Source organism: Lupinus angustifolius, chromosome LG09 (assembly GCF_001865875.1).
Source record: "Lupinus angustifolius cultivar Tanjil chromosome LG09, LupAngTanjil_v1.0, whole genome shotgun sequence".
NCBI classification, from domain to species: Eukaryota; Viridiplantae; Streptophyta; class Magnoliopsida; order Fabales; family Fabaceae; genus Lupinus; species Lupinus angustifolius.
Window position 1 is genome coordinate 11,628,262 of NC_032017.1, and position 72,089 is coordinate 11,700,350.

Below are 72,089 nucleotides of genomic sequence, written 5' to 3' on the forward strand. Positions count from 1 at the left end.
GCTTTTTTTGTTTGAGGTTTTAATTCACTCAATGATTGGGTTTTAATTCACACTGAGTGAATTGTTTTTGTTAACATGTTGATTGTCACACTAATAAAAAACTAAACTTGGGTGAGTTGGTTATGTGATTTAGAAACATATGAATAAATGTTTACAACAATATATTGGTTTACAATATATGATTCGATAGTTATTAATTAATAATGATTATTTAGTGTACTAATATATAAATTAGATTTATATATAACAATTACAAATTCCAGAATATATATATTTGTATATATATTAATCATAAGTTTCATGTGACGATATGTGATGGACAAAATTATTTTATTGTTCTTAAATTTATTTTGTATAAGATATTTTTTTTAAGAGTGTGTTAATTATTTAATTTCAAGAGACGATCGGACTACTAGGGACTTGTACTTAAGAGGATTAACATGGTATGTGATACCAATCAATCAATAAAATTAATTTTATCACTAATCGCCTAGACTACCTAGGGAGTGTAAAGATTAATTCAATTATACTTATAGAAATGACCTGATAAACAGGTAGCTATTTGTTATTTATTATTTTGAATAAAATTGTATGTGATACATTTGTCTTAACATGTGCATTAGAAATGACTTGACAACCAAGTATTTGTTCACAATTTTAAAGGCATTTATTTTATATTTTCACTAGAAGAAATTTTTATTTCTTAAATTGCAATTGTATTAAGTGGGAGTATTTTATTCGCGATATATCTCTTTACATTAGTATGTTCTCACATATTTGTTTAATTATGTGTAGATATCTCGACATGTCTTCTTTATCATTACGTTTGATACTCACGGATGGAAAGTTGGTTGGAAAAAACAATCATGATTGGTACCAAACTCTGAGAATTGTTCTCATGCACGAGAAGCTTATTGATATGATCGATAAGAATCCAATGCCCGAAGCAAGCAATAATGATGATGTTGAGGCAGTCAGTTCTTATAAGAAGTACTTAGAGGACCTCATGAGTACAAAATGTCTCATTTTAGCATCAATGAGTTCTGAACTCCAAAGGCAGCATGAGGACATGGATCCAACTGACATCATTGAACATCTTAAGAAGATGTATGGTTCATACAGTAGGACAACTAGATACCAGTTGTCTAAGACTCTATTTAGGTTCATGTTGAATGTGAATGCTTAGGTAGGACCTCATGTTCTGAAGATTATTAGTCTTATGGAACAACTTCAGAAGTTGGGCTGCAAACTTGGGAATGAGTTATCCCAAGATTTGATTCTACAGTCACTTTCTGACTCGTTCTTACCATTCATTGTTAATTTTAACATGAATAAGATGGATTATGACTTGCATGAGATGCTGAATATGTTAATTGACTATCAGAATCAGATTGACTCTAGAAAGAACCAAAGATTTGTCTTGGTAGTTGGAAAGTCCAACAAGGAAAAGGGAAAATCAAACAATAAGCTCAGAAAGAAGCTTTTCGCCCCTAAAGGTGGTGTGACTAAACATAGGGACAAGAAATATGGTCTTGACTAAAAAAATGTTGAATATTTGTTCTGTAAGGAGAAACTAGAAGATGAATTGTCGCAAATATCTTGATTCTTTGAAAGAAAAGAAACAAGGTGAGACATTAATGAAAAATGTTTTCATGATTTCCTTAACTGTTACAGATTCTTCCATATGAGTATTAGATATTGGTAGTAGTTTTAGCATCTACAATTCGTTGTAGGGACTACAAATAACTAGATGGTTGAAGAAGGGAGAAATCAATCTCCAAGTGGGGAATGGAGCAAGTGTTGCAACCAAGGCTATAGGAATAGTCTCATTAATAATGCCGACTAGCAATGTACTAGTCTTAGAAAATTGCTACTATGTTCCTAATTTTGTTTCGAACATTATTTCAATTTCGATGTTGGATATTCATGGTTATCGCTTTGTTTTTAATAAAGGTGTTTGCTCAATTTATAATAATGACATCTTTTATGTGAATGTGTATATCCAACACGGCATTTATGTCTTAACACGACATTTATGTCTTACCTCAAGTGCGTTTTAATTCGATTATGCACGTTTCTAGTCATTAAAGAGAAAGAAATAATCAAGTAAACAAAACATATCTTTGGCATTGTAGACTCGGTCATATTGGTGAAAAAAAATTAGCAAGTTGCACAAGGAAGGTTACCTTGAAAATTATGATTATGAATCATACATGACTTGTGAATTTTGTCTCATAGGCAAAATGACCAAATCTCCATTTATTGGAAATGAAGAAAGGGCCTCTGAATTGTTGGGATTAATTCATACTAATGTTTGTGGGCCCTTGAGAATTCAAGCTAGAGAAATATATTTTTATTTTATTACATTCATTGATGATGTTTTGTGATATGGATTTTTATATCTCATGAAACATAAATCTGAATCATTTGAAATGTTCAAAAGATTTCAAAGTGAAGTGGAAAAGGAAACTGGTAAAAGTATCAAGATGCTAAGAGCTGATAGAGGACGAGAATATCTTAATGCTGATTTTCTTGATTATTTGAAAGAGAATGGAATTTTCTCACAATTGACAACTCCAGATACATCACAACATAATGGTGTATCTGAAAGAAGGAATCGAACCTTATTACATATGGTTAGATCCATGATGGGGTTCACTGATCTTCCAATAAGCTTATGGCGATATGCTTTGGAAGCGGCAAATTATTTGTTAAATAAAGTTCCCACAAAATCTGTCTCAATAACGCCATATGAGATATGGAAAGGGCGCAAACCAAGCCTTAAGCACATTAAAGTTTAGGGATGCCAAACATATGTTAAGAGATTACAAACGGATAAACTTGAAGCAAGGTCTGACAAGTGTAGATTCATTGGGTATCCCAAGGAAACAATGGGATATTATTTCTACCACCCTTTTGACCATAAAGTGTTTGTGGCAAGAGGGGAAACATTTTTAGAAAGGGAATTTCTTGCAGAAGGAATTCATGGTAAATAAATAGTGTTTGATGAAGATCAACAAATCAATGAAACATCTAATACTCAAGAACATAATATGGAACTTGGTAACCTTACTTAGATGTGTTAAGTTCAACATAAAGGTTATCATATTCAAATGTTATGGTTCAATACCCGGTTGTAAATCGGGAATAGGTTACTGAACCAGTTCAGGAACAAATGGAACAACCAATGAATCCAGAACAAGGGGATTCAGATGCACAAGTGCCTCTTAGAAGATCTACGAGCTCACATCATGCACCAGATAGATTAAACTTTTATGGTGCTAGATGCAATAGCAAATGAGGATTATCATATTGATGATGACCCAAACGTTATGAAGAGGCCATGCAAAGCTTGGACCATGAGAAGTTGTAAGAAGCCATAGAATCTAAAATGGAATCAATGAAGACCAACAAAGTATGGACTTTAGTTGAGGCTTCAAAGGACATAAAACCAATTGGTTGTAAATGAGTTTACAAGAAAGAGATTGGAGCATAAGGAAAGGTTGAGACTTGTAAAGCTCGCCTTGTTGCTAAGAGATATCGTCAAAAAGAAGGAAAAGATTATGACGAGACTTATTCTCCTATGGCAATGATCAAATTGATTCAGATTCTACTTGATATAGCAGCATACCATGATTATGAAATATGGTAGATGGATGTGAAAACAGTTTTTCTTAATGGAGAGTTAAAAGAGGATGTCTATATGACATAACCCGAAGGATTTACACTTATGTCTGATCATAATAAAGTTTGTAAGCTACAACGATCTATTTATGGATTAAAGCAAGCTTCTAGAAATTGGAATATTCACTTTATAAACACAATAAAAAAATTTGGTTCTATGAGATGTGAAGAAGAACCTTGTATTTACAAAAAGGTCAGTGGGAGCATGATCATCTTCCTATTTCTATATGTTGATGACATATTACTCATAGGAAATGATATTTCGGCATTGCAATCTACAAAGACTTGGTTATCAAAATAGTTCTCCATGAAGGGTCTAGGAGAAGCAGCTTTTATTCTAGGAATAAAGATCTATAGAGATAGATCCAGAAGAATGCTTGGACTCTCCCAATCCTTGTACATTGATACCATCTTGAAGAGGTATAATATGGAAAACTCCAAAAGAGGCTATTTACCTATAGGATCTAGAGTTACTCTCAATAGGCAGGATTGTCCTAAGACTGTTGAGTAAAGAGAACGCATGAATAGAGTACCATATGCTAGTGCAGTGGGAGCTATCATGTACACCATGACTTGTACACGACCTGATATCGCATATGCAATGGGTGTAACTAGTAGATATCGAGCAGATCCAGGTGATGAACATTGGAAAGTAGTTAAGACCATTCTTAAGTACTTAAGAAGAACTAAAGACCAATTCTTTATATATGGAGAGTTTGAACTCAAGTTAAAGGGTTATACCGATGCAAGTTTTCAATCAGATAAGGATGATACCAAATTAGTTTCTAGTTATATCTTCACCTTGAATGGAGGCGCAATAAGTTGGAAAAGTTCCAAACAAATGACAATAGCTGATTCAACTACTGAAGCAGAGTATATAGCAGCAAGTGAAGCTGCTAAAAAAGTTGTTTGGATAAAGAACTTCCTAACTAAACTTAGTGTAGTTCCTTCGATGGATGAACCAGTTACATTATTGTGTGACAATAATGAAGCTATTGTTCAAGGACAAGAGTCAAGATCGCACCAAAAGAATAAGCATGTCTTTGAAAAATATCACCTAATTAGAGAAATCATTGGACGTGGTGATGTTAAGCTACAAAAGGTTGATGGCAAAGAGAATGTTGCAGATCCATTCACAAAAACATTTGGCATAAAAGAGTTTGATAAGCACAAGTGGGAGATGGGAATGAGGTACATGAATGATTGGCTCTAGTGCAAGTGGGAGATTGTTGGGATATANTCAGTGTGTATAATGTATGCCCAAGAATCAATTTGTCATGTTTATAATAATAAAGTTATATGTATTATTATCTTAATATCATATTCATTGTTTGTCAAAATAATTAATATGCAAGGTCCTTGATTAAAATTAGAGAGTTATTATTATAATAGAGATTATAATAATGAGAAATAAATTTTTTATAATTTTAATCTAAATAGTTCTTGATCATAGGATTATTGAGCTTAGAACATTATTAATCCACATAGATCAATATATGTGTAATGACCTTTATTAGATAACAATTAATAGATGTCATTTATTAAATTACACATATAAATGGTGCATATAGAGATATGACGATTGAACTGACTCAAAGGAGAATTCCTAATGGTTAATATATTACCTTTGAATTGTCAATAGGATATTCTTATGAAGAAATATATATTTTCCTTAGACTTGAGATTACATAGTAGGTAATTAATAAGTTATTTATTATATTTTGATATCGGACACTGCCTTATGATATTAGTTGAATGATTATTGGGTATAATTAAATCCTTGTATAATTAGTGATTAATCAAGAAAGAATCCATCAACTCATGGTAATGAGTTTGAGCTCTATAGAAATAAAGACTTTGGCCAAAGGGAATTGAATGAATGAAGAAATGAGTTTCTTAAGTCATTCACTATGAGTTAACTTATTAGAATTTGACAATTATACCATAGTCTAGAGTTAACATAGAGTTGTAAAGATAGAAGGAAATATTATATTAATCTTCTAATGGTTCTAAAGTAAAAGATATTACTTCATTTCTATCCGGTCGTTAAGGAGTGTTGCTAGATGTCAACCTTGATTAGTATATTAATGAGCTAATTTACTACTGGTTTAGTAATGAACCTACGGGGTCACACACTAATGAGTGTTCTGATTTTTGTTGGACGAGAAAATATCTAAATTAAATAGTTTAATTTTATATATTTAATTTTAAGTGAATATTATTGTATTTTTTGCTAGCACAAAAATACAAATAATATTATTTAGTCATCTTTAATATAATTAAGTGAGACTTAATGGTAAAATTTCAAATGTTTAAAATTGATAGTCAGTTTTGAGAACCAAGAACAAAAAGTTCTACTAAATTGATGGGTTGTTAATTGACACTAAATGGATTGAAAGAAAATTTGGTTTTATATTTTTATAAAACAAAACCTCACGTAACTAAGTGAGAATAAAGTTATATAGGCAATATACAAAGAAAAGAAAAATTATTTTCTTTCAATCCTTTCATCTTGTTTTTGTTTGAAATATTATAATTTTATCTAAACCTTCATTATCTATATCTATATATTGCATGTGACACCACCTGTTACTTATTGTAGTGGCATTAAGTAAACTACTAGTTCTCTCTGTTTTGTTCTGAATGCAAGATGTCACGCCCTGATTTTTTGCTGCATGACCTATTAGAGTCGTCACTACATTTTTTCAGTAAAAATGTAGACAATCTTTTAGCCCGATTACATTAAGCTTTGGATTTTTGATATTCAAGCTCGGGAGTCGGTTACGGTGTAGGGAAGATATTAGCACCCTATCCGCTCGTTTTAAACGGTACTCATCACTAAATTGTATGACTTATGTTATACTTTACAATTATTTGGTTATTTAATTAATTATTAAATGAACAAAAGTTTATTTAATTTTTGTTGTGTCGGACAAGATGAAACTTGGCTCCTATGTATCCCTATTAGGGAATCCAGGCTATATAGTTCTTTGTATAAAATGACTTGTTGGTTCTGTTTATTTTATTTCATAAAAGAGGTAATGTTTAAATTATTTTTTTAAAATAAGCGAAGCATAACCCCGTACGTCTGATATCGCATCTCACATTAAAAGTTGCATAAGAAATTCTAATTTTTGTTTTTTATTTAAAACTTTTTTTTAAATGAGTGAAGTATAGCCCTTACGTCTCATGTCGCATCTGATATTAAAAGTTGATTAAGAAATTCTATTTTTTATTTTTTTATTTAAAAAAACTATTTAAGATGTAGAAATATAATTAATCTTATTAATTTTAAGAAAGTGAAGTGGAACCTTTACGTCCGACACTGCAGCATAATTAACATATTTCACATATTCTTATATTAAACAAATTTATTTTTATGTAATTATAAAATAATAAGATTTTGAAATAAATAATAAATAATCCAATTGCATATTTTATTTATTTTTATGGTAAATGTGAACATTGATTTTAAATCGATGCGACTTATTTGTCATTAAAAAGGTTCAATAAAAGAAAACTTCACTGTATCTTAATTATCATTATCGTTGTTAAGGTAGACAGGCCATAATTGATTTTTTTTATATTTTTTATTATCAACATAATTAATTACAAATTACTCGTAAAATTACTTATTTAAAATGATTATGCTTGAAATAATTTATCGATATAAGTGTGAGATGCAAGACTGTGTAAAAAAGATTATAAAGAGTATTCGGTGTGGGCAGTAGCAGAGTAATGCGCCCGATCTTGTTGACATGTCACACGCGAAGTGGAAGGTGTTGCAATGTGTGAAAACTGGTCCACGTGGCAAATCGTGGAGCGTTGGATGAAGGAGGGTGCACGATCGTGTTGTGCACACGACAACACAAAATCGCGTCTTTCTCACAGGGGAATAATTCAGTGTGGCGACGTATAGTTAACCCGCGTGACGTTTTGAGCACTAATTGGTTGTGCACGTTTGTCAATGTGGATGTAGAAAGATAGAGGCTAGGAATGGGGTGCATAGTGAGTATGCTACACTCGACCACACAGCATAGCACAGGTGAAAAAATATTGGCTCCTTCTCTCTTAGAATGGAAACCGATGCTACTTTTTATTTTTTTCATCGTAGTTTTTTTCTCTGTGAATTCTTTAGCTTTTTTATTTTATTTTGTAGTGAAACATTCTATTTATAGGCTAGGTATTTTAACACATGTTTAAATGAAATGAAATCTCCTAATTAATTCAAAGGAGAGAAAAACGGAAACCTAATTTTTACTATTAAAAATAATTTCAAAGATTTGATTTTCATCATTAAGGCACAATATTTGAAAATTCAAAATAATCAATAATTATAAAACGAGTTTGCAATATATTTTTTATTTTGTGAATCTTAAAAATGTAATTTTTTGGTAAAAATTCCCAAACAATTTTTCTTAGGAAGTTTAAAATTATTTTAACTTACATAAGTATAGGAATAATAATTTCTTACTCTAAAAAAACTAGATTTAGGTTTAATTTTTATGCAAACCTTATAAAAGCATTGTTTTATTTTTGTAGGGCCGTAAAAAATATTTTTCTTCCTATTCTTACCACATACGTGAAAATTAATGAAATTTAACATGGTAAACATTTTTTAAAGAATTGATTCTAGCTGATAAGTGGTCATTAAATAATCACTTAAAAACTATTTTTAAATTTCCCTTTAAATAAAAAATGAAAATGGATTGAATATAAGTCATCATGGAGTCATTGATCTTCCATTAAATACTTTTTCAAAATTCTTTTTTTTATTTTTGGAAACAAATTTTGTGAGGGAATTGAAAAAAACTCCATTAAAAATGAATTCATTTACACCCCTTTTTGAAATTCAAATTGAGATTGAATTTTATGCGTTGGGCCAAAAAACATTTTTATTTGGTTATTATTTAAAAGTGCAACTTCAATCAATTTGATATTGAATTTACTTGATTTTCAAATTTTGATGTTGTAATCCCTCAATTATACTCGTGATCAAATTTGAGTGAAAATTGAATCTCTTAAAGATTTAATTCTTTTTAAAGCAATTCATGCAACCTAATCGAATTCATATGAAAACTATTTGATTTGAAGAGATTTGCATCTTCCATATTGCAATCATTAATTTATCTTACCAAATAATTATTTATGAAAAAAATTGGTTTTGAAGTATTTTTGGGTCGAAAAAAATTGGGTGTTTACACAAGACTTAGAGATATAAAAGCCTCGTTGATCTTATCCATTATACATAGCCATATGTGATATTTCTTTCTATTTTCTGCTGATTTTCCTAGTTTCTTGTTGTTAGTGATCCTCTAGATCCATGTAATAGATGATGTTAGATATCAGTGGCTGAATACACCTAGATTGGGGATTGAATAGGTGTGGCAAAGCTCAAGTTCCACTTTTATGGTTTTTACACACTTGCTGAAAAATGCACAGTTAATCGATTAATCAGTGAGCTTAATCGATGAAATCTAAACAGAACCAGAATGATCAGAACAACAACTTGCACAGTTATTAACCAACACACAAACATATATACAACAGATACTTTTATGCAAGATTAACAAGAACAGTATAAGCATGCAAAATATCAGCTTCAAACTCGAATTAAAACATCTTGAAATATAAAAGAGAAAATGATAGAAAAGATTGCGCAGAGATTTTATCCTGGTTCGTTTTGCTGTCCACTACAAAACTACATCCAGTCCTCCCCTCTGATCTGGGAGATTTTCCTTCTTCACTATAGAACACAATGTACGTTACATACACACTTCCAAATACAAGACTCGAACGCTCCTTTCTTGGAACCCAAAGAACTTAGTCATCCTTGGTTTGACCTTTCCCAAAACCGCCTTCAAGAAAACATTTCTTACCGCAATTCGGCCACAACCAAGGTATCACTCTTTATTCCAAGACCTCCAAGTCTTTGTGTGAAGAACACCTTACCTAACCGCAGCTAGTATTTTCCCAATCCTTGAATAACAATGCTTTGAGTTATAAATGAGTACTTAATACTTGGATATTACAATAAAGATAAAAGACTAAAACCTAAGCAAGAACTCACAAGACTTTCTAGTCTAATATGAATGTACATGCATGAGGTTTCTGAAATTATGCAATCATACTATCTCTTTTTCTTTCCAAGAAACACAAGAATGATGCAAGAAAGGTTTTCAAAGAAACATGCAATATGAATGTGAAAACTAAAGTCTTAGCATGATCTAATCTTTCTCCTAATGCAACACTCTCTAATAGTTTCTAACAATGATGATCAATTCTCTTTTCTCTGTGTTTTTCACTCTTAGCCATTTCTACAATTTGCCAAAATTTATAGAAAATAGATTTTGCCTCTAAAAAGGTTTTTTCAGTTATGCAGTTGAAACAGCAGAAAACAGACACGTTAATCGATTAAGACATGGGGTTAATTGATTAATCACTGTATTTTAATACATGATTAAATGGTAAACTACATATATGTTATGCTTAACTCCTATACATGTTTTAGCAATTATGTTATGTCTAATATACACATATAACATGTATGATATGCATGAACATATAATAAACTATATGATATCTCATTTCAGTGGATTAGTTACTTTATTAAGTCTTGTGAGACTCACACCTAGGTTTACATAACCTAGACTCAATATCTATGGCAAACATCTTAGACTTCTAAAAAGATAATAAAGAATTATAACCTAAGTCTAATAAGTTACCACTTGAATCCTCGGCATGTTGATTGTTGAGTCATCTTCAAGCTTTAACTAATTCCTTGTCTTCATTAAAACATTGGCAAAACATTGCTAATGCAATCATTGACGCTCTGCACTTTCAGATGACTTACATTATTTTTATCATGTTGTGATTACCTGAAATTTTAGTTAGCATATACTTTTTTCTGATTGAAACAAAGTACCTGTTAAGCAATCACTAGAATATGCTTAAAACATTCTTCTATGCAAAACTTGATAAGGATGACCAATTAGTATTCTTTTCTGCTGTTTTAGAGAAGCCTCATAGGCCATTCTATGGATCTTACATTTATGTTATGTTATTTATCTATTTTGCTGAAGAGAATGAGTTTGGTGTAACGATAAGGTTGTTGTTGTAGTAGTTATGAGGTCATTGCTACAAATTGTGGAAACAACTTCTCTTCTTGCTGGGTGAGGCAGCATATATCTGTCATATCTTGACCTCACTAAATGGAAATTTCATGGGTCACCTTTATTTATCTATCCACCTATCCGGTTTTTAACATTCTCTAGTTAAACTTTGAACATTTGCAGAGTTGTGTTTTGTGGTGTGTTAATAATAATTCTTTTAGAAATGACTGTTTAATGTAAATTGTCAACAATGAGCTTATTGTTGACTCTATATAGTTCATGCCTATTCATTTAGGCACTTTCAGAAAAGCATTGATCTGTTATTCTCTTGTGCTCCCTTGTTTATTATCTCCAACAACAAAAATTGACCAGTTCTACTTGTATAAGCTTCACCATCGCAATGATCAAAAGCAACCCATTTTTGATGTTTTATGAATAGTATACGATTAGAATATCAACACATTTTTGCTGTATTATGAGTAGTGGAATTAGAATTTTTTATACGGTGTCTCTCATTTGTTCATAAATGTTGATTTTAATCTCAGGTAGGGGTTTCAAATTTTAATCCTTGTAAAAAATAATTTTGTCTCCAGTTTTTATACAGTGTCTTTTATTTGTCCCTAAAGATTGACTAGAACAATTTTTGAACTCATTTCTTTTCCTAAACCCAAAAAATATGACCATGCATGGGTCTAATTAGAATAAGTATGGGTTAACCCTAGAAAAATAACAAGCTTGAAATTATATAATTATCTTGAAACAAAAATGACAAGATAAAAATATTTTTGAAGATTGAGAAAGTACATCAAGATCAATGTTTATATATATATATATATATATATATATATATATAAATAAGATGAGAGATTTGTTTACACCTAAGTTTTGTTTACACTAATTACATTTAATTTCAATCATTTATTTTCTCAGATCCAATGGACTAAATGAGTGAGTGCAATAAGTTATTTAAGATTTTTCTTTTTCTCTCTCATCATTTATTGCATTTACCCATTTGGTCCGTTAGATTTTAGAAAATGAATGGCTGAGATTGAATGTAATTAATGTAACTTAACTTGAATGTAAACGGATCTCTCATCTATATATAAAGGTATTTGAATATCCTTTATATATATAACCATAAAAATGATCTACATAGTGATAGAGAGTATTATATCTTTACAAAGAAATCAACACGAAGTAGTAAGAACAAAGCAGGTAGAATTTAAGGGTATATTGTTATTCTAGTTGAGAAATATGAGATAGAAAATTGAAATCATAATAGTTAAGGGTAGGCATGTGTTACCCGTTGTGATGTGTGAGATTTGTCCTCCTTCATCCCTAAATGTTAATTTTTGGACATAAATTTGTCTCTTTCAATGTAATGGCCTATAGTGATTCCTTCAGGGTAGAACGAGTTTTCAGGTGAGGTTAAGCTTGTCATAAGTAAAATAAAAACAGTGTTAACTATATGCAAAGACTAAAATTAAAATAAACAAATTTATATTGATTTCAAACAATATTTCCTTTAAAGAAACCAAACTAAAAAGACTACTGCTTTAAAAAAATATTTAAGTTGAGATAAAATGATATTTGTTTACTTTCCGATCTACACAAGCACCCAAATTGTTAGGGAAAATATATAAAAAAACATCCTAAACTTTATATCTTTTATAAGTAGATATTATGGTCTATTTTTTTCATAATTATCCATTAAACTTTAACTATGGATGAAATTTATCTTTGCATAAAGATAATGTTAAATTTAAAACAATGAAAAATTCTAACTTGTACATTTTTTTTAATTTTGACTATTAATTATTTTATTATTATATATATATAACAATATTACTGTATTAACTATTTTTAACTCTGAACATTATTTATTTTCTTCTTCTCAATCAATTTTGTATTTTGATAGTGGTTTTCTTCGGATATCAATATTGACTAATCTACATTATTGCATTGTCTGTTGTGAGTCTGGTTGTAGTAATTTGTTTGTTATCTATGAGTAATTTAACAATGTATTTATACACGTGTCAATTTCACCAACTGATAAAGTTTAAGAAATAATTAAGAAATAAAAATATTTTTTACTAACTACTTGGAAAAGGCATAAAGTTTAAGAGGCTTTATGCACTTCTATTATCTATCTACATATCAAAAAAGCTCATGTCACATTAGTCTACGACACATGTCGCAACTTTGTACAAAACTTTCTCAATTAAAATACCTAATTGCCTAATATGCAGCCTCACATATAAGATAAAAGTATTCCTACCAATTATTTGAAGACTCATTAAGAAAATTATAATAATATTAATATCATATAATAAAGGAAATTGAATATATTTTCACATCCACTTTTTTCCTCTTTATTTCTTTTCATATTCTCTCTTCTTATCTATTTCAAAACACATAATATAGGGGATTTGAATCTCTTTCAACATCCACGTTTTTTTCCTCTCTCTATTTCGTTTCATATTCCCTCTTATTCTCTATTTCATATATCTTTCTTCTTACCTATTTCATATCTACCTCTTATTCTCTGTTACATATCTCCATCTTTTTCTCTCTGATAGTTGCAATTGAATGTTTCCTTCTTCGGGTGTACTTTGCCATAATCACAAAAAAAAACATATGTAGTCATCTTTGTTAGACTTAATCTGATGATTTTGTATCATACTATCAATCTTCACCATTGTAAATCTGTTTTTATTTTGTATATATGTTCTTTAAATTGCATCTTTCCATTGAATTTTTGTTTATTTTATAGATATGTATTTATTTTATAGATTAGTTATTTTTTTCATTAATTATTTTGTCTATTTTCTTCATATATTTGTTTATTTTGTAGATTCATTCTTTAAAGTGCATTTTCATTGAATTTTTGTTTATTTTATATATATGTTGTTATTTTGTCATTAGTTTTGTTATTTATTTTTCATTGATTTGTTTATTTTATATATGTTCTCATTGATTTCATTATTTCATTATTTGTAGATTTATTATTTTTGTAGTAATGTGATTGAAATTTTCGTATAATATAGCTTATTAATCATTTCATCCTGAATCTTCAGGAAGTAAGGTATCATTTTGAGAGTATAGGTTTCTTATATGATGTTGAAGTTCTCTCATTGTCCAAATTGATTTAGCTTTTCATAATACGGTAAGATTCACTGTCATTTGATTATAATTTTTATTAATATTTTTTGTTGTTATAAGGTTGTGTCATTAAGAAAAAGTTTATCTTATTTGATTATAAAAGAAGTTATCTATATCTATTTAGGTTCCCTCAAGTCATATAAATGGTGTTGTGCTTTTTGAATCTGCATTTCTGTATGATTTTGATCAAGGAGAAATGTTCATATATTCCCTTTTTTCAATGTCATTTACAAGATTTGGTTGTGATTTTAGGTACATACCTACAATCAGTGGCGGATCTTCAACAAAATCTTAGGAGGGGCAATAATATTTAATTAAATAACAAAAATATAAATTAACATACATGATGGATCAAAGATAAAATTTTCAACTATTTTTTTCAAAATAAATTACTATGTTATCTGTAAGAAATCCATCTGTTATCTTACTATGTAATTTTGTTTAGTTAGTTATATCCAAAATGATATTTATGTAGTGGTTGAATCATAATAAATAAAATAATACGAATAACTTGATAATATAATATATGACTTATGATAGAAAATATTTTTAAACATTAATGGCTAACATCAAGAATAAAAAATTGACATTGACATTTCAAATTAATATTCATTTTCATTAAAACTCATGGAATAGAATTTTTGGACTATATATATATATTATCAATATTCAATTACTTATAAGTATTCTTAGGGTATATATCATCAATACATACATAATCCCTTTCATCAAACATAAAATTATTATGAACTCAAACAAAGTCATATTATTATAAGCAATATCAACATATAAGAGAATTTGATCTATTATATATAATTTTAGAAGGGCCACACAAGTTGTATTATATTTATTTATGAAGCTACAAATTAAAGAAATATGTGAGTTTCAACTTGTATCTCCATAAAGATGTCATTTAGGTGTAGGTAAAGGGAATATATATGCTCCAAAAAGTGTGTCACTCTATGTGTCACATTTTATAATTTAAAAGTTTAATAATTAAGTATTTTTATGGCTAAATACAATAACTGACACATGAAGTGATATACTTTGTGAAACGACATATATATTTCTGTATGAAAACAAAAGATAAATAGATTTTTTTTTTTAAATCTAGGGGGCAATTGCCCCCACCTGTCACTTCCATCCTCCGCCACTGCCTACAATAGCAACATGTACCGGAGAACATGACCCGAGTTAAGTTAAAATTTTCTATATTATGAATCATTGGTATCTTGGCTTTATTACCAAGAACATGATCACATCCAATATGTACGCATAATCACTTTAAAGGTCCATTTTCCAATTTAATATAATTTTTTTTTCAGACACAACATATTAAAGTCCAAACATAACTTATTAGTAAATTCATATTCTATAATATTCAAAATTTTCATAACTATAGTCAATGTATAGGATGGGGAAATCACAAGTAGATGAGAAGATTCTCAACTATAATGATATTGTGCTTAGGCAATATAAATAGACATCGAATGATTGAGTTATATTTCACTTATCTTTCTTCATCTCATCATTCTTATGATATATTTATGGTTCCACATAGGGGTAAGCATGAGACGGGTTGGGACGGGTTAAGCATGGGACGGGTTGGGACGGGTTAAGCATGTCTCTCACCCGTCCCTAAATATTGATCGGGTCAATTTTTGAACTTGAACTCTTCCCTAATTAGGATGTGACACGTGAGGGACGAGTCCAAAATAAGACAGGTCAAGATAGGAACGAGTCCAGGTTGGAAAAGGACAAAATGACAAACGTAATTTTTTTCCTCAAATCTTTAAGCATGCACAATCAAAATTATCACAATTTATATATAAACTCAACTAAAACCTGCATCCCACATACATCAGTATATAAACTATAAACCGAAAATTACATCCTTTAAACTAAAAACTATCACAATCACGTGACTGAAAATTATAAAAGGCACATTAAAATTTTCAAAACAATTTAAAATGTCAAATGTCAACATAAGATGAAGTGTTCTTGTAAATGATAACAAAAATACATGCGAATTGAAATGACAACAATATACTAATACTCAAAAGTTCACACAAAAATGAATATAATATCTAGCTATTAACTGAAAAATGAAACTTAAATTGGAGTTCACACAAAGTACACAAAAACTAAAAATTAAATATCCATGGTTGCATGTTCTTCTTGATATATAATTATTCTTGATATATAACTATATACTTGGATGTTGTATATTTTTCTCTTTGATAAATCATACTATGAAATTAAATTATTACTTGATTTCTAAAAAAATTACCAAATATTTTTAATATTTCTTTAGATTTTCAATGTTATTTACTATTATGAAAGTCACATTGTTAAGATGTGGACCATTCTATTGGGTGGAGCATACTACCATTATAGGTGTTCATTTAATTGCAGCTTAACCAGCTTTGACCCATGATGTGGATCTGGTTGGTTCAAGCATGCCACTCTTATAATAAGCACCACATCAACTTTGTATATATTGCATTTTGTTCATGATTTTTTTTACATCTTTGGTTATCTCACTTGGGAATGTCACTTAACTACGTTTTCGAGATTTTTTCTATAAAAAAAATCCATTATTTCTTATTTCACTAAGAACTACTCATATAAGATTCAACTACAAAATACTTCAATTCGATATTCAATCTTTATCCATATATAATTGTTAGATAAATAAATGAGTCCGTAAATAAGTTTATTTTCATGTAAGAGAAAAATAAGTTTCATTTTTTGGTTATAAAATAAGTTTCATTTTAAATATGCATGAACATAATCCGATAATTTAATTTAATTCATTTACTTCAAAGAATTTAAATTATTGATAAATCATATATTTAGTAGTTATTTAAATTTCTCAACAACAAACAAAAATTAAAGAGATTTTCCTAATGTGCGCTACACTTTTAGAAAAACCCAAAATGAAAATAAAATAATTCCAATTAATATATTAAGAATGAATCATATTTATACAAAATGTCAAAACCTAAGTATGTTAATTTTTTCATAAACATTCAAGTATAATTGTATGCGTGTTATGTTTTATAGTTTCTTTGTTCACTTGATGTTAGTTATGATCTTAGAATCTTTTTAAACGAAAAATGTAATAATAGTTGAATACTTACCAAGTTGAATACTTACCAAATTTATAGTGACTGAAAATCTTTGAATGCACGAATTTGGCCAATTTTTGTTTCTTTTTCACTTATGGTAATTGCTAGATGAGAAATGTTGTAAAATGAGTTAGTTTTTAAAGTATATAAAAAGTAATGTACGTTATATAATCTTTATAAATTCATTGTAAAACTTCTATTTGTCTCATTTTTAACTAGCATGAATTTAACATATGCTAGCAGAATCAATATTAAATGAGTAACAAGTCACTTTAGTAATTAACATTGAGCTTATCATTCATTTTAGTCCCTTACAAGTGAAAATTACAATTTTAGTCTATAATATTGTAGTAGCTCTTTAATTTAATCATTCTAGATAAAAATTTCATTTTTAGATCATCATTATATTTGATATCAGTTAATTAAGTTTATGACAATGTTTGATATCAGTTAATCAAGTCATCTGAAAGGATTGAACTAACTGACATCAAACCTACCAAAAAGATAATTTTCATCTCCTATATAAGATAATTTCAATTAAGTTGTACTTATCAATAAAATTAGTCACTTTTATTGTTTTTTCATAAATATTATAAGATTAAAATCATATAATTATTTAATATTATTCATTGATAATCTCGATAACAAAAATATATAATAAAAAATTAACATGTTCAAATGGAAATTATAATAATAAATGTTATATAAAAAATAAAAAATATCTTATAAATATAGATAGTATGATTTTAAAACATCACCATGCTATTAATATTATATTTTTCATCGAATCAGTCAATGTATTAATATGATGGTATAATAGTTAAAGTGACAATTCACTAATTAAATTTCATAACAGTTAAGTTAGATATATATATTATACTAATATTAATGTTAAAAAATCAATAAAACAGACAATAACTACTTTTGTTTACATTATTTGTTAAAACAAAATCTGTCACTTAACAGTAGACCATATTTTAGAAGTATGAATAAATGTAGTAGTCGTATGTTTGATCATCTATACTAATATTTTGGTACAAAATTAATTCATTTTTATAAAAAAATTAATTTTAAATGAAAATGATAAGTACAGACAATACTGTAAGTAGAAATCTATCAGTTTGAATGATTTAGCAATTTTAAGTAATATAATTGTATGAATGATATAATTATTTTACCATACATATATTAGAACTTATTTTCTGGTTGAACCAGCTAGTACAAATCAATTTTCACAACACTAATCAAAACTTTTAAATTAGTCTTTCAAATATTGATGTGCTGGTTTAAAATTTTTTAACCTGTTAACAACCCATTATTCATATAAAAATGATTTAATAATGGTTATAGTTAGAATATCGATTAAGAAATATAAAATTAATATTAAAAAATTTAAGTCAATAATTCCTCATATATTAAATTATCAATTTTCCTAATACAAATAACCTTTTTAATTTCATATTAGTACTTTTGTAGAAAGATCAGTAAGAGCACAGTTAACTATTACACATTTCACTTAGAAGTCAATATTAGTCTACCTTAATAAAACTATATATTCGGAGTACCACATTTGGTAGTTATGAGGATCTTTCATTTAATAAAGATGAGCATACTTGATGTCTCACTTTTTTGTATCATTCTATGTGTTATTATATTGACTAATTATATCTTTTGACATATAGAGTGACACAAATGAATGAGACAACAAATGTGAACTCCCAAATAGAGTAGTCTTTTGAATTAAACTCTCCTAATTTACTCAAGTCCTAACACACTAAAATTTTTATCCTGAAATATAAGTATATTTTATATTCACTAATACATATTATTCTTTTTACCATTAATAAGAAACAATCACAATATTAAAAATGTTGATGAAGTTATTTTTCAGTCAAACGATACATAATAGTCAGGTAAAGAAAAATTTGTATGAAAATACCTGTAACACATCACAAGACAAGTATATTTTAAATTAAATTTAAATAGAAGATTTCTAATTCGCTACACCTGTCGCTACCCTTTTACATATTCACTTACTAAGGAATCCACCCTTTTCACAGCTAGTTTTTTTGGTATATTTTACACAGCTAGTTTTTTATGGTATATTTTACACAGCTAGTTACTTTACCATAACCCTATCATCTACAATTGAAACAAACGGCGTCAATCCCTACGGCATTAAATAAAACACATCGACCGTAACAATATTCAAACTCCGTCTCATTCTCCGCTTCTCAGATTCAAAATTCGTCCCGAACCTAAGGTTCGAATCCCGAGCCTCGTTATTCGCGACCCTATAAATTACAAAACCGAGATTCTCGATTCTCACACATTCTGAGAGAGAAGAAAAACATTGACTCAAAATTTTCTGTAACAGAAATCGGAGATTTAGGGTTTTTCATTTTCGGCAAAAATGGCGGAAGAAAAGGAGAACACGGTGGTGACGGAGAGGAGTGCAGAATCGTTGATTGAGAAGATCACTGACAAGATAAGTGAGAAGATTCACAGTCACGATTCTTCTTCCTCTGATTCCGATTCCGATTCTGAGAAAACGATTGCTTCGGCGATTAAGGAGAAGGTGTTTCGGCTTTTCGGGAGAGAGAAGCCAGTTCATACCGTTCTCGGCGCTGGAAAGGGTATAAATCTCTCTCTATATCTCTGTTTACTGTGTTTACTTGTTGTAGATCTGAGATTATTCAATGGAGTGTATATATGATTTTTTGTTTAAGAACAAAAAAGGTAAGGTTTAAAATGATACGTTTTGTTAAATTTTCTGATGAATCTAACAAATTTTATTTTGTATTGTAACTGCATTTGATTAAATTGTTTATGAATGATCTCCTGAATAAGGATCAATTTAATTATGAACCATAATAGAATGACTTTCTTGTGAGAAGCTATGTTTGACTTGGGTAAAAAAATCACTTTTTGTAACAAATTATGCAAAATTGTATGAAACTAATTGTTTTGTTAGTAGTATCACTTTCATAGAATGACTATTTGTTTGGAATCAAACAATGTGATTGGTTAATAATAGTAAACAATGACTTAAATATGCTCCTTTTCTACAAAAATCAAGCCTTTATTCTATCGGCTCGACTATATAGATGAACGACGTTATAATGTTCTATCATAAAAGTTTTTCATTTTCTAAATAGAATTTTCGCATTTTAATTTGTAAACATGTCAAGATTAAATCTGAAGTTTTTGGTCCTGTTTTTTGTTGGAATTAATCTTTTCTAATCAGACAAATATTTTTTCATTATTTACTCATTGGTAAACATATAATATATGTAGTTACATGTGTTTTTGTGATAGCTCTTTTTGAAAATCAATTAAATAATTGCTTGCAGCCGCTGATGTGCTTTTGTGGAAGAACAAGAAGGTATCTGCTGGTGTGCTTGGTGTAGGAACTGCTGTTTGGATCTTGTTTGAGTTGCTCGAATATCACCTTCTCACTCTAGTTGGCCACATTTCGATTCTATTGCTTGCACTTTTGTTTTTGTGGTCAAATGCTCATACCTTTATCTACAAGTAAGAAAGGCATCTTGTTAATTATTCAACCAAGGCGTAGTGATGTAATTTTTCAAGCTATGTTTTTATCTAACAGTGTGTGATATAAAATAATCGTGTAGGTCTCCTCCTCAAATCCCAGAAGTTCGTCTTCCCGAAGAACCATTCCTGCAAATTGTATCTGCATTGAGAATTGAAATCAACCGGGGATTCGCCGCAGTGCGTGACATCAGTTCTGGAAAGGATTTGAAGAAATTCCTCATTGTATGTTACTTGCAAACCTCTTATTCCATTCACATGTTTTTTTTCCATAAGTAATCTTCATGTATTTTCGCAGCTAATTACTTATAATCCCCAAGTTGTTTTCTTGGGTTTTTAACTTTCTAAACTGTTATATCTATGATACCAATTTTTGGTGTTTTGTCTAGTTTCAATTAGAAAATGAACTATCATCATGCCTTGGTTGATTTTATGTTAGGTTATTGTTGGGCTGTGGATTCTATCAATTGTCGGGAACTGGTTCAACTTCTTGACCTTGTTCTACATAAGTAAGGATAATTCACACTCACTTCAAATTCTTATTTTTGTTTTATTTTGGTATGAACTTCACTGATTCATATAATCTTCATTTCTTGAACAGTTTTTGTTTCGTTGTTCACCGTACCCGTCACATATGCTAAGTACGAGGATAAGATAGACCCATTGGCAGAGAAGGCACTCCTTGAGTTCAAAAAACAATATGCTGTGTTTGATGCTAATGTCTTGAGTAAGATCCCAAAATCTCTGAAGGACAAGTTAGCTTAGTGTTTCAGGATTTGTACTCTTAAGATAGATTGGCTCAACCTTTCTATATCAGAGCCTCATTTCGTTTATACCAACCATATACACCAACCAAGCCTTGCTCAATGTTGGGGTTGGTATGAGGCTGGTAGAGATTGATGTGTTTTTTTTTAATTTTGCTACAAGCATATGGGTTTTGCTGGCTTCTAATGTTGTTAGACTTGTTTTGGTCCTTGAATTAGTCATTGAACTAGTATGTGTAACACATGAGATGCATGGGACAAAGTTATTTGATGGAGTAATTATTATATAAATTATTACTTCAACACATACATATTTCATATACATATCTATCCATATTAATCAAAAATAAAGGGGAAAGTGCTTAGATGCTCCAACTATGACTTTCGCAAATAAGTAAGAACTATTTTTCCTCCATAATTAGTTCATATACTTAAATTATGAATGATATTAATCTTTAAACTCGTCGTTGAGATATAACCATATTCATTTTTACTAAATTGGCATCGTTCATTTTTATTTATGAATTAAAACAAGCACATCTTCTATAATCTACTTGTTGGTTATTCCCCATTTGAAGTTCAGTGTCCTTGAAACCTGAAAAACAGGATTTTGGAATTTAGAATATGTCTTCCATAAAGCTATTAGAAAAATGTTTTCTTCAAACTCAATCCATGTACCTAAAATTAAGCTGCATAGAGAACAATTGTTCTCTTCAAAACTCAAACATGAGAAGGGAAAGAATGAAGCAAGTGAGAAACTAAATCATACCTTCTCTTTAGCAATCTTTGTTGCATATTGCTCTGCATCCTGCTTTCTGGCGTAACAGAACAAATGTCTTAGTTAGTCATATAAGTTCACTATTAAACAGGAACCCATCAACACTGATTGTACTTGTTGTTCAAAATGCGTACAACTTCCTACGTTCTTAGTTTCATGTTAGCATCGATGGAAATAGTTATCAATAAATTAACTGCCTAGTATATGAGGTTCACAAGTTGTGGAATTTAGGGATGATAAATATATACAACATTATCGATGCAAGTGAAAAGATTATTTACCTTTTGGTTACAAGAAAGGGCGTTTTTGGTTTGAAGATATGCTTGATATTTCATGTTTTCATTTTCAAGAAAAAATTCATTTCCATGTTTTTATTTTTTTCAAAACATATTTGTTATTATCATTCTCAAAACTCTTCACTTTAAACTTGCAAATAATTCATTTTTAAATTTTAATCATTAAAATAATCAAGTCATTGACTTTATAGAAAATCTTTATATTGTTTACTTGCATTTTCTTTTTTAAAGAAATCTATGTCAATAATATATTGAATACGATTTAATTGCTAGACTTAGTCATTAGCCATTACAACGACGTGTGGAATGTCATAATGAGTATATTACACTTTCAGATGTTCTCCAAAAAGTTCAAGTTAAAATAAATTAGTAAAGTGTCATTAAACTCAAATTGGTAAATGACTCGGTTAGAGTATTGAGTTAATGAGTCACTAGTTGGACTAGTGAGTCAATTGTTAGATCAATTAACTCAATTTACATTAAAAATTCATAATACTAACTAACATTATTTAAAAAATTTGTCCTCTAAATTGACAAACATTACTTTACCTAATTAAACAATCAATCACAATCACAAAATGTCCCAAATAAGTTAAAAACATTGTCAAACAATACATGTTTTATATTTTAATTGCAACAAAAATTAAAAAGAAGTTTAAAATTTAATTAAACAACTAAATTTTTGCTAAAAAATAAGCTAACAAATGATAGAAATAACTAAAAATAAGTTGAAAGCACTTGATTTTTTCTTATCTCGAGATATCATCCTTTTGATAGTTTTATTAATAAAAAAAATTGATTGACTCGACTGGTTCAACCATTCGAGTAATTTGGGTTTACATTGACGGAGTCGAATTGAGTCATTCCAATTTTGATGTAAAATTGGTTAGATGAAAGACTCAAACCGGTCAGATGTTCGGTTCACGGTTGAACTGGTCGAACCAGCCATTTCAAACCGATTTTTATAACATTTATACAAATTCTCTATTATTTAATTTATGTTGCAATAATTTTAGGTGGCTACGATGGTCACGTCAAAGTCATATATTACTACAATCATCATCAAATTATTTCAATAATAACATTAAGACTATGTTTGGTTAAGGGAGAAAAGTAGAAGGAAAGAAAGTGGAAGGAAAGAGAGTTGAAGGAAAGAAACGTAGTAGAAAATGATATGATAATTTTATTGTTTGGTATGATTAAAAATGGAAGAAAAGTGAGAGGAAAGAAAATGCATGTTTAAACATAATATATCTAAAATGACATAAGTACCCTCATTATATAACTAAATTACATAACTAAATATTTATTTAAAATGACAATATATAATTCTATAATATATCTAATTTTTAAATACTATTTTTTAATATTGCAAATTAGATAACTAAATAATTTATTTTTAATAATATTGATTAATATTTTTAAGTCACATACATATGAAGTAAGTTTAATATAATAATTGATGTTTATAAAATTCAATAAAAATCATTAACATTTTATATCTTCTCACCAATGTATCTAAGAAAAATATAAATCATTTTTGACAATCACTTTTATATTTTTAACAATCTCACTTCTATATATTTGCATTTTGTCTTTCTAATTTATTTATTATTTGTCACTTTGTTAGTGATTATGTTTATTTTTTATTTTCATTCCATTTTTATTGACAATACATAATTATTATTTATTTTTTAGTTTAGAAGCAACGAAAATAAAATTAATTTAACGAATTTCACATCAAAATAAATATAAACAAAGAATTTTACTAAATTGTATATATTTTTACATTGATTGTGGTTCTTTTAAATTCATTCACGGTGAATGACAAATTTGAAAATTTTGATGGTTTTCTTTCATTTCTCAATTTTGACATTGTGCTGATTACTAGATAGATTAATTGAAAAATATATTTCATTCATTCCTTATCTTTTCATGTTTAAGGGTATGCATATAAATTAAATTATTAAATGATACAGAAATTTGACATCAATTAACCAAAATAACCAAATTTAATACACATTAAATGCTGAATTAAAAAGAAATTAATAAATAGACGTGAAAAAGAATAGTAATAAATATGGATATAATTGAAAATAAAATATTTAGAATAACATAAAAAGTTAAAATATCAAAAGTAAAGAAATATATGGAATAATAAATTTTTTAAATTTTAAAAAAAATAACATTCGTTCATTATTGAAAATGTTTGAAATAATAATATTTCATTTCCAGAAGTTCATGTTTTCTAAAATATGAAATGAAAATAATAATACAAATCTGTTTTTACTATCATTTTCTGATTTCATAAAAAATAGGTAAAGCAAACACATCGTAAATATCCTTATTGGTTTAACCTCCGCCCATCACCATATCTTTAGGGGGAAATATAACAATGATGAGATTGGTTGCATTCAATGATATTGTTATGACCTGAGCTATGCATTCAAATACATATTTAATTAAGAACCGAGAGCCAAGTTCAAGGCTAAATATAATCGAACGAAGTTCAAGGTCCAAGAAACACGCTTGGGGTATAAGCTATATATACTTGGGGTAAGCTATAAATATATCAAATTGAGATTCAAATGATAACACATATTCTATCTTAAGATTTTTACTACTTCATGTATATTTTTATTAGACAAAAAATATAAACTTAATAATTTAGTAATATAAGCTAGTCATTACCTCAAATAATCCTTCACTTTTGGGGAACATATATCTTACATTGCAAAATAATTTTCAAAATATCTTTCCCTGAGGGAAAATAAAGCTAAAAGATTATGTTTCATCGAAGGTACTATATAGACATTCACCTTTGAAAAATACCGCCATACAACTCCACCAAAAAAGTGTAATAATACTCAAAGTTGCAATCTTTGTTTTATATTAGAATCGGAGTTTGCTAACATAAATTCACCCTTTTTCATGAATGTGTATTTTAGTAATGTGTTCCTAAATATTTTGACAAAATTATCCTGGCTCAAATAAAACATAAGTCTATTGTAATTACTAATTTGTAAGGGTTGTTTTAGTAAACCTATCTCATTCGCACCACCACACCACCGGAAATGTTAGTTAACGGCATATTAATTTCAGAAGCTAGTGCCATTTCACTAATTTCAGCCAAAAACTATAGCACAGTTTGAAAATCAGTAATTTTAGAAGCTAGTGTCGCCGGGTCATGAAAGTGCAATAATATTGTTTGTTATGTTTAGAAACCAATGAAAGGAGGAAAAGAAAATTATGAGTAGGAGTGGGAAATTAGAATGTTAGAAGTAGAAAGATACTTTGAAATGGTTCATTCATCCACTTTGAAATTTACTATCCTCTCTCACCCACCTTCATTCATCATCAACTCTTCACAAATAGTTATCCAATATAAAGGTTATTCAATTATCTTCATTTAAATGCACTTATTCCTTAATACACTCTCATGTTCTCAGTGGAAGATAATTCATTTTTATGGGTATTGCTTTGAAATTGACTTCTTGCAATTCAAGAAACCTAAGCTCATTTTACTGATTTGTTTCCCTACCCCAGAAAAGCTATCATTTCCATGGAAACAGTTGGGTTCTCTAAAACCTTCACCAGATTGAAAAAGCAAGGAAAAGTGAGGTGGGGTAGGGAGCACATTTTATATCCCTATCTCTAATTAATTAGAAAAATATTTTATTATTAAATTTTAAATTTAAATATATATTTTTTAATTAATTAGAATAAGTGCCGCATGAAGTAACACTATTTTACTAAAAAAGATGTTGACCAGCGAGGGTGATGGTGTTGTGGTGGTGCTACCGTGATGGTGCCATAATGATTATGTTGCTCTGATTCTAGCTGCTGGCAGTCTGTAGAAAGACTTTTGCCATAGGAGTAAAGGTTGTGAATGAGAAATGTTTGGAGGATTTAGTTGAGAGCCGAGAGGATAAGAATTTTGTTATTTTTTAACTTTAATAAAGTTTATCTACTAAAACAACCCTCAGATGATACTTGTTTTTTTAGTAAGAATAATTTTGTCCAAATGTTTGGGAACACATTAATAAAATGTTCCTTCATAAAAAAGAGTAAACTTATGTTATCAAACCCTTATATATATTAATTATTACAAAATATATAAATATTTATTTAAACTTAAAAACTTGTTGGAAATTCGAACATACCCACTACCCACAAATAGTAATAGGTATGTGCACGGAAAAACACTATTGGAGCCTCCGGCGTTGCCATCCCTACAATAGAGGGATTCAAACCTAGATTCAGGGGACAATTACTAAATTCTAACCAAATTTCCACTGCTCAGACTATTCCAATGACCAAAGAGAAACGAGGGTGGAACAGCATTGTTACACGTTAAGTAACTTTACATGTAAATATTGGACCAAGCATTATTACATAAACGGGTAAAGGTATTGCATAAAATAGATGTGCATTACAACATACACAATATCTGATAGCTGTCATTGTTTGAAGATTAAATTGTCATATATATACATTAATCAAAGAGATGAACATGATATTATATGACATCTACACCAGGATAATCTTTCAAAATTCCAATTCGTAACTGTGAATCAATGTGAAATGACGAAGGCGGCGAAAAGAAGACTTCTGAAGTTCCGCCTCTCCCCTTTTGTTGAAGAATGGAAAGACACTCATTTTGGATATAAAAGAATTAATTGAACGGGATCCCATGCCTATAGTTGAACAATGATCTATACCTTTGCATAATACAATGGAGTATATTTAGTATCTGGGGAACAAGTTTGAACCAGTAGTTTTGCCATCTGCAAGAGGAACTGTTGAGAACTCGGAACCAAAATGTTCGGAATGCTGAAAATGGCTGTGAGGGGGAGGACTCGTGTTCTGATTAGTTGAAGTAATTGGAAAAGCAGATGCGGCTCCAATGCTGAACCGCTGATTGGAAGATGGTGGAGAAGCAGAAATGGTATTTGGACTTTTATCTCGTGAATCTTCAGTGGATTTACCAGTATTTGTTGTTGATTCTCTCTTCTCTCTTTCTTCAGTTTCCTTGAGAAGAAAGTCAACCCACAAGTCTGCAAATGACTGAAAGGGGAAAAGGTAAAAAAGTTGGATTCAGCATAAGAAAAATTTACAACAAAAATATAGAATTGATATCAGTAGTCAAAAAATTTTGGTAGATTTCACATAACCAATATTTTAAAAAGGGCGGCTTAATGCACAAGACTCCCACTTAGTAGGGTATGAGGAGGATAGATGTATACAGTGTTACTTCTGCAAACAGAGAGACTGTTCCAGGATTTGAACATGTAACTTCATAGCCACTAAACAACAATTATACCTAGCTCACCCTATACAGAATTAATATCTATTGGCACAAAAGGAAGATGTGAGGGCAACTAATAAATAAAATCAATAGAATTTTCTAAAGCATAAGTGGGCAACATATGGTTGTCAGAGAGAAAAACATTGATTTGATTAGATAAAGTAGAAGTAGATAATAAATAATCCATAGATTCATGAAAATATACTCCCTCTCAATGTTGTCATCAACCTTAGTGCAGATTATTTTAAGTGAGTTTTGCACAGACACGAGTACCGAAGGAGTTATACCAAAAAATGGCAGCGTAATGCATGAGGCTTCCACCTAGTGAGGTCTAGGGAGGGTAGATGTATGTAGCCTTACCTTCACAAGTGAAGAGACTATTTCTGGGATTTGAACCCAAACCTCTATGTCACAACGCAAACAATTTTACCATTGCGCCAGGGCTCACCCTCTACTAAAAGGAGTTATACCAGATGAGAAGAAATCACCTGGTTATCAGATCCTGTATTTGCTGCTGCTTCAGTTGAACCGCCGCCTCCCAACATGCCTCCAACAAGGCGGCCAGGCAGCCCAAGAACTCCACGGACAACACCCTTTCCTGCACCTTGTTGAGCTCCACCTATCCTTTGCTTATCCTCATCAGAGAAACCCAGCATGCGAACCATTAGATCCAAAACCTATCCTCAATATCACAAACATTATCACAGGATCAGAACAAAAATAACAAAATCACATATATGAAAACCAACATCCGCATTACCAATTACAAAAAGCAACCATTGCAAGTTAAATTCACAAAAAATCATTCAAGTGGAGAAAATATTTTATATAACTTTTATGGTTGATAGATTAAAACATTAACTAACATTACAATTTATGTGTTTAATACCAATTCTTTATTTTGAAGCCTAACCATCAATTCTTTAGCCTATCCAAGCTTTTATATCTTCCTCACATAAATATGGATCTCTTCATTGGTAACGTATAAACTAATTAACTTGGATAAAACAACTTGCCAAAATAAATAAAATTAAGAAATTAGGAGTATTAAATCAGAGTCCAGGAATTTTGCTCTATGACTCTACCCACCTGCTATGATATTTTACTGCATAATAAAATAAAGGACGAGGGGCTTTCATTCGGCCCTGCAGGATGTATCTAAAGCAACCAAAATTGGAAGACTTTCATACCTCTCTGTTGTGATTTCTCTGGAAATATGTTACGAGTAATTTTATCACAATGCGTCTGCCAACAATAAAATTTATATTAGTATGATAAGTACTACCTCAAACAGAAGCAACAGGGGAAAATGCATAAAGCCATTATAAACATTGTGTCATTTGTAAGTAAACTATTTTTTCTTACTAATTACTTCTTAAACTTTATGATTTGGTGAAATTGGTCCTTGTATAAATAAATTTTTAAACTACTAATAGACCAACACAGAAATCACTACAATCAGACCCACAACAATAATGATGCAATACTGCAGGTTAGCCAATATTGGTATCCGGAGAAGATCACCATCAAAATACAAAAATGATTGAGAAGAATATGATAACTAAATATTAGAGTTAAAAGTGGTTAACGTAGTAATATTAATATATATATATATATATATATAAAATAAAATAAAATAATAATAATAATAATCTAAGAGATGATGTTGAAACAAAATATACAAGTTTGAATATTTCATTACTATCAATTTAACATTATCTTTATGCAGGGACCAATTTCACTAATAGTTAATGTTTAAGGGGCAATTAGGAAGAAAAATAATTTATAATGGCTACTTACAAATGACACAAAGTTTAGGATGTTTTTATAGAGTTTTCTCAAACCAACATAATGACAGAAATCATCCCAAGACTAAATTCAACCTATATTCATAATTATAAGCCTCCAACAAATTCCTCTTCCAAGAATTCATCTGTTTAATCCAAATGCATTGTAAAGCTGATTACTGAGAACATAAACAGACTAACCTGTCCACAAGATAATCTGAATCCACTGACATTCTATTTAGTCGTGTCATACTCTGCTCAACAGCTCGCCTCAATTTGGCATTGTCTTCCTCAAGCTTACTTACTCTACTTCTCCATTCAGTTTGGGCCTTCTCAGATTGTGAAAGCTTGACTAAAATTTCTTCTTTTTCACGCTTTGACACATCTGCTTTGTGATCTGCATCCTGGAAAAAAAAAACTGCTAGATTAATATATTCCGACATAATTTTGGTGAACAAAGGGGGATAAAAGAGGAGGCATAAAGCTTTAAGTAAGACTCCCTCCGTTCCATATGATATGATGCTTTAACTTTTCCATGTTATTCCAAATCTTTTGATATTTTGGAAACTCAATACACATTTATACTTTACTTTCTAACTACCCTTATTTATTACTGCTCTTTTTTCTCCACATTTCTCCATTTTTTTAATTCAGTTTCAAATGTGCATTAAATAGGGTTATTTTAGTCAAATTATATAAGTTTTACATCATTTAATGATTTCTTAAACTACATGCATCACATTAAACATCCAAAAGATATGGAACTGGGGGAGTACTTGACAAGAAAAGTAAGAAACAAGGAGTAATAAAACATGACAATGAAAAGAACAACAAATATATATTTCATATAAAATAATAGACGCACACCATCTGGTCCATATATGTTTCTTGGGGGTGGAGGGAGATACCTTCAACAATTGAGAAAGCTTAGCTGTTTCTTCCCTTGCACGAGCAAACTCTCCTTCTAAATGTTCCTAAAGGAAACAAAAAATAGTGGATATAAGCTTACTTTATGTAATTACAGATACAAACGTGAAAATATAGACATAAAATGTGAAGGAGAAGTTCTGACAAACATACTATTGTCAGTTTATTTGTAAAGAAAAAAACAGTGGTGTGTTTCTATACCTTGGCTTCAATTTCAGCATAGTATTGTCCAAGAGCTGTCTGTAGATTTAAAAGTTCAATATTTTTAGCATCTATTGTACTAATACAGTTTGTGACCTTCTTGTTCAGGTCATCAATTACTTCTCTAGACTTGAGAATTTCATTGCTGTTGGCCATCTTCAGTTCATCCCGACTTGCAATTGTCTGCTTCAGAGTTCTCTCAATATGGGATATTTGAGCCCTTAAATAATCATTGCTATCACGTAGCTCTTCAATGATTTTGCTGTCCTCATCCATTTTTTCTGATTCTTCAGATTCCTAGACAAGAAGCAAGGACAACAAATTATACTGATTCAGTATTATATAGTAGTTCAAAACATAAAGATGAAAATCTATATAGTCAACCAAAAGTATCACACAAAAACAGTAGGCAACTAAACCAAAGTACAGGTGGATAGCAGCTAAACCATGGGCATAACACATTAAAAATCTAAATAAACAAAGGATTGTTACAAACCAGTACTATTTAGTATCGCAGAACTAATTAACTGGTCATTTTATATTCCATCTTTTAAGAAACACTTAGAGATCAATGCTTTGTCAATGAACATGATTTATGATAGAGCATTATAGCGTATTTCGGTCAATGTAGCTGACCCCACCTAGTGGGTAAAGGCTTGGTTGTTGTACAAAGCAACAAATTCAAAAATATATTTCACATTCCTAAAACAGGTCATCTGGATCATAATGTCCATTCTATTTTCATCCAGCAAATATCTTTACTTCTACAATTTTACCCCCTTTAGATTCATTAAGACCACTTAAAGTAAGTTTCAAAAGGCATATGATTGCTGAAAACAAAATGTTGAAAGAGTTGGAGGGCATTCACTAATTAACAGGAGTTTGGGTTCACCAATGTAGAGAAAAGTTAATGAGTCTCATTCCAATTGTATACACTATATTGAATCCCATGTTAGAGTCAGCTAACATGGGTACATACAGCGTGGGAAAGTTTAACATGGGAAAAAAATATCATCTAATATATAATTAATGAGGCATGTATTGGAAAAATAGTATCATTGGGACATTTTTTGTCTCTTGATTACTTAAATATCATGCATCATCATCATTGGTTCTGATTTAGAAACTAAAGATAAACTAATTAATAAGAATGAAACCTTCTCTAATAAATGCTGTTTAAGGCGGGTCAATTCCTGTACTACTTTGTCTCTTTCCCTCTGCGTTTCCATCAAATCTTTACTTAGCTTTTGTATGGATCTTTCCATTTCTTCCTTTCCTGGGAAACTTTGAGAAGGATCTGGCATCTGTTACAAAAGCCAATGCCCCATCCCAAGCAAAGAAAAGAAGAAAATAATTATTAACAGTACTCCGAATGCATAACCTGTAAAGTGTAGATTGCAATAATATTTTGGCTCACATCACTGGTCCTGCTTGAATCATTGTTCTGAATTTCAGAAGCATTAGATAACATTTTATCAGTGAAAGGCTTCCTGCTTGATTCGAGAGCAGCCTCGACTTCTTTCTTTTCCATCTAATAACAATGGGAACATTGATTGTATTAGAGTGCATTTTGGAGCAAAATATCATAAAGCATCACCATCAACTTTCAAGTGATACAGTAGAAGATGTTACAATGAAGTAAAGTATGCATAAAAGTATAAAACTACCAACCTTCAGATTAGTGTTTTCCTTCTCTAAGGTTTTGATAAGTCTTTTCAAGTTATCCACAGCCTCAACTGCTTCTTCATTTTCCCTCCTGGCCAACTCAAGTTGCAAACGTTTTATTTCTGATACTTTCTCATTCAATTCATTGCGTACTTCGCTCACCACCTTAGATGTCTTCAAAGCAATAATATGATATATATGTATGGGTTAGATAACCAAAATATATAACTTAACAATCACATCGCAAAAGAGCACGTCAAAACCAGCATGAAGATTCCTTGAAGAGACTTTATTCTAAGAGGCAAAATACAAGAATTTGAATTTGGAGAGCTATCAACAAAACGGAAGTTTTTTTCTTTGTTTGAAAAAAATCTACTGAGAGTTTGATACTAAATCTAACTGTTTTCACAATCAAATGCTATTTAAATACTACAGTTTTTGTTAACAAAATATATTCCATAATTAGTGAGTTCATTGTGAGTCTTTTAGCAGTCAATTAAAATAAAAGCCACACTTTGAAAGGGTATTCCTAAAAAGGCTGAGTGATTTCCTGAGATGTTTTTTTATGATTGTTAGCATTATGACATGTTGTGTCAATGAAAGGACCAAATTGACAGCAATGAGACTAATATAAAAGTATCAAATACAAAAGGATATCTCACAGTGCACAATATAGAGAAATGTAAAATTCATTTTAAAATGTGCACCAATTGATTTATCTCAATAGCTGTCATGAAATTTTTGTTCTCACAATAATATAAACATATGCAGTTTGTTATATCAAGAAACATCTGATATAGATGATCCATGGTGCTAATCTGCTAAACACAAGTGTGAAGAAAATGTGTTGCAACCATGAGTCTCAATTTATATCTAGCCTAATAATATAAACTCACTTTGTCTCTTTCCAACTTCAATATTTTGAGCTCCTCCTGAAAGGACTTGTTCAATTTCTGTTCCTCTGACATTGAAGAAAGAACCAGAATGTTAGGTCATTTCTATTTATACATCAAAAATTACAAGTTCAGATATTCTAAATGCAGAACAAATACCTTGGAATTTTAGTTGAATTTTTGTCAATTGATCATGTTCTAGCTCCAGTTCCAACTTCAACTTTTGGATCTCAGTTCTATGATATGCATCTACTGTGGGCCCATTATTTCCATCAACCAAATTTGCAATCTCCTAGAAGGCATTCATACATCTGTTGTCAAGTTCACTCATCACTAAAAATAAGAATATAAATAAAACGTATAAAAGTATATTAATCAAAATGACCAGACAATTAACAGGATTCTGCTTGATAAAGAAATAGAAAACCCAATGTCCATAGGAAGAAAAAAAGGTGCACTTTCATGCAGAGACTCGATGAAAATCAGATATTGGACAAAATCAAGTCAAGAAATCACTTTATCAAAAAATAAAGTAGGCAAGGCATATAAACGAGCGCTGGCTACTAGTCAATCTTCTTGTGTTGATGAATTATTTAAGAACAACCAGAAAGCGAAGGTGTCATTACCTTGTCCTTTCCTTGTAAATTTGAATGTTTAAATTCCATCTTACTTTGAGTTGTGATCTTATTCTGTCGATAGGGTGATTGATCACTACTTCCCTGCACAGATATTTAAAGGTAGTCATCAAGGATGCTTAGTTATCCGTTAACACTAAAAGGTGCATAAAAAATACTTTCAAATATATCTTCACCCATAAAAAATACTTTCAACTATATTCCAACAGGATATATAATATTCCCATACTTAGAAAGGAAAAAAGTCCATATCAGTATATCACCACAAACCCATTGGCATGCACTCTGAAACAGTACATTGACATAAAAGTCTACTCCCACACACACACACACACCAGATAACCCAATATAAGAGAGAATTATGATTTCGGGAAACCAGATTTCCTTCCATGTAAATTAATATAAAAATGTGACCATTCTGGCCCATATGAAAACTAGTGAAATAAGAGATATATACTACAAACTGGTACTGTATAAAATACTTAAAGAATGTAACGGGAAAAACCATTAGGTTAAAAGAGCTTTCTAACATTTGCTTCTCTACAAAAGAAGAGAACTAACACAATTGGAATTGAATAGATGGAAACCACAAGCTTTACAGGTGTAAATCTCTAAATGGAAGCTCAAACTTTACACTCACGCATCACAAAACAGCACACAGGGAAAAACCATTAGGTTAAAAGAGCTTTCTAACATCTGCTTCTCTACAAAAGAAGAGATAAAACGATTGGAATTGAATGGATGGAAACCACAAGCTTTACAGGTGTAAATCTCTAAATGGAAGCTCAAACTTTACACTCACGCATCACAAAACAGCACACAGCGAAAATTTCAAAGAGAATCTCTAAACCCTTCCCCCCACCAAAACCTTGTAAAATAAGCAGCTCAAAAAAAGGTCCATGGCAACTAGGAAAGCCCGCTGCATATTTAAATATAACAAAATGCTGGTCCCAAGGCAACCAGTCAGTTACCAAAAAAATGAATCCCACTGCAGGACATCTGAAAACAAATAAAACCCAAATCTTATAAAGGGTGGCCCAGTGCACAACACTCCCGCCTGGTGGGGTCTAGGGAGGATAGATGTATGTAGCCTTACCCCTGCAAATCGAAAGAATATTTCCAGGATTTGAACAAGTGACCTTCAGGTCACAAGGCAACCTTGTATTGGCATGAAACCATTTAATATGGTCATATGCACGCTCATCACCCCTTATACATATGATGAGTGAGAAGATATCCAGAGTATGCTTGCAGGAATATATTTGACCTTTTCTTTGAGCATAATGAATATTATGCCATCTTCTTGGCTTCCTGCTTAGGCTGAGGACCCGCAAAACAAACTTGAGTTGGGGTCCAGGGTGTGGGGGTCTATACGAGAAAGCATAGCCAGAGTGGTTACTGAATTGGGGAGGGGTTTCAAATATTAATAAACCGAGTGCGTGAGAGAGGTTATCTGTTGGAATCGTTGAGTTTAATATGAATGGAGTGGCAGTTGGTACCTATACCAGGTATTTCCTATTTTATTCAACTGTTCTTGTTTTTTACTGTGTGAACGACTCTGATTCATATCACATATGGCATTGCTTATCAACCGTCCTCGGCCAATATTTAAATTTCACACAAACATGATAAATACAAGAACGAAATGTAAAGGAGGATTTACAGCACGGGTTAAAAACATAGATTAAGCTCTCCACAATGGAATTTTAATTGAAATATCGGTACCTTGACTGAATAAGTGCCATTTGTAGATGCTATAGAGCCTTCAGCCTTGGAAACTCTCAAAGCAGCATTTGTAGCCTCCATATTCTGCTTTAAGGAGCCATTTTCTTTGTTTAATCTAACAATCTGATCCTGCAAAGTTAAAATGATTGGACAGCTATTTTTATCAAATACATTAGTAAATTAAAAAAAAATAATTGAGTTAATAATTAAGACAAATTCTTACGTGACTGTTTAGGAAACCTGAGATAGATCATAAAATGAAGATATAATTCTATCATGCATTCAAGAAAGTTGAAAGTATTCTTGTTATGGGGGAAGCGAGAAAGGTACGTGATAAGGCCAATACTAAACCAGTCATTAAATATGTGTATAAAAGGGGAAAAAGGAGAGTTTGGATAGAATAACCAACTTTCCTCTAATACCCTTGGGTAATCAGTTAGGTAACTAACTACTATTAATAGCTGAGTTAGTTAGGAAAATATCAGTTTTTGGGTAATAGATTCAACTGATTCTGGAATCAGTGAAACCAGAAGGATCCAGGGATCCTTGAGAGCTCCAATTTGTAATCTTTCTTCTATCCTAAGCTTCAATTCAATAAAAGTACTTAGAACCCTATCAGAATCGATTTGATTCTAAGTTAGGGGCCTTTCCTTTCATTTCTTCTTCTTAAATTCTACTTCTATAGATACCAGTGTCTATCACTGGTATCAGAGCACCATTCCGGTGCCTGTGGGAGGAAATCACGCTGCTGTTGGGAGGTTTTTGGCGTATGGTCTCTACAAGAAGTATGGCTAGAGAAAACGAAGGTGGAGGGACTGAAAAGGAGGAATTTCGAATGAGGATGGAGCTGAGTGAAGCTCGTATTGCAAAAACAGAGGAATTATTGGCTGCTATAGCCACCAAGTTGGGAGTGAACCCTAGTGACAAGGTGCAGGGAGAAGGCAGTGAAAGTGGCGAGGTGGATAGCAATAAGTGGGATCATTATCAAGAAAAATGGAGGAAGTTGGAAATTCCCATTTTTTCGGGGGAGGATGCCTATGGCTGGGTGCAGAAGTTAGAAAGATACTTCTCTCTAAGATCTATTTCTGAAGGGGAGAGGATGAGGGCCACTCTAGTTGCTTTAGAAGGAAGAGCCTTGAGTTGGTATCAATGGTGGGAAAGTTGTAATCCCAAGCCTTCTTGGGAGGGGTTTAAACTGGCAGTGGTTAGGAGGTTTCAACCTTCTATGGCTCAGAACCCTTTTGAGCTACTTTTATCCTTGAAGCAAGAGGGAGGGATAGAGGCTTATGTGGAAGACTTTGAGAAGTATGCAGGGGCCTTGAGGGGGCTTCACCAAGATTTTGTGAAGGGGGTGTTCTTGAATGGGCTCAAGGAAGAACTCAGAGCAGAGGTGAGGTTATATGAGTTGAATACCTTATCAGAAGTAATGCAGAAGGCCATTCTGATTGAGCAGAAAAACTTAGTGGTGAATAAAAGACCTTCCCGGGGGTTCTCAAGATCTTCTGGCCCTAGTAGGGCAATATCTTCAAACAGGGTGGTTACAGTGGAGCCTCCTTCCAACCCTACTAGTAGGAGGGATAGCTCATCTGTGGGGAGTGTGGCTGCAACCTCTAGAACCTATCCAGAAGTTAACAATTCTAGGGCTATGGGAGAATTCAAGAGATTAACTAATGCAGAAATGAAAGAGAAGAGGGAGAGGGGCCTCTGTTTCAGGTGTGATGAGCCATTTTCTAGGGAGCATAGATGCAAGCTCAAGCAGTTAAGCATGTTGATATTGGCTGATGATGATGAGGCAGAAGGAGAAGGAGGGATAGAAGCAGAGGAAGAGATCCCCTCTGATTCTCTGTAACTTTCTCTGTATTCTATGAAGGGGCTCACAACTGCTAACTCTTGGAAGATTAAAGGGGAATTAGGTGGCACTCCAGTGGTGGTAATGATTGATTGTGGAGCATCTCACAATTTCATTTCAGGGCAGTTAGTGGATCAGTTGAATTTGAAGAAGGAAGACACTAAAGCTTACCTAGTGGAAGTGGGTGATGGGCACCAGATAGCTTGCAGGGGAAGGTGTTCTCAACTCCTGTTGTGCCTACCACAAATTGAGGTAATCCAGGATTTCTATCTTTTTTCTCTAAAGGGAGTGGATGTGGTGTTGGGGCTAGAATGGTTGGCCAGCTTGGGGGAGGTTAGGGCAGATTTTGGTAGAATGAGCCTGACTTTGAAGAAGGGTGATTCCTTAGTTAGCATTGTGGGGGACCCTGCCTTAACCAAGACAGAGTTGACTTTAGGAGCCTTCATGCAAGTATTACTAAAAGAAGGAGAGGGAATTTTACTGCAGTGTGATGATTCAAACAAGGAGACTAGGCAGAGGAAAATTCCTCTGGAACTATCAGAAGTGCTACAGAAATATGAGGGGGGTTTTCAGGAATTACAAGGACTTCCCCCTACTAGGCAGTGTGATCACGCTATTCATTTAAAGGAGGGTGCTGACATTCCTAATCTTAGGCCCTATAGGTGCCCTCACTATCAGAAATCTGAGATTGAGAGGTTGGTGGCAGAGATGTTGGAAGCTGGAGTCATTAGGCCTAGTATAAGCCCTTATTCCAGTCCCATCATATTGGTGAAGAAGAAGGATGGAGGGTGGAGATTTTGTGTGGATTATAGGGCCCTCAACAGAATTACCATCCCAAACAAGTTTCCTATTCCCCTAATTGAAGAATTGTTGGATGAATTAGGAGATGCTAGGGTATTTTCCAAGCTAGATTTGAAATCTGGGTACCACCAGATAAGGATGAGAACAGAGGATATCAACAAAACTGCTTTCAGGACTCATGAGGGTCACTATGAATTCATGGTCATGCCTTTTGGCTTGACTAATGCACCCTCCACTTTCCAGTCCCTTATGAATGATGTCCTAAGGCCATTTCTCAGGAAATTTACTCTAGTCTTCTTTGATGACATCCTTATCTACAGTCCTGACTTAGAGGCTCATGTTCAACATCTAGGGGTAATTCTGGATGTTTTGGGTTCCAATAGTCTCAAGGCCAATTTGAAGAAATGCAGTTTTGGGCAAAGGAGCATTGAATATTTGGGCCATGTCATTTCTGAAGGGGGGTGGCTGCTGATACCTCTAAGATAGAAGCTGTGAAGACTTGGCCTCAACCTACTAATATCAAGGGCTTGAGGGGATTCTTAGGCCTCACTGGTTCCTATAGGAGGTTTGTTCAAAACTATGGCAAATTGGCAAAACCTCTCACTGACCTGCTGAAGAAGGATTCTTTTCTCTGGACTCAGGATACTACTTCTGCTTTTGAGGGATTAAAGGCTGCTCTGATGGAGGTTCCCTTATTGGCTGTACCCAACTTTAACAAGCAATTTGTAGTGGAAACTGATGCTTCTAGCATGGGCCTAGGGGCTGTCCTAATGCAAGAGGGCAGGCATCTAGCTTTTTGGAGCAAGGGGCTATCTGTGAAAGCTCAACAGAAATCAGTGTATGAGAGGGAGCTCATGGCTCTAGTGCAAGCTATTCAGAAATGGAGGCATTATTTGCTAGGGAGGCATTTCATTATCAGAACTGACCAAAGAAGTTTGAAATTCTTGTCTGAACAGAGGTTGTTTACTGATGAGCAGTTTAAGTGGGCTATTAAGTTGGTAGGGTTGGATTTTGAAATTCAGTATAAACCTGGTAGTGAGAATTCTGCAGCTGATGCTCTATCCAGAAGACTTATGTACTCTGCTATTTCTATAAGGAATCAGGAAGAGGTGGAAAATTGGGTTGAAGAGGTTAAGAGGGACCCTAAATGGAGGAAACTAATACAGGATCTACTCATCTCTCCTACTGCTCATCCAGGGTTTGAAATCAAGAAGGGTGTGTTGTACTACAAAGACAGATTGGTGATTTCTCAGGCTTCCAACAGAGTTCCCTTGATCATCTCTGAATGTCATGAAACTCCTACTGGTGGGCATTCTGGCTATTTCAGAACCTACAAAATGATCTCTAGTTTCTTGTTTTGGGAGGGTATGAGGAAGGATATCAAGGAGTTTGTGCAGAATTGTGACACCTGCCAGAGGAATAAATATTCCACTCTAGCTCCTGCTGGTTTGCTTCAACCTTTACCTATTCCTCAGCACGTATGGATGGATATCTCTATGGATTTCATAGGGGGACTCCCAAGGGTGAAGGGTAAGGATACTATATATGTGGTGGTGGATAGGTTAACTAAATATGCTCATTTCTTTGCCATAGGGCATCCTTATTCAGCAAAGGAAGTTGCAGCTCTGTTTGTAAGAGAAGTGGTTAAGTTGCATGGGTTCCCTAGCTCTATTGTCTCTGATAGGGATCCCTTGTTCTTAAGCCAATTCTGGAAGGAGCTTTTTAGAATGGCAGGGACTCAACTGAAGTTAAGCACATCCTACCATCCTCAGACTGATGGCCAAACAGAGGTGACTAATAGGTGTAGGTGTTTGGAGACCTATTTGAGGTGTTTTGCAGGGCCTAAACCCAGACAGTGGGTGGATTGGTTGCATTGGGCTGAGTTTTGGTTCAATTCCAGTTACAATAGCTCAGCTGGAATGACTCCATTCAGGGCATTATATGGGAGAGAACCTCCTTTGTTGTTGAAGGCTGGGGTAATTCCTTCCAAGGTGGAAGAGTCAATCTGCTATACACAGAGAGGGATGGTCTTTTGACAGAATTGAAGACTAATTTGGCTAAGGCTCAGAACTTGATGAAGCAATATGCTGATAAACATAGGAGATTAGTGGAGTTTGATGAGGGAGATTGGGTTTTTCTCAAGCTACAACCTTACAAAATGAAGTCTTTAGCTGTGAGGCCTTATGCTAAACTGGCTCCAAGATATTATGGGCCTTATAGAGTGGTTAGAAGAGTTGGAGCTGTAGCTTATCAACTAGAGTTACCCCTGGACTCCAAAATCCATCCAATTTTTCATGTCTCCTTACTAAAGAAGGCCCTTAAGCCTGATCAACAACCTCAACCCCTTCCTCCTATGCTCAATGAAGAACTGGAATTAGAGGTGAAACCAAAATTGATACTGGACAAAAGAGAAGATGACTGGGGAAATGCAGAGGTCTTAGTCAAGTGGCAGAACCTACCTAATCATGAATGTTCTTGGGAGATGGCTTCAACATTACAAGACAAATTTCCTAGTTTCCAACTTGAGGACAAGTTAGAATGTTTAGGGGGGAGTATTGATAAGGCCAATACTAAACCAGTCATTAAAAATGTGTATAAAAGGGGAAAAAGGAGAGTTTGGATAAAATAACCAACTTTCCTCTAATACCCTTGGGTAGTTAGAATCAGTTAGGTAACTAACTGCTATTAATAGCTGAGTTAGTTAGAGAAATGGGAGTTTTTGTGTAATAGAGAAACTGATTCAGGAATCAGTGAAATCAACAAGGATCCAGGGATCCTTGAGAGTTCTAATTGTAATCTTTCTTCTGTCCTAAACTTCTAATTCAATAAAAGTACTAGAACCCTATCAGAATCGAGTTGATTCTGAGTTAGGGGCCTTTCCTTTCATTTCTTTGTCTTAATTTCTACTTTCATAGATACCAGTGTCTATCACTGAAGATGCCTATGGCTGGGTGCAAAAGTTAGAAAGATACTTCTCTCTAAGATCTATTTCTGAAGGAGAGAGGATGAGGGCTACTCTGGTTGCTTTAGAAGGGAGAGCCTTGAGTTGGTATCAATGGTGGGAAGGTTGTAATCTTGTAATCTTTCTTCTATCCTAAGCTTCAATTCAATAAAAGTACTTAGAACCCTATCAGAATCGATTTGATTCTGAGTTAGGGGCCTTTCCTTTCCTTTCTTCTTCTTAAATTCTACTTCTATAGATACCAGTGTCTATCAGTACGGAGTTACAAAGCACACTATCCCGAATATGTATATATATTTATTTTCATTTTTCAAATGATCCATTATCCTAAGTTCACTTTATTTTAAACAGACCCAAGATAAGGTCCATAAGGATTTCAATTTTCAAAATGCAAAAGCTATACATAACCAACAATAGTTCTTCAAGAAAGCAACAAACATATCCCATATAAATGAAATGATATCATTCAGCATAAAGAAGATACAAGTTCATGCATTCAATTAAAAGTTGGTTAATGCCACCAAGCAGCTGAATCTGAAACAGGCGAACAGTTAGTGGCTCAAACACACGAAACAACTGAAAATATATATATGTGTGTGTGTCTGTGTGTGTAGTAATAGGTCACTGGTTATTACATATTGCTGGAAGGTGATAGTCATACCTCTTTTTCTTTTAGAAGAGCAGCATAGTTAACAGACAGTGCTTTAATTTCTGCCTCGGATGCTTGAAGTCTCTTGATTTCTGCTTTGTATTGTTCTACCTACAAGAAGTGCAGAAAAACTGAAGATGACATCTCCGTTTTGGATAACAAAATGACATATATCAAGGCAAGCAACAGCTAACGTTAGGAGATTCAATGGGCAAGAACAGGAGATAAACGATGACTGAAATTTACTTTCATGCATTTGATAACAACTTTTTTGTAATGCATGCTAATGCTAATTTTCATGCAGAAGAATTACAACATTATGGAGAAATAAAAAACAAACTGTTACTTCCAGAAACTTGACTAAATAAATAAAGGTAAATGTCTAAATTACACCACTGAATTTTTCCTAATGTGCACTTTGATCCTTTAACTTTAAAAATGTGCAACAAGGTCCTTTAACTCCCAAAATTTTGCAAGAGAGTAATTCTAATAAGTGTAACAGTAATATTTGGACAGAAAGTGCAATGTGCCTTGTCATGATTTTGGATCAGTTTGCACTTCTGTCATGATTTTGGACCACCATACACACATTTGGGTTTTAGGGGGGCCTTATTGCACATTCTGAAAGTTGAAGTACCAATGAGCACATAAAGCAAAATTTAAAGGTATAACTTTGAATTTTGGATTTTACCAATAAATGAATTTGCTGTAAAATAAGGAAATATGTACTTCTTTGAAGGAAAGGCATTCGAGGCAGAGCGTATCCATACCCCATAACAGATTAGATATTTATTGTTTTATCAGTTTCAATGGCCACTAACAGTATTACAATGAGTCATAACACTGAAAGCAAATGGGAAAAAGTTATTCTGCAACAACATTTTAGCCAAAACTAGAGCCACACTGTCTTAAGTACTCCAAGGATAAGGTAGGTTACCAAGTAAATGTAACAACTTATGATAACAAAAAAATGAAAACAACAGTTAACACCCACAGAGCTTATTAAAGAAAGATACACACTAAGTTCAAGTTAATTAATTCACCCAAAAAAAAGTTCAAGTTAATTATCCATAGTTATAGATATGAAAAGGTCATGAAAAAGGAGCTCACAACGTCTTTCATGTGTTTGTTTTCTTTCAATGTGTCTTTGGGAACCCATTTGAAAATTGAATTTTGATGAACTTAGTTCTAATTAAAAGCAGGTCTTTAGTAACTCATTTATAGCTTGATGCATTATTGTTCAGAGTGGTTTTGGTAAAATGAATACTGCTTGGACTTCTACACATTCAATTACCAACTTGGTGATATTATTTTTAAAAAAATGAGACAACAGTCCACTTTCTAGGGTATTATCAAGGTTTTAAATTGTGGGCGCGGGTTTGGAGCCTCCCAAAACAGTTCTGGTTGCGACGTGGTTACAGAGAGACTCCGAAAACCTTAACCTTGTGGTCTCAATAGCGCTCATGGACCCAGATTTAAAACCTTGGGCATTCTGGTTAGAGAAGTAGTTGAAAGCTCAAACTAAGTTTTGATGAATGAAAAGTTGAAAAATCTCTTCTTTTCTTCAACTAATTTTGGATTCCAAATCCAGTTATATAACTAATTGGCTATTGGATATGCTAAACATGTAGAAAATTTTCAAACTGAGATCTAAACTCAATTCTGAGAGCTCCCACCTGGATACCAAACACACACAAACTCAATATTTCACATGATTCCAACATCACCACGGAACCATGGGAATTGCAGAGACAACTTGATTCAATAAAAGTGTAAACCCAAAACCTAATCTGATAATAACACAAAAATTCCTCATAATAGATCAATAGTTTCACGCTTCATTTCATAAACTAACAACAATAATGAGCAAGGTTTTAAATCTGGATCCCCAAGCATCCCAATATGTTACGGATTTGGTAATCGCGATAATGTACTGCAACCACAATTGTGACCGAATTCGCTCGTGATTGTCCGAATGGAGTTTCCGAAACAGCGACAGCTATTTAAAACATTGATAATAAGTTAATAAAACCAATATTCTAACGCTATTACCTCAGAATGATCGATCCCGTTTGCGAGGGGCGATTTGGAATGAGCGAAGCCGTTAGAATTCCGGCGATCGGAGACGGCGGAGTTGTGGTCACCGTTGGTGGTGCTTCCGCCGTACATGCGGAGGAGAATTTCGTCATCGTCACCGTCATGAACATCGAGTGCGATCTTGTTCAAATTCTCCTTCAGATTGGCAATGGTGCCCCACATGATGATTCAATTCCCAATAATCGCAAAAGCAATACCGAAATTGTAGCAAGAGATTGATGGAATCTTTGTTGAAGTTTCGCTTTTTATTTATTTGTTTTGTTTTGAATTAGTTTTTTTATTGTATTTTGTTTTTCGGAGAATTGAATTTGAGAAAATGAATCTGTGAAAGTGGGGCACTTGCCAATGTGCAATGGAAAATTTTGGTAGATCTTAATTAGAGAGAGGGTTTCTAACCATTTTTTATTTTTATTTTATACATGAAAGAATTTTTTTATATTTTAGTTAAATTCCACTTTTTTAATTTGGTTATTAGTTAATTGGTGCGTGATTGTCTTTTCTAATAAATATCACTCTCGGGAATTGTAGCATTGATATTTTGATCATTCTTAGAATCTAATAGGTTTTTACACCACTATACCAACATTTTATTGGTTGAAGGTTATTTACTTGTGAAAAACTGTATGAACGTATGCACTCACAGTGTAAAAGTTTTATACACTGTCAGTCTATCATCCACCATTCACTTTTAATAATTATAAATAATATACACCTTACATATAAATTTTTACATATACATATGTTACACTATATTTACTTCTAAATTGCATTTTCATGCTAGTTAATTTAAGGCATGTGGTCATCCATGTTTTTGTTTTTTTTTTTCTATTTTGTGATCTGATAATTTGAGGGCCTAAGGTCATTTATTTTTGTTTTTGGATTTGAAGGCCTTATGACCTATTTATAATTATAGGTACACTCATCTATCTATTATTGATGTTGACCTATTATTAGTCTTTAAAGTTTAAACATAAAAGGTTATTTAATTTTTTTAATGATAATATTATTAAGCTTTTAAGTGTCCTTCTAGGTCAAACCATACATTAAAATACGTTAGATTATTAAGCCTTAAAGTTTCGTTTGGACAACTAGTCACATGAGAACCGTAAATGTAGAAAACATACCAACAATGGCAAAACATTCATCTTTTTTATAGTGTAACTGACAAAATAAAAATTTATACATAATTAATATATTACTCATTATTTACACTACTTTTAAATTTAATGATAATTTAAAATGAATGATAAATAATACAGTGACAATGTAAAAAACTCTTACAAAATATCAGTATATATATTTGTTTCTCTTTTTTTACATCTTCTAAATAATTTTTATGTGTGATAGATTAGTTAAGAAGAGTTTAGGCCTAAATGGTATTGTTGATATAATAATTTATTTGGACCTCAACCTAGTTACCACTTAATATTTTTTATTGTTATTTATTTTTCATTCAATTTCTTATTTGGAAAAATTAGATGGGTAATAGTACAAAAGTGGAGGAAAAAAAGTTGTTTTCAATAATTATTGCACGTATATTTAAAGACAAAAGGTACGTTCATAATTAATATAAAACATATCAAAAACACACAAAATTTATGATGGTTTTGCTAATCATTGCCCTAAGAAACTAAAAGTGCAAATTAGTGTTAGAAATGACTTTAAAGTTAAAAGAATAATGTATTTCCTCATATCATGAGATAACTTATCTTCTCTAGCTAGTAAAAATGTGACATGTGTGCTATTTTGTTTATTTTTAAAAATATTTTTATAGAAAATAATGAAACATGACACATGTCATGATTTCACTAGCACGAGGAGATTGTAACGCCCCGAAAATTACTCCAAAAAAATCTTGCTCAAACATGGGTATTTTTTTTAATAATGATGCCATATAAAATTTATTTCTTTATATTCGTTTCATTTTCGGAATATCACTTTAAGTAACATACAATGCAGAAAATTAAAAATACCATTACCTAAAGGTAATAAAAATATAACTCAATATGACTTTGAATCATACTTCATTAGAATATCATGAAATGTTGGTACGAAGTACAAGGCGGAATCCTAATCGTTGCCCAAATAAAACTACTCGCAAAATAAATACCCTACACATGTACACTAATCAAAAAGCACAAGGGCCTGTGTAGGTATAACTGTTTCCCTGAATCCTCCATGCCCCCTCCTGGGACATCGAAAAGCGGTAACTCGGAATTCTGGCAGAATGATTCATCTGAACAAAACGCGAATAGAAGACAAACAGAAAGAAAAGGGAGTAAAACATCTAATGAGTATTACTCATTGACAGGGTGGAATTACACGAAATACCACATCCAGACAGACACGCATAATAAACACAATATATACATCACATATAAAAATGCACAATGATGAATGATATTATAATCTCATATTATAAGGATCAAGTCCACAATCTCAATGTATGAATGTTATGCTTGTTTCATCCATCCTTTCACCAATATCCTCCTAATACACTATTTAGAAATAACCAAGAGTATAGGTCCCATAACAAGCCGATTTGAACGTACCAAAATTATTCCTCGCAAGGATATATGATCGATCTGTTCCGAAGAACTGTCCATTTCAGGACGGTGTCGTATCAAACACTTTCTAGGCATCCCTCTCATTGATCCTGTTTGCAAAGAGGGGTTATTAGAGATCGTCTAGTTTGTAATGTGAGAACTGTCCGATCCAACAGAATACCTCATCCAGGAATACAAGGGACTCGTCTCACCTAGACTCACCCTCAAGACTTTGCTGACGAACCACCGCCATCGTCGTCCCTCTCAATATCTCAAGGCTCATTCGTCTCCCGTAAATTTTCTCTTCACTACTTCATTATCCATAATGAGTATGCACACTAACCGAGGTTAGCCGATTAAATCTCGATTAAATATTTTAATCATTATTTTATATGATCGGCCCAATCTAAGACATCTCCCCAAAGGAATGCTTGATGTGGGACCCGATCTTATGTCATCACGTAAAAGAGGAATAACATCCTTACCACTATGAACTATCGTTGAATATCTTGGACGACCACATGGTCAAGTCTCTTACGGTCAGACGACCTCGCTGCATAGTATCATGTAATCCTTTTTGGGCATTTCCCTAATCACGACGGCATCGCCCTAATCACGACATCACAGTCGGAAACCTTGCCCTAAATAGGCGCAAGAACAAAGGTACTTGTATAAGTTTGTCAATTTTGGGCACCAGACTCAATCATCTGAGTCATGACCTTTCCCAAGTGTAAATACACTTCACACCCAAGCTAGGGCTATTGCCTAAGCAATCAAACAATCAGAAATAGTCAAAAATATTGTATGTCTCTCGCTCAAGCAAGAAACTGTCAGTCAAGCGACAAACTCATCAAAACATACTCAATTCTCTTCCCGATTGTCGCCCAAGCGACAAATCCATCAAAAATTGGTCAAAATACCTGTCTGGTCTATACCCGGGCGAAATACGGTCGCTAGGGCGCCAAAAACGGGTCCTCTGCCCCCCGCCTTTAACAAAGCAATTCCTTATTTTTATTACTTTCAAGAATTTCATATAGTTATTTACCTTTACAACTTCTTGATGGAAAACATGCCATTAGACTCTCGTATATATGAGAGTTATGTTCAGATGACTTAAAAAGAAGTCATGTCTGTATGGAGCCCTCTCGCTCAAGCGAGAGCTGTCTTGCTCAAGCGAGGGCACATCCATTTTTGAGTTATTTGTGGCTTAAGCGAGAGCTGTCTCACTTAAGCAAGAAAACAATCAGCTCTCTTGGTGCCTATTTTAGCTCAAGCGAGAGCTGTCTCACCCCGAGCTAAAACACTTATTTTCTCTAGACACTTCTCACTCAAGTGAGAGCTGTCTTGTTCAAGCGAGAAGAGCCTGAATATCATTTTAATTACTTTTCTCAAGGAAAATATTTTTCCTTTATATCACATGTTTTTAAACCTTGCATTTAACAATTATCACATACATATAATTCTCATAATAATCATTCAAACATTATAATTCAAGAGTAAACATGGTATTTGCATATATAAACAAAACATAAATTGGTATAAGAAATATTGCTGTAATTAATCCAAACAAACAGGCAATTGATTAAGTACAAGTTTTCTTAATACCCAAGGCAACTCCAAACTTGTGAGGGAGTTTGGGATACCGGATCGAAACTCTCCACTATTTTGGATCCCAATGCATTTTAGTTTCTCGAGTGGTGTTCCTTCATGGATAACTACCACAATACTTGATATTTTTAGCTATCCTAAACATACAAATTAAGAAAGTATCCGTACAAAATTCATGCGCACAAATATTTGGTTAAGTACGAGTTTTCTTAATACACAAATATAACTCCAAATTTTTGAGATAGTTTAGGAGATCCGGGTGTCATATTCGGACACCACTATGTCACAATATATTCTTCCTCACTTGAGTGTGTCGGGTCGCTAGGTTCTCTATTTTCAGGTGAGCTTACTTGATCTGATCTCCTCTCGAACTCTTCATTACGCCAAAATAACGTTAATTAGTTAACTGACGATAATTATTATACTTACGAATTAAATTTTTACGCGAAGATAAAACTTCCGATTTAAAATGAATTTAATTGATTTCGTCCATCCGATTCAAGGTTGAATATCCTTGAATCATCATTTCTCATTGAAAGTCTTACAATCAAATAATACTTTTGAAAGTAAGATTTTCTATAAAACTTATTGTTAGATATTTTACGTAACGACAAGTGTACCGTATCGTACAAGTAATAAAATCCGGTAAAGTACCGGGATATCGTCCTCAGGGAGCGGAGTGGATTTATATTAATTCCTACAACAGTCAATTGAGCAACTATGTACAAATATTGATTGATAAATTTGTATTGAATTTTTTAGAAATAATCATATTGAAATAACAATTTAAGATAATAACATAAAATGGTTGGGATCGAAACTCATTATTCTTTCCCTTTTAACATCCATGGATTCAATTCCTAATAACTGTGAAGTTACTGAATTTAATGCACATTTTTCATAAATCAATTACATCAGTCCCCTAATTGTAACATTCTTAGGTAACCACTCAATTCCTCAGATAATTGGATGATTAACTCGCATTAAAATCAAATGTAAAAGCAATTCTACATCATTGTCCACCTCTAGATCAATTATGTAGAAATAAAGACAATCCAGATCCAGTATCTAGTTAAACTTGAACATTATTTCAAGTATACTACTAAAACAAATTTTCATGAACATCTTAGCACCTCCTAATTTTTTAGGAAAAACCTCAAGTGTTAGTAAGTGTTAATTTCATTGCCATAAAAATAAATCCTAATGTAAGACTTTCTATTACTTTAGTATCCATATAACACTTTAAGTTTATGAAGTCAAGACTTTAATAAATCATCTTTTATCCCAAATCATTATTTTAACTTGGAAATCAAAAAGTAAAATATGCTAAACCATTTTAAACATAATAGTTTCTAAAAATGAAACATTTTCAACAACAACTCATCAACATCATAAACTTTCAAGAATAAAATACAATTTTTTTCCTAAACACTTTAAAAGTTCATTTGATGTTAAAATCATCACTTTTAAACATATTCAAATACTAACAATAATTTCTAATATTTCTAAACAAATAACGCATCTAACATTGTCCAAAGATATAGTTTTTCCATCTATGAACAAGGAAGAAATTTCAAGATTTACAAAAGCCAAAAACTACATAAAGGTTCATATGATTTTATTATCATCCCCGTTAGTTGTGCCTTCATAAAATACTTCAAGAAAAAATATAAACTCTACTTTATGAACAACATAATACAAGCTCATAATTTTCTATTAAGTATGAGAAGAAGATGAAGAAGAGAAAATAAAAGACTACCTTAGTTTGTATAGGAAATTTAGTCTAAAAATGAGAGAATGGAGTGAGGTATTTATAGGAGAGTCCCCCCCTCATCAAATCATAAAATTTAATGCAAATTAAGTAGATTTAGACTAGCATAGGTGATGTATCTAAGGGTGGTGAGTGAGAGGATTTGTTGAGTGATTTAGGAGATTTTGTGTAAGAGAATATGTACTTTTGCTTGTTTAACAAGCAAGCTTCTTACATGAAAATGATGTGACCTTTTCGATGATACATTCTCGATTAAACTATTCCCGAGTATTTTCGGCTAATACCCGATCGGATAATAAAAATCTCCCGATTTCGGTTTACGGTTAGAACTTCGAAACACAGAATTCGGAGTGAAAAATAATTAGAAATGCGTTCTGGACAAACTTGATGTCTATCTTGACTTGAAATAATATTTCGAAGCCAATAATGCAATCGAAATTTGATTCCGAGTTACGGAACTCAAAAACACGTTATTGGGCTGAATTCGTGCGAATTTGGGCCCGACAGCAGCTCAAAAACTTTCGGTCACAGAAAATTACGAAAATTTATCACAAAATAGGAAATCAGAAAAAAAGACTAACACTCAACTACGGTTTAGTCTAATTCAATACCGATTAATTTCTAAAATTAATCGTTGTTAAAATAAATAATTAGTAAAAACATACACAGAAAATTCACGGTGTTACAGAGATAACTTATCTCCTTATACCAGGAGATATTTCTTTCCCTAAAGTTAAATAAACAACTTCTAAAATTCATATTACATTTTTGGTACTTTTTTTAGAACTAGACTGAATTGGGTAGTTCGACTAATATGAGTGTTAACCAGACTTAAAAACAACTATAATTTATAATCTTAATTGAATGAGTGTTTAAATTACTTTGAAGTGATAAAATTCTAATTTAACTGTGTTAAATTCATTTAAATCGGAATAATACTGTCTACTTAAATTATAAAAAATTGGAAAACTATTATACATTGGAATAAGGGGGATTGTTAGCCAAACCCTAAGACTATTTTAATCTTAGCCTTACAATTAGGATAGGAGGCCAGAAACGTGTTTCTTCATTGAATAACTAAATTTTTAATATTTTAAAAGATAATCACCTTACTTCAACAATATATTTTACAATTTATCAAAAGATAATAATAACACAATTGGAAAAAAAAATATATGTATTAAAATTATAGAAGTTTTATATATTATTACTGCATCATTTACAATTAATATTTTATCAACATTGACTCGTTGTCAAAAAATGAAATAATGAATAATTTATTGACCGTGTAAATCTTTATGTTCGTAGTGAATAAATATTACACTTATAACAAATATCTTTAATGAATTATTTTTTAGTATTATCAAGATTATCTCTCACCATATGAGCAAGAGATTAATCTCTAATGTTTGGTTCTCCATCCTAATAAATGTTGGTCCCAAGAATCGAATGATTAATATTTTGGTCTTTATAAAAATTTAGAGGAACTTACATCACTATATCAATGACTTGATGAATACATTGTTTAATGACGTTTAAAATTAAATTTTCTATCAAAAATTGTTGCATTTAACATTTTGCAAAATATCTAACAGATTCTCAAGGTTAACTTGTTACATTTTATTCATTAAATAATCCATTCTTTAAGGAAGAAAGTTCTTTTATAGTTTTATTTTCTATTCGTTTTGTTAATCATTATCCTTAAAGCTTTCTAAAAGAAATTAAAATTATTAAATTAATTTTTGAAAAACTTAAAAGTTTCACTAGTAAAATTTTAATGCCTTTTTTGTTTAAAATTTTGATATTTAAGATTATATAAATAGTTTGAGGAGTCTCATTTTATGTACATTAAAAACTAAATTAAAAAGATTAAAAAATATAATAAATAGATATAATTAAAAACAAAATATAAAATTGAATTGAATTTATAGTATAAAAGAAGATAACTCCAAGATAAAATCTATTGGAGCTAGCAAAACTTTTATGACTAACTTTACACTTTTTGGTCACTCATCAACTTGTCAAAATAGGCAAATCGGACTGGTTCGTATGGGTTAGTCCACATAAGCTTTAAGCTAAATCATATCTGAGTTAAAAAGTATGAGGAATAATTTATATATATTAAATTGTAGCTCAAACACGCCCTAAAGCAAGTTGTTGATTGTGGTGAGACGACCTGCATAATATTAAAAAATATTTATTTAAATTTTAACATTTTTAATCCATTTAATATATATAAATATATATCAGATAATATTAATGCATAACTTTTTTAACACAATTGTTATGCTAAACTAAACCATACTGATGAATATAATATCTATTATTTAAGTTAAAATATGATGTCAAGTCCGCATATATGATCTTAACATAAATCATTTATTAAATATTTCATTTATATTGAACTCTCACTCCTAACATAATATAATGTGACTTCACTTGAATATATAAACCTTTGGACACTATAAAAGAATATCGAGTTAGTTTATAGTAATGATAGTGTAGACTCAAGTTCAGAAAAAACTCCATATGTCAAAGTATAATCATCATCGTAATATATGATCATTATTCTTTCGTTTCTATACAGATAATGTGTATGTTCATTTTCAACACCCTCATCATGAACTAGTATGAGTTCAATTTGGTTATGCGGAGTTCTCTATGGTAAACAATTATGCTGTAAAAAATAATATCAAGTTAGTTTACAGTAATGATATTTCATTCATATTGGACTCTCACTCATAACATAATATAATGTGACTTCACTTTAATATATAAACTTTTGGATACCATAAAAAAATAATATTAAGTTAGTTCATAGTAATGTTGTGTAGACTTTAGAAAGAACTCAATTTGTCAAAGTATAATCCTCATTGTAATACATGATCATCATTCTTTCGTTTCTATACAAAGATCATGTGTATGTTCATTATCAACACCTTCATTGTGAACTTGTATGAGTTGAATTTGGTTGTATGGAGTTCTCTATAGTAAACAATTTTGTTGTCTTTTAGTTTTGTTGTAAAGATTATTGTTCTTTATTATATTTTATAGTTATAGTTAAATCTAATTAAATATACACTTAAATAAGAAAAAATGTAATCTATATGGTTTTGTGTTTCTTCTTTTTTGATATAATACATCATTTCATTGTTGTGCTTAAAATTACATTTTGCAAAACATGACGAATAATATCATGATTCACTTTGTAACATTATTGTAATTTATAAATATTCATGTTATACAATTACTCTATTTTTTGTTCCAAGTTCATAACATTAATATTTATTATCTATTTTTATTACAATTTCATAATACAATTATGTTGTAAAACAAATTTCACATAAAGACTTATTAGCAAGCCAAAGATTAAAAAAGGTAGACTAAATTTGACTTGATAAGTTCCACTTGAACCCGATTTTATTATCACTCTTCCGATTCGGTCTAAAAAGCCTGAATTCACTATAAAGTATTTAATATGATAGATAAACCCTATCAATTTTCAGGCAATGGCAGGCCGCCCGACCAGACCCGTCCATTTTGACATGTTCAGTTATCATCATAGATGCGAAAAACTTGTGTGACACATCATATTTCGAGACAAATACATTGATGTTTTTTGGTATTATGGATCAAAACTTTAATACATTATAATGTATATATATATATATATATATATAATAAAGTATTTTATCATATTAGAAGAAAAATTTACACAACTAGGATAGTTTGACGTTTTTATTATGGTTCGATGTAATTTTTTAAAATATTACCAGGGTAGTGTAGTTTTTATTGAACTCGTGCCTAAAATGCACAAGTTTATTTTTTTATTAATTACCCCTTAGCAAGACTTGTGTCTGCCATGCATGAGTCATTTTTTATACTTTCACTGACCTGGACTCATGCCTGCAGTGTACGAGTGTATTTAAATATTTTTCCACCAAAAGTGACTTGTAGTTGGAGTCCACAAGATCCACATTAATCGTGGATAGTTTACACAATTTCCATGAGTCGTGGGTGGAGTGTACGATTTCCATGATCGTGGATTTGGTTCACGAGTATTTTGTGTCCTAAACTTTATATATACCAGTAGAAGCATTTGTGAAGAAGCAAACATGTCACATACACACTGTCCCTACTTAATTCCTGATATTCCTCGCTTATCTTCCTTAATTCTCCCTAGTTATTTGCTTATCTTCATTGCTTATCTTAAGGTAACTATATTATTTCCATAACTACAAGTATTATTGATGTTATCAATATTATTACTATTATAAACATTACATATAATATCTATAATTTGTTCTTTGATGTAGATGATTATCATAAGAGATATTGTTAGCGATTTCAATGATGAGGATGAAATTGATTTACGAGGTGGTGATGAGGAGGAGGAGTGCGATGTTGAGATTGGTAGTAGTCAATGAGACCCGATAACATAACATATGCTACGACCATGATCAACTACTTTAAGGAATGAGAATAATTTATTTGTTGGTATGCAATTCGAGTCTAAAGAAGCAACACTAGATGCAATTAAATAATTTCATATTCATAACTCATTTGACTATACCGTTGTAGAGTCAAATCCCGATAGATATGTCGGTCATTGTAAAAAATTTGGTGCAAGATGTCAACGGTGATTTTGTGTATCTTTTAATGTAAAATGTAGTTTTTGGAAAATTAAGAAAATTAATGGAACGCATACTTGTATATCCACTGTTGTGTCCCAAGACCACACCAAACTAAACGCGTCATTCATTTAAAATTGTATTATTAATTTGGTATCCGAAGATCCAGTATACCAATTAAGGCACTTGTGAAAGAAGTTGTAAGCCGTTTTGGATATACTATAACCTATAGAAAGGCTTGGACTACGAAGCAATTAGCAATGAGCCAAATTTATGATGACTAGGAGGGTTCATACAATGACTTACCACATTGGATGAACAATTTCCAGAACTTTGCCCCATATACAATTGTCTTCTATGAAGCATTTCGTCACTTTGTAGATGGTATTGAAGACCCTTTTAGTTTCATTCTTGATAGGGTATTCTAGGCTTTTAAGCCATACATTGAAGAGTTTGCTTATTGCAAACCAATTCTACTAGTTGGTAGGACATTTTTTATTTACAAATATAGTGAAACATTGTTAGTAGCAAGTTCATAAAATGGTAATATGTCAGTTGTCTTTGCCATTGTTGAAGGAGAAACGAAGGAAGCATGAGAATGATTTTTTTATAACCTTCGAATTTTTGTTACTCCACAATCGAACATATGTGTAATATCATATAGGGGTACATGATTGATGGCTGCATTTCGTACCGAGCTGCCTGGATGATCTAATACTCATTCAGTTTATTGTATTCGTCATCTTACTAGCAATTTCAACAAAGAGTTTTGAGATTCTGATCTTAAAGATAAAATTACTCAAATGGGTATGCCTTTTTTTAATTTTAATGTTTTATATATGTTATAATTTTATTAATTTACTATATTTTTTGTACGATATTAGTTGATGCAATCATATTTTGAGTGAATGCTTAGTACGTTGTGTGAAAAAATCCGAGGGCAGGAGCATGTTTGGACCAGATCCCTAAATAAAAATGGGCTCAATCTTACGATGAAAGGAAACAGTACGACCATATGACTACCAACCTTACATAATGCATTAATTATATTTTGAAAGGATCTAAAGCTCTCCTTATTATTGCCCTTTTCCGACCAACATATTACAGGCTAAATTCATGGCTTGTTGATAATAGAGATGAAGTCATTAAAATGATTAAGACAATACATATATACTACAAAGAGTCGACAAATGTGATCAAAGAAACTGAACGTCAAGCTACATGTCAACTTGTTCTTAGTTTTTCAAGGGAGATGGGGGTTGCTGAGGTTGAAGGTGCTTCTAGTTCTGGTGCTCGACATTCAAGGGTGTATACGGTGAAACTAACCGAAAATTGGTGTGAATGTGGAGAGTTTTAATCATTGAGATTTTCATGCTCTCATGCAATTGCTACATGTTTAACAGTGAATTTAGATTGTGGGCAAGTTATTTCACCAATTTATTGGTTAGATAACATTTTGAAGGGCTATGAACATTAGTTTCAGCCAATCGAAAATGAAAAATATTGGCCTCCTTACTCAAGACCCTCATTCATTCCTAATCGTGTTATGCATATGAAATGAATTGGAAGACCAAAAACTGCATGGATGCATGACGAAATGGATAAAGTTCAATCTCAACACATTAAAAATATGGATGGTGTTGGACAAAATACCATAATAGGAAGAAGTGTCCATTCTGAATGAGGGAAGTAGGTGAGAGTTTTAGGCAACCTGGTAATGATGAATAGTAAATGTAATATTAAGTAATTTACTATTATATTATTGTGTATGAATTTGTTTTAAATCATTGCTTATTTAAATGATTAGTACATTTTGTCATGCCTCATAAAATAGTTAGCATAAATTGAATGACTAATACATTTTATGACACAAAATGAAATAGGATTAGAAACAAGTATTTTTTGAATGTGGAAACAAAATCTGTCATCCACGACAATTGATGTGGGACTCGACCTGGTCGTGGATCGTGGCCTCCAAAGGGTTGGTTTGTAGTGGTTTGGCCATCTGCGACAGTGGGTGGTGGCATGGTCTGATTGTGTTGCTCTTTGAGTCAAGGATGCAATTTCTTCAATTTACACATTGTCGTGGGCCCAAACACGACATGGTCGTGTGTCGTGTCTTAACTTCAAGTTGCTTTTCCTCAATCCAGGCTCAATAGTAACTTCTACTATGCTCGATTTCATGCTCTAACCTATATTTAATAACTATAGTTAGTATATTATTCGTATTAGTATATTAGCATATAGTGAATTATTCGTATTAGTATATTAGTTAGTGTAGCAATGCATTATATAACACAAACACTAAATGACCAATGCTTGCATTTTATGACACAAACAATGAATGACTAATGCATGCATTTTATGACACAAGGAATCATATTCTCTTACAATGACCATTTCAAAGATAAAATTGATTGACTAGTGAATGACCAATACAAAGACAAACAATGAATGACCAATGCATGCATTTTGTGAAATAAGGTAGTCAATGCATGAACATATTCAAACCAACGCAATTATTGGTCAATGTTACTTTAATGTATTCACTAAGACAATGAAAATAGTTAGTATAGTTAGTGTACTTAGTGTATTAGTTTATTATTCGAATAAGCTTTATTAACTTAAATATTAGACTGTATCTAAATTTGTTTTTAAATATTAATGTATTTCTAAATTCCTTAAGTGAAATATTAATAAATTCTTCAACTAAAATATACCTAAATTCTATTAGGGTATTAATACTAACTTATATTTAGTTACTATAGTTAGTATAGTGGTGTATTATTTCTTTTAGTGTATTAATAAATTAGTGTATTATTCATATTAGTGTATTAGTATATTGGTTAGCATAACAATGTATTTTATGAGACAAACAATGAATGACCAATGCATGCATTTTATGACACAAATGATGAATAGCCAATGCATGCATTTTATGACGCAAGAAATCAGATTCTCTTACAATGACCAATTCAAAGACAAAAATTGATTGACCAATGAATGACCAATGGAAAGACTAACAATGAATGATCAATGCAAAGACAAACAATGAATGACCGATGCTTGCATTTTATGACACAAGATAATCAACGCATATCCATATTCATACCAATGCAATTCTTGGTCGATGTTACTTTCATATATTCATTAAGACAATTGAAAATAATTAGTATAGTTAGTGTAGATAATATATTAGGTTATTATTCATATAAGCTTTATTAAATAAAATAATAGCCTATATCTAAAAAGAATATTGTATATCCTCTTACATAATGAGGTAACTTATCTCCTTAAATTCATTCACTGTTTGACATGTATCTTAATTTTTTTTATAATATATTTTAAAATAAAAACTTATAGAAAGAAGAGAAATAATACACATGTCAAACAATGGATAGATTTAAGGAAATAAGTTATATCTTTATGTAAGGAAATATTTTATTCTCATATCTAAATTCTTTAACTAATGTGTAACAATGCATTTTATGACACAAACAATGAATGACTAATGCATGCATTTTATGATACAAGCATTGAATGACCAAATAATTCAAAGACCAATACATGTCTTACTTACACAAATGATGTATTCCTTACACAAAATTCAGAGACCAATGCATATTAGTTTATTAATCAATATTGAAATGAATGACCAATGCATGCTTGGTAAATGTTGGAATAAAAAAACTAACAAAATGACCAATGCATTTTAGTGTATTAACTAAATTATTAACAAATAGATTAGTGTATTAACTAAGATAATTAAATTTTAACTTTATTTACAAAATTACTAACATATAGGTTTGTGTATTATTATGCTAAGTAACGAATTTATAGGGTATTATTAACATATAGGTTAACTAAAATATTAACCTATATCTAAATTCTTTAAGTAAAATATTAATCTAAATCTAATTGTTTATAACTAAAATACAAACCTAAATTTAAATTCCTTAACTAAAGTACTAACCTATATCTATATTCTTTAAGTAAAATATTAACCTATATCTATTTTTATAAAAGTGTAAGAGTATATTATTAGTTTATAATTTTGTGTGACCAATACATGTCTCTTGTCATAGAAAATGACCAATGCATATTGGTCAATATTGTAAAAAAATTAACCAAGGCATGTTTGCATTTTAAGTGACTATTGCATGCCACCCTACAAGCAATAAGTGATCATTGTATGTCATTTGTAAGGGAATCAAATTCCCACTTTAAAGTGACCCTTGCATTTATTGTGTAAGCTTGTAAGGGAATATGATTCCTAGTTTTCACATCCAAGGGATTGTGGATGCAGGCCACAAGTTCCCTTTTCAAGGAATCCTGAAATCGTGTCTGCAGTCCACGAAATGTGTGTGGCAAAATTTAGATTGTAGCGAAGTCGTAGATGACAGTCACAACTTCAGACTTTCCCATGACCCTAAACCTCTACCCAAAACCACTATAAATGCCCCCTTCCCCTCCCACATTCCCACCGAATTTCGTCACTCATTGTCTACTTCATATTCTCCTACTCCTACTCATATTCTCACATTCATATTATTCAACTTTCTACAATATATTCAATTAATCTCTCCATTTTTATTACCAAATAACCAAATACCTCTATATATATTCTCATTCCCTATCCAAATACCTCCATATTCTCTATATTATTTTCTCATTATCTATACCATTCCACATTCATCATACACATTCTCCATATATTCCCATTTTCTACTCTAATGGATAGTGTATGATCGCACTAGAAGATGTTGCATATCAGCTTGAAATTCTCATTGATGGGAAAATTGTTACTAGAGAACCAATCTATATTGGGAAGATCTTTGTCTCAAGTTGTTGGATGTTACCCCAACAGATAGACAAATAATGAGGCAAATGGTACAACTTACTTAGCTTGAGAGCATCTACTAGAAACTTCCAACAGATGCTAATGAGGAAGTGGTATAATAATATGCTAGAACGTTCATTATGAGAATGATAGGAGGATTTATCATGCCAAATCTATATGGGTCCCGAGTCCACCTAATGTATCACTATTTGCTATATGATCTATTAGAGACATTCGAATATAGTTGGGGATCAGCTGTATTGGCTAGTCTATATCAAGAGCTCTATCGTGTAACAACAATTAAGGAACAAAAAGAGATTAGGGGATGTTTGTTACTACTTCAGTTATGGGCATACAACCACATCCCGATTCTTGTACCAAGACTGCACAACAACACAATACAATTTTATTTGTTGATAAAAATGTATGGTATACTAGTTTAATTTAATTTAACTTATGTAGTTATTTAATTTTATCTATATACTATAAATTTAATTTATATATTAACTTATTTCAATTTTTTTAGTTTTTCTGGACCCCATATAGGATAATGAATATTAGGGGACAGGTCCCTGATATTTGTCGAGTGTAACACCGTGAATTTTATATATATGTTTTATTAATTATTTATTTTATCAACGATTAATTTTAGAAATTAATCGGTATTTGTTTAGGCTAAATAATAGTTGAGTGTTAGTCTTTTTTGTGATTTTATATTTTGTGATAAATTTTCGTAATTTTATGAGCCGAAAGGTTTTTGAGCTGATGTTAGGCCCAAATTAGCCTGAATTCGGCCCAATAACGTGTTTTTGAGTGTTGTAACTCGGAATCGAATTCCAATTGAGCCATTGGCTTCAAAATATTATTTCGAGTCAAGATAGACATCATGTTTGTCCAGAACTCATTTCTGAATATTTTTCACTCTGAATTTCGTGTTTCAAAGTTCTAACCGTAAACCGAAATCGAGAGATTTTTAATATCCAACCGAGTATTAGCCGACAATACTCAGGAATGGTTTAATCGATAATTTCTCGCCGAAAAGGTTATATCACTTTCATGTAAGAGGCTTGCTTGTTGAACAAGCAAAAGTACATATATTCTTACACAAAATCCCGTAAATCACTCACCTATCTCTTACACAAAATCCCTTAAATCACTCACCTATCTCTTACACAATCAACATTTTGGAAGAAACATTTGGTCTTTACCCACTCCAAAATCTGATTTATTTACTTTAAAAGAGTCAACCCTAGCTTAGAAGAAACCCTTGACATTTTCATACTCTTTCCTCACTATGCATTTTTTTCCTAAAGAACTCTGAAGGTAGTTCTTCATAGCTCTTCATTTTGATTTCTTCATCTCTTAATATCTAACCATTAGGTATTTATCAAATTTTGGTATGATGTTTATATGTATGTTATGAACATTTTCAACCGTTGAAATGTTCTAATAATCTTCCTAACTATTTTTATGATCAAAACTCTAAATAGATACTTTCTTGAACTTAGAAAGTTCTTTTGAAACCATGAACTCTTTGTGTTCATGGGGCTATTTTTTAGTGTTAAAAAGTTTGTATTTTTGTTGGTATTTGAACATGGTTAAAGGTGATGGTTTGTATATCAAAGGAACCTTTAAGGAGTTTTCTAACAATGCAAAGTTTGGATTTTTCCACTTGTTTTTGGCTTGAAAAACCTTAGCCTTGGACAAGTTAAGAGTAGTATATTTTTAATGTTGATATTTGATTGTGTTTCAAAGGGGATGATTTTATTATCAAAGGAACCTTTAAAGTATTTAATGATAAGTTGAAAGATCAAAACTTTCCTTAGCATTAGGTCTAAATCATGGCCTATATGTGTTTAGGAAAACTTTAGTTTCTAACTTTGAAATCCAAAATGTTTATGGATGAGTTTTGTGAAAAAGTATTGTTTTAAAATATTATGAGTTAAAAGTTTGATTAGTAAATGATATTCTTTGATTTCCAAGTTCAAGTAATGATTTGGAATAAAAGATGACTTATAAAAGTCTTGACTTTATAAACTTAAAGTATTATGAAGTCTTGGATGGTTGATTAGTTATGATATGAACATTAATAAGATGCTTACTTTAAAGTGGTAAGATCAACTTGGGAGATATTGATTTAAAAAGTGTGGACTTGAATTAAGAAACTTACCTTAAACTGGTGGACTTGAAAAATGTTGGAAATTGGGAACAAGACTTTCAATGATAAAGGATGGTTCAAAAATATGAATCTTGGACCATGAAAGTCGTTGAGTTCATAAATGGATTAAAGCGTTAAACAATGTCTTCACCTTAGGGTTATCATGTACAATTTAATTCACAAATTACTAAAAAAATTCGTGTGCTTAGTTTTGAAGCTTTCGAAGTCGGATGACCAACCCACTCTCATGTAAAGGAAATCAAGCACGCGATAATCTAATGGAGAATACATCGTGACATAGTAGTGTCGAATATGACACCCAGATCTCCTAAACTATCTCAAAAGTTTGGAGTTATATTTGTGTATTAAGAAAACCCGTACTTAATCAAATATTTGTGTGCCTGGATTTTGTACGAATAATTTCTTAAGTTGTATGTTTAGGATAGTTTAAAATATCAAGTAATATGTTGGTTATCCTCAAAGGAACACCACTTGAGAAACTTAAATGCGTAGTGATCGAAAACAACGGAGAATTTCGATCTGGTAGCCCAAAAGGGCGAGGAAATAGTCCTAGCAACTAGACTACCCTCGCTTGGGCGGGGGAGAAGTAGAGAAGGAGGCTCCAATTGGCGCTTGGGTGAGAAACCCCTCGCTTGGGCGAGCGAGGTATTTCGACCAATTTTGGGTGGATTTGTCGCTTGAGCGGCAGTCCCTCGCTTGGGCGAGAATTAGGAAGAGAATTGAGTCTATTTTGATGAGTTTGTCGCTTAAGCGATAGTCTTTCACTTGAATAAGAGATAGACAATATTTTTTATTGTTTTTGATTGTTTGATTACTTAAGCAATAGCCCTAGCTTGAGTGTGAAGTGTATTTACACTTGGGAAAGACCGTGACTCAGATGATTGAGTCTGGTGCCCAAAGCGACAAACTTATTCAAGTACCTTTGTTCTTACGCCTTTTTAGGGCAAGGTTTCTGACTATGATGTCGTGATTAGGGAAGTTCCCAAAAAGGATTACATAATACCATGCAGCGAGGTCGTCTGACCATAAGAGGCTTGGCCATGTGGTCGTCCAGGATATTCAGCGATGGCTCGTAGTGGTAAGGATGTTATTCATCTATTACGTGATGACGTAAGATCGGGTCCCACATGAAGCATTCCTTTGGGAGATGTCTTAGGTTGGACCGATCATGTAAAATAATGATTAAAAGATTTAATCGACTAACCTTGGTTAGTGTGCATACTCATTATGGAAAATGAAATAGCGGAGAGTAAATTTACAGGAGACGAACGAGCCCCGAGATGTTGAGAGGGATGACGATGGCGGTGGTTCGTCAGCAAAGTCTTGAGGGAGAGTCTAGGTGAGACGAGTCCCTTGTATTCCTAGATGAGGTAATCTGTTGGATTGGACAGTTATCATAGCTCAAACTAGATGATCTCTGACAACCCCTCTTTGCAATCAGGATCGGTGAAAGGGATACCCATAAAGTGTTTGATATGACACCATCCTGAAATGGACAATTATTTGGAAGAGATCAATCATATATCCTTGCGAGGAATAATTTGGTGCATTCAAATCGGCTTATTATGGAACATGTACTCTCGGTTATTTCCGAATAGTTTATTGGGAGGATATTGGTGTAAGGATGTATGAAATAAACATAACACTCATACATTGATATCGTGGATATTGATCCTCATGATTTGAGTTATAACATCATTCATCATTTGCATTTATGTATGTGATATATATTGTGTATGTTAGACGTGTCTGTCTCGATGTGATATTCTGTGTAATTCCATGCCGTCAATGAGTAATATTCATTAGATGTCTTACTCCTTTTTCTTTCTATTTGTCTTTGATTCGCGTTTTGTTCAGATGGATCGTTCTGCTAGAATTCAAAGTTACTGTTCCTCGATATCCTAGGAGGGGGCATGGAGGATTGAGGAATAGCGATACACCTACATAGGCCCTTGTGCCTTAGAGTTGAAGATGGTATGTGATGGATCTACAATGCGCTTTCCACACCATCATGAGGAGTTGTAGGCTTCCTTTACCTTGCCTGCTCGGAGGCCGGCACCTACTATACCTTCGACTCAATCTGTGACCCCTTAGGGACCAGATACAACATGGTCTTCCAGGAGACGACGGACTTGGGGTGACGTGATCAGTTTCCCAATATGGAAGAGAGCCGCTCGGTGGATGATGCTAGACCTCTAGCCGGATGCAAGGGTGGTGACTCTGTCGCAACATTCGTCCTATGACCTAGAGGAGGAGATGGCGGCGGAGGAAGATGAGCCAACAACTGAAGAGGATGACTGTGTAGAGTTAATCAACATCGAGGACTCCATTTAGGTTGTCAACCTCTCCTTTGACTCTGAGATGGAGGAGGACCTGAGCGAGTGTTCCAGCACACCCGCAGACACTTGGGCTAGCCGCTAGGAGCCATTTCCATTTCTATTTTTCTTTTTGATTAGGGTACATGTGTAAGGTATTTATTTTTGTAAGTAGTTTTATTTGGGCGACTATTAGGATTTCGCCTTGTATTTCGTACCAACATTTTCCAATATTCTAATGAAGTAGTATTCGAAGTTATATTCAGTTATTTTTTGTTACCATTAGGTAACGGTTTTTGATTTTCTGCAATGTATGTTACTTAAAGTGATGTTACGAATATAAGGAAATAAATTTTATATGGCTTCATTATTCAAAAAAAAAAAATATTTGCCCATTTTTAGCAAGATTTTTGGAATAATTTTCGGGGCGTTACAACATGGTATCAGAGTGGTTCTTTTCTATTTGGCCTTGGGCATGGCCTCACATGCTTTCTTGTGTGACTTTGTGTGTTTAAGTGTTTGCTTGTATTTTTCGGTAGAAAATACAATCTATGAATAGTTTTGATAGAAGAAGTATCTCACACACGTCTAATGTTTACAGATTTATGATGGCTGGACACAGAACTTCTAACTTGGACTTCATGGCTGCAATGACTGCAATGATTCATAATGTGAATGCTAACTTGCATCAAATGAATCAGCAACAACAACTACCAACTCAGGGATCAGCTCAGTATAGGGGCTTGGACGAATTTTATCGTCGTCAACCGCCAAAGTTTGAAGGAGGTTTTGTACCAGATGCTGCAAATGACTGGATCCAAGAGTTGGAGAGGATCTTTCGAGCACTTACATGCACTGAGGAGCAGAAGGTAACCTATGCGACCTATATGCTTATTAAGGAGGCTGAAAACTGGTGGGAGTTTACTAGCCGTCAGATGGTGCATGAATAACAAGTTGTCAACTGGAAAACTTTCAAAGATATATTTCCGCCGAAGTACTTTCATGCGGATATGAGAACCAAGAAAGAAATGGAATTCCTGCGTCTGTAGTAGGAAGCATGACAGTTGGGGAATATGCTGCCAAATTTGAAAATTTGGCAAGATATGCCCCACACTACAATCAAGTGGGGAATGAAAGGTCCAAGTGTTCCAAGTTTGAGGATGGACTCAGACAGGACCTGAAAGTTATGTTTGTACATCAACAGATACCAGATTTTGCAACTCTGGTTAACAAATGTCGGCTTTATGAGGAAAGCGTGAAGGTAAGGAGTACGACACTAAAAAGTGTCGTACCACCCGAAAATTCCTATGGACCCTAAAGGAATTTCACGCAAGGACTAGGAAGGGGAAAACCTTTCAACCGAAACCAGAAATCCTATGCTTCGTCACCAGGGAATCAACATAGGAGTTTCAAGTCTTACAACAACAGAGGCTTCCGACAAGGAAACAACAACAACAACAACAAAATGAGTTCACCAGTTGGGAACTCTAACAACAACACACCACCTTGGTGTTCGAAGTGCAAGGGGAAACACTTTAGGGTCAACTGTCCAGTGTGCTATCATTGCAACCAGCCTGGACACATCAAGTCGATGTGCCCTAAGCTGAAAAGGAAAAAAGTGAATGTTGTTCAAGAGGCAAGACCTAAGGCCAAATAAAGGGTGTTCACCATGAGCGAAACTGAGATCGAGGGCAACGAAGACCTCATACAAGGTACATGTCGTATTAATGAGATTTCCTTATTTGTTATGTTTGATTCGGGTGCGACCCATTCTTTCATATCTAATGATGTTGTCAACCGATTAGCATTACCTATAACATCCTTACCCTATGACCTAATTGTATCCACACCCACTAATGAATCGGTCATAGTATAAACTATGTGTTCTCAATGTCCCATAACTTTAGATGAACGAACCTTTGTAGTAGACCTAATATGTCTACCCTTACCTCAATTAGATATCATCTTAGGAATGGACTGGTTGTCTAACAACCATGTTCTTCTGAACTGCTTTAACAAATCAATAATCTTTAGTGACCCAAAAACCCATTGAATCTTGTTATGAAACCAAAAGCACCACTACCAATCAAATGAAGGAACTCTTGAAGGATGAAGCTCAAGCATTTATGCTACTGGCATCATTGGAAAAGAAGGGTGGAGAAGAGATTCAAAATCTACCTGTGGTTAGAGAATTCTCCAAAGTCTTTCCGGATGATATTCCTGGCTTACCCCCGGTACGGGAGGTAGAGTTTGCTATCGATCTGGTTCCTGGAACTAGACAAATCTATATAGCTCCCTACATGATGGGACCGTTGGAGTTCACAGAGTTGAAGAAGCAATTGGAAGACTTGCTACAGAAACAGTTTGTCAGACCTAGTGTTTCACCATGGGGTACTCCGGTGTTATTCGTGAAGAAGAAGGATGGTAGTATGGGGTTGTGTACTGACTAACGACAGTTGAACAAGGTCACCATCAAGAACAAGTACCCATTTCCAAGAATTGATGACTTGATGGATCAATTGAGAGGAGCTACCATGTTTTCAAAGGTCGATCTTAGATATGGGTACCACCAAATACGCATAAAGTCAAAGGATATTCTGAACATTGCTTTTTGGACGCGATATGGCCATTACAAATATCTCGTGATGCCATTTGGTGTAACCAATGCTCCTATAGTGTTCATGGATTACATGAATCGGATTGTTCATCCATACCTTGACAAATTTGTGGTTGTATTTATCGATGATATCTTGATTTATTCAAAAGATCAGGAGGAACATGCGAAGCATCTGGAAATAGTGTTGCAGGTGTTAAAGGACAACCAACTCTATGCCAAACTTTCGAAGTGCGAATTTTGGTTAGAATCAGTGAATTTTCTCGGGCATGTGATATCAAACGAAAGAATTGTTATCGACCCTGCTAAAGTGGAAACGATGAGGGAATGGAAATCTCCAAAATCTGTAACAAAAATCAGAAGTTTCCTCAGTTTAGTGGGATACTATCGGAAGTTCATTGAAGAGTTTTCGAAGTTGGCGTTGCCACTGACTACGTTAACATGGAAAGACAAGGCTTTCGTTTGGACGGTGAAGTGTGAGGAAAACTTTCAGGAATTGAAGAAAAGATTGACTTTAACACTTGTGTTGATTCTACTAGACCCGAGGGAGAACTACAACGTGTATTGTAACACATCTAAACAAGGCATGGGTTGCATGTTGATGCAACAACAAAATGTGGTAGCTTATGCTTCAAGACAACAAAAGACACATGAGTAGAATTATCCGACGCACGACTTGGAGTTGGCTAGGATCGTATTTGCTCTCAAAATCTGAAGGCATCATCTTTATGGTGTAAGATTTGAAGTCTTTAGTGATCACAAAAGTTTGAAATGTCTATTTGATCAGAAGGAGCTGAACATGAGGTAGATACGATGTATTGAAATCCTCAAGGACTATCACTTTGATCTCCAATACCACTATAGGAAAGCTAATATGGTGGATGATGCCTGGAGTCAAAAGTTTCTACATATCTCAACCATGATGGTCAGGGAGATGGAATTGATTGAAGATTTCAGGAATTTAAGCCTCATGGTGGAAGTAAAGCCTAAAAGTTTGACTTTAGGTATACTTACAGTAACAAATGATTTTTTGGAACAACTAAAATGTTTACAAAGTTCTGATCCAGAACTACAAGAGAAGATAAACTTGTTTGCTGGAGGAAGAGCCCTAGAATTTCAAGAAGGAACTGATGGAGTGCTGAGATGCAAGAACCGAGTCTGTGTGCCAAGAGACCCCGATTTAAAAATGGCAATCTTGGACGAAGCCCATAAGAGCAAACTAAGTATTCATCCTGGAGCTACCAAGATGTATCAAAACTTGAAGAAGATGTTTTGGTGGTTTGGTATGAAGAAAGAAGTAGCAGAGTATATCTCGCGCTGCTTAACATGTCAGAAGGAAAATATTAAGCACAAGTGACCCAGAGGGGAACTTCAAGCTTTGGATATCCCTGTGTGGAAATAGGATAGCATCTCAATGGATTTTGTGAGCGAATTTCCTCGAACTCCGAAAGGTTATGATGCAGTTTGGGTGATAGTGGATCATTTGACAAAGACATCTCACTTTCTACCAATCAATATGAAATACTCATTGGAAAGGCTAGCAGATTTGTAAATCAATGAGATTGTCTAATTGCATGGTATTCCTACGAATATGATCTCGGATAGAGACCCACGTTTCACTTCAAAATTGTGGAACGGTTTGAAAACAGCCTTGGGTACCAAACTGAGTATGAGTTCAGCTTACCACCCGTAGACGGATGGCCAATCTAAACGAACTATCCAATCTTTGGAAGACCTGCAGAGAGCATATGTGTTGGAACACTCTGGAAGTTGGGCAGACTACTTGCATTTGAAAGAGTTCACCTACAACAACAGCTTCCATTCAAGCATCGGCATGGCACCGTATGAAGCTCTTTACGATAGAAAGTGCAGAACATCGTTATGTTGGTTTGAGGCAGAGGGAATCTGATACTAGGACCTGATGTGGTTCAGCAGATGATAGAAAAGATCATAATGATAAGAGAAAACATGAAGACAACTTAGAGTAGGCAGGAGAGCTATTATGATAAAAGGATGATCCCTCTCAGTTTTGAGTAAGGAGATCATGTGTTCATGAGGGTGATTCTAACGACTGGTATTGGCAAAATGCTTAAAGCTTACCCCTAAGTTCATAGGACCATACCAAATCCTTAGAAAAGTCAGATCGGTAGCTTACCAAATAGCATTGCCACATTTATTGTCAAACCTACATAATGTCTTCCATATGTCTCAACTTAGAAAATATATTAGTGACCCATCACACATCATTGAACCAGATTTAATCCAACTAAAGTATAATCTTCCTTTTGAAACTATGCCCCTGAGAATTGCAGATCGGAGTGTGAAGATGTTGCGAGGCAAGGAGATTGCCCTAGTTAAGGTGATATGAAGCCAATCAAATGGAGAAGATGCAACTTGTGAAGTCGAGGACAACATGAAAGAGTCCTACCCCTCTCTGTTTTCATAAGAGGTACGTTTAATTTTCAAGGATGAAAATCTTATAAGTGGGGGAGGATTGTAACACTGTGAATTTTCTGTGTATGTTTTATTAATTATTTATTTTATCAATGATTAATTTTAGAAATTAATGGTATTGATTTAGGCTAAACCATAGTTGATTTTTAGTCTTTTTTTGTGATTCTCTATTTTATGTTAAATTTTTGTAATTTTATGAGACGGAAGGTTTTTGAGCTGCTGTCGGGCCCAAATTAGCCCGAATTCGGCCCAATAACGTGTTTTCGAGTCAAGATAGACATCAAGTTTGTCCAGAACGCATTTCTAAATCTTTTTCACTCCGAATTCTGTGTTTCGAAGTTCTAACCCTAAACCGAAATCAGGAGATTTTTAATATCCGACCGGGTATTAACCGACAATACTCGGGCATGGTTTAATCGATTCGCTGAAAAGGTGACATCACATTCATGTAAGAGGCTTGCTTGTTGAACAAGCACAAGTACATATCCTCTTATACAAAATCCCTTAAATCACTCACCTATCTCTTCCACAATCAACATTTTGGAAGAAACATTTGGTCTTTACCCACTCCAAAATCTGATTTATTTTCTTCAAAAGAGTCAACCCTAGCTTAGAAGAAACCCTTGGCATTTTCATACTCTTTCTTCACTTTGCATTTTTTCTAAAGAACTCTCAGGTAGTTCTTCATGGTTCTTCATTTTGATTTCTTCATCTCTTAAGATCTAACCATGAGATGTTGATGAAATTTTAGTATGATGTTTATATGTATGTTATGAACATTTTCTACCGTTGAAATGTTCTAATAATCTTCCTAATTATTTTTATGTTCAAAACTCAAAATAGATACTTTCTTGAACTTAGAAAGTTATTTTGAAACCATGAACTCTTTTTGTTCATGGGGCTATTTTTTAATGTTAAAAAGATTGTATTTTTGTTGGTATTTGAACATGGTTAAAGGTGATGGTTTGTATATCAAAGGAACCTTTAAGGAGTTTTCTAACCATGCAAAGTTTGGATTTTTCCACTTGTTTTTGGCTTGAAAAACCATAGCCTTGGACAAGTTTAGAGTAGTATATTTTTAATGTTGATATTTGATTCTGTTTCAAAGGGGATGATTTTATTATCAAAGGAACCTTTAAAGTATTTAATGATAAGTTGAAAGATCAAAACTTTCCTTAGCATTAGGTCTAAATCATGGCCTATATGTGTTTAGGAAAACTTTAGTTTCTAACTTTGAAATCCAAAATGTTTATGGATGAGTTTTGTGAAAAAGTATTGTTTTAAAATATTATGAGTTAAAAGTTTGATTAGTAAATGATATTCTTTGATTTCCAAGTTCAAGTAATGATTTGGAATAAAAGATGACTTATAAAAGTCTTGACTCTATAAACTTAAAGTGTTATGAAGTCTTGGATGGTTGATTAGTTATTATATGAACATTAATAAGATGACTTACTTTAAAGTGGTAAGATCAACTTGGGAGATATTGATTTAAAAAGTGTGGACTTGGATTAAGAAACTAACCTTAAAACGGTGAAGTATGACTTAAAAAGTCTCTATGATAGTATAAACCGATCTGTTGATAAAAGTGTAAACTATATTAAAACTTACCTTGAAAAACTTTAGAAATTGGGAACAAGACTTTCGAGGATAAAAGATGGATCAAAAATATGAATCTTGGACCGAATGGATGATAGTCGTTGAGTTCATAAATGGATTAAAGTGTTAAATAATGTCTTTACCTTAGGGTTATCACGTAAAATTTAATTCACAAATTACTAAATTGTGTTCGTGTGTTTAGTTTTGAAGCTTTCGAAGTCGAACGACCAACCCACTCTCATGTAAAGGAAATCAAGCACGCGAAAATCTAAGGTGAGGGAGAATACATCGTGACATAGTGGTGCCGAATATGACACCCGAATCTCCTAAACTATCTCAAAAGTTTGGAGTTATATTTGTGTATTAAGAAAACCCGTACTTAATCAAATATTTGTGTGCCTGAATTTTGTACGGATAATTTCTTAACGGGTATGCTTAGGATAGTTTAAAATATCAAGTAATATGGTGGTTATCCTCAACGAAACACCACTTGAGAAACTAAAATGCGTAGGGATAAAAAACAACGGATATTTTCTATCTGGTAGCCCAAAAGGGCGAGGAAATAGTCATGGCAACTGGACTACCCTTTCCTAGACGAGGGAGAAGCAGATAAGTAGGCTCCAATTGGCGCTTGGGCGAGCAGCCCATCACCTGGGCGAGCCATCCTCGCTTGGGTGATTGATTCTCGCCTAGGCGAAGGCCAAGTAGCTAGTTTGGCCTATTCAGGGCGGTTTTGGGCGCTCGGACGAGGACCGTACAGGTATTTCGACCAATTTTTGATGGATTTGTCGCTTGAGCGACAGTCCCTCGCTTGGGCGAGAGTCATGAAGAGAATTGACTATGTTTTGATGAATTTGTCGTTTGAGCGATAATCTTTCGCTTGAGAGAGAGATAGATAGTATTTTTTTTTAATTGTTTCTCATTGTTTGATTGCTTAAACAATAGCCCTATAATTGGGTGTGAAGTGTATTTACACTTGGGAAAGACCGCGACTCAGATGATTGAGTATGGTTCCAAAATCGACAAACTTTTTCAAATACCTATGTTCTTGCGCCTTTTTAGGGCAAGGTTTCCGATTGTGATGTTGTGATTAGGGCAGTGCCCTAAAAGGATTACGTTATACTGTGCAGCAAGGTCATCTGATTGTAAGAGGCTTGACAATGTCGTTGTCTAGGATATTCAGTGATCGTTCTTAGTGGTAAGGATATTATTCCTCTATTACGTGATAACGTAAGATCGGGTCCCACATGAAGCATTCCTTTGAGAGATGTCTTAGGTTAGGCCGATCATATAAAATAATGATTAAAAGATTTAATCGGCTAACCTCGGTTAGTGTGCATACTCATTATGGATAATGAAGTAGTGGAGAGGAAATTTACGGGAGACGAATGCGCCTCGAGATGTTGAGAGTGACGGCGATGGCAGTTGTTCGTCAGCAAAGTCTTGAGGGAGAGTGTAACACCGTTAGTGTAACACTGCGAATTTTACGAGTTTTAATTATAAGATTTTACTAATATTTTCATTAATTGTATATTCGAAAATGAATTTCTGGGA

At 32.6% G+C, this 72,089-nt stretch overlaps 3 protein-coding genes across 5 annotated transcripts; 2 read left to right on the top strand and 1 right to left on the bottom strand.

Moving 5' to 3' along the window:
* Positions 19,336 to 21,712, top strand: LOC109355739 (reticulon-like protein B5). The gene is made up of 6 exons (XM_019598939.1): positions 19,336 to 19,725; positions 20,443 to 20,623; positions 20,725 to 20,866; positions 21,081 to 21,150; positions 21,243 to 21,420; positions 21,451 to 21,712. Exons 1-5 carry the CDS (start codon positions 19,503 to 19,505, stop codon positions 21,404 to 21,406), a joined length of 780 nt encoding a protein of 259 aa, XP_019454484.1. The 5' UTR covers positions 19,336 to 19,502; the 3' UTR covers positions 21,407 to 21,420; positions 21,451 to 21,712.
* Positions 26,848 to 44,336, bottom strand: LOC109357087 (golgin candidate 3-like). Of its 3 annotated transcripts, none has more exons than XM_019600807.1 (15): positions 43,934 to 44,336; positions 41,894 to 41,992; positions 35,621 to 35,749; positions 33,887 to 33,979; positions 33,420 to 33,552; positions 33,264 to 33,328; positions 32,374 to 32,541; positions 32,120 to 32,233; positions 31,860 to 32,006; positions 30,703 to 30,999; positions 30,483 to 30,548; positions 29,776 to 29,978; positions 28,978 to 29,032; positions 28,276 to 28,464; positions 26,848 to 27,546 (listed from the first exon to the last, which is right to left on the bottom strand). In XM_019600807.1, exons 1-15 carry the CDS (start codon positions 44,138 to 44,140, stop codon positions 27,226 to 27,228), a joined length of 2,286 nt encoding a protein of 761 aa, XP_019456352.1. In that variant the 5' UTR covers positions 44,141 to 44,336; the 3' UTR covers positions 26,848 to 27,225. The 3 variants fall into 3 exon arrangements, with proteins under 3 accessions (XP_019456352.1, XP_019456353.1, XP_019456354.1); XM_019600808.1 differs by having other exon boundaries at positions 33,887 to 33,975; positions 35,620 to 35,749; XM_019600809.1 differs by lacking the exon at positions 33,887 to 33,979.
* Positions 66,550 to 67,140, top strand: LOC109356258 (uncharacterized mitochondrial protein AtMg00860-like). The gene has a single exon (XM_019599586.1). It carries the CDS (start codon positions 66,550 to 66,552, stop codon positions 67,138 to 67,140), a length of 591 nt encoding a protein of 196 aa, XP_019455131.1.

What these genes read in the sequence shown, in the direction of transcription:
- LOC109355739 (XM_019598939.1), top strand. Translation starts at nt 19,503, where the DNA reads ATGGCGGAAGAAAAGGAGAACACGGTGGTGACGGAGAGGAGTGCAGAA. An exon ending in CGTTCTCGGCGCTGGAAAGG is followed by an intron (nt 19,726 to 20,442) that starts GTATAAATCTCT and finishes AATTGCTTGCAG; the next exon opens with CCGCTGATGTGCTTTTGTGG. An exon ending in CTTGACCTTGTTCTACATAA is followed by an intron (nt 21,151 to 21,242) that starts GTAAGGATAATT and finishes TTTCTTGAACAG; the next exon opens with TTTTTGTTTCGTTGTTCACC.
- LOC109357087 (XM_019600807.1), bottom strand. Translation starts at nt 44,140, where the DNA reads ATGTGGGGCACCATTGCCAATCTGAAGGAGAATTTGAACAAGATCGCA. An exon ending in TGAAGTTGGAAAGAGACAAA is followed by an intron (nt 32,542 to 33,263) that starts GTGAGTTTATAT and finishes ATTGCTTTGAAG; the next exon opens with ACATCTAAGGTGGTGAGCGA. An exon ending in AACAGCATTTATTAGAGAAG is followed by an intron (nt 31,000 to 31,859) that starts GTTTCATTCTTA and finishes CTTCTTGTCTAG; the next exon opens with GAATCTGAAGAATCAGAAAA.
- LOC109356258 (XM_019599586.1), top strand. Translation starts at nt 66,550, where the DNA reads ATGGATTACATGAATCGGATTGTTCATCCATACCTTGACAAATTTGTG.